The sequence below is a fragment of the Mirounga angustirostris genome, unplaced genomic scaffold (assembly GCF_029215605.1).
Source record: "Mirounga angustirostris isolate CCGP_5_RB_7025 unplaced genomic scaffold, mMirAng1.0.hap1 SCAF_4, whole genome shotgun sequence".
NCBI classification, from domain to species: domain Eukaryota; kingdom Metazoa; phylum Chordata; class Mammalia; order Carnivora; family Phocidae; genus Mirounga; species Mirounga angustirostris.
Genome location: NW_026991712.1, coordinates 52,363,656 through 52,435,744, shown reverse-complemented (window position 1 = coordinate 52,435,744; position 72,089 = coordinate 52,363,656). Strand labels below are relative to the sequence as shown.

General features: G+C 39.1%; 1 protein-coding gene and 1 long non-coding RNA gene across 3 annotated transcripts; one reads left to right on the top strand and one right to left on the bottom strand.

Moving 5' to 3' along the window:
* Nucleotides 1-43,457: 43,457 nt before the first annotated feature.
* LOC135364097 (uncharacterized) lies at nucleotides 43,458-67,684 on the bottom strand. 2 transcript variants are annotated; one of them, XR_010410627.1, is made up of 4 exons: nucleotides 67,504-67,684; nucleotides 58,682-59,010; nucleotides 54,345-55,034; nucleotides 43,458-43,724 (listed from the first exon to the last, which is right to left on the bottom strand). It is a non-coding gene; the product is annotated as an uncharacterized LOC135364097 (long non-coding RNA). The 2 variants fall into 2 exon arrangements; XR_010410626.1 differs by lacking the exons at nucleotides 43,458-43,724; nucleotides 54,345-55,034 and adding an exon at nucleotides 60,115-60,243 and having other exon boundaries at nucleotides 57,084-59,010.
* FABP5 (fatty acid binding protein 5) lies at nucleotides 66,869-71,063 on the top strand. Its single transcript, XM_045896325.2, has 4 exons — nucleotides 66,869-67,027; nucleotides 69,601-69,773; nucleotides 70,145-70,246; nucleotides 70,811-71,063. Exons 1-4 carry the CDS (start codon nucleotides 66,949-66,951, stop codon nucleotides 70,862-70,864), a joined length of 408 nt encoding a protein of 135 aa, XP_045752281.1. The 5' UTR covers nucleotides 66,869-66,948; the 3' UTR covers nucleotides 70,865-71,063.
* Nucleotides 71,064-72,089: the final 1,026 nt, after the last annotated feature.

The window sequence follows — 72,089 nt, the reverse complement described above, 5'->3', positions numbered from 1 at the left end:
CTCTATAAATATTTTGAGCACCTATATTAAGTGATTGATTCTAAATTTTGTCGGTTTTCTAACTCATTAGTTTTTGCCTTTACCTTTATTCATCTTGTTTGCTGCTTTCCTTGAACTTCATCTCTTATTGATGTGTTTTACTTTATATTACTTTGTTTGATTATGAATCCTTTTATGCTTCTTTAATGAAAATGTTAATTTCTGTATTTCATCTTTTTAAAGCAATAGTAGCAGTTAATGTTATAAATTTATGTCTGAATATATTTAGAGATGTAATCGACATATTGTTCACTTGGTCTTTATTACATATTCTTCTTTTCTAATAGTGAGCCCACACAACCTTTAATGAGTATGAACCTAGGACCCTACAGTCCCAACTGATTAGACAAGGGTGGGCATCTTATTCAACTGGACCAATCGTATTTTTCTCACCTGAAGATCAGATTTGGAAAAGTGACTCCAGTCAGTGTCTGCTAGATTCCAACTGGGATTTAAGAAAAAGTCAGAATTGGAACGACCATGTTTAACCCATGATCAGCTGGAACAAAAAGCTAGGATGCAGGTAAGCCTATGCACAAAGAGAGGAAGAACAAAGAGACTATGCAAGGTGAGACAGAAAGATAAAGAGGTCACTTTTATTCTTGTAAGATATCCTGTTCCTTCAATAGTTTGGCTTCTCTTCCAGACTTTTGTTTCCATTTTACTTAAGCTAGCCAATTAGTTTATTTTCTTGCAACAAAATGATTCCTAACACAGTAGTTCTTTCATTTTATTTTAAAACAATGTAGTTGTTTTTTTCATTATTTTAAACTTAAACAAAATTTTTAGATAGTGTTTGGTTCACATGTTAGCTATGGGAAAACTAGCCAATTAGTTCATCTATCTGTGCTACAGTTTATCTGGTAAAAGTAACTTGAGTTTTCAGTACAGTTTCTGGATTTCTCTGCTCCTTTCAATAACATTCATGATTATTTTAATGAAAAGAAGTAAGGTGTTTAAATGGAAAGAGCATGTATTAGTTTCCTATTGCTGCCATAACAAGTGATTGTGACCCTGGTGGCTGAAAACAACACAAATTTATTATCTTACATTTTTGTAGGTCAGAAATCTGAAATGGGTTTTATGGACTAAAATCAAGGTGTTGGCAAGGCCTCATTTCTTCTGGAGGCTCTAGGGATAGCTTACCTTTTTCTAGCTTCTCAAGTCCACTTAAACTCCTTGGCTGTGGTCCTTTCTTTCATCTTCAAAGCACATCACTCTGAGCTTTGCTTTCCTTATCACATCTCTTTTCTGCTTCTGAGCTTCTGTCTTTCTTTTACAAGGACCCTTGTGATTGCTTTAGACCCATGCAAATAAACCAGGATAATTTCCTCATTTTATAATCCTTAACTTAAACACATCTGCAAAGTTTCTTTTTGCATTTAAGGTAACATATTCACAGGTTCTGGGGATTATAATGTGGATATCTTTGAGTGGCTGTTACTCAGCCTATCTAAGAGCATTAGATTAGGGGCAATTTATTCAATGTCAATGCTGTAACTTATTAATCTTAAGCAAGTTACTTAAATTCAGTGTGTTTCAGTTTCTATATCTGTAAAGTAAGGGACTTATATTAATCACTTTTTACAAACTCTCTTCTTAGGCTAAAATTCTTTTTCTAGGCTACCATGAATAACACATAAAATAACACTGAATTGCCAGCATAATTGTGAAGATGGCTATTTTTTCTCAAGAATATTTTACTAATTTTAACTACTAGGTTTCTTAATTTCAGGCAAGCATTTAAATGTTCCTTCTCATTTAACATGAACAGCATTCTGCTTCACTCTATATAGTCATTTTGTACTTTCTTAATGACAGTGTTCCTCATTCTTATTCAATACTTCCTTTCCTTTCTAATGCTTTTCCTGTTCCTTCCCCCTCATACTACCCTACCTCCTAATTCTCTTAGCTAAAAAAAAAAAAAAAAGTTTGTAAGACCATCTAATAGATGGTGTCTTTTAAGGATGCTTATTTTAAATAAACATCCCATTGTTTTTTCCATTATCACTAGCTGTTCTCTAGTCCCTACCCACCCATGGCACCAACAGGACATGAGTCAGATAACAACTTCTTATTTTTATTTTTTAAGTAATTAAAAAGCCACTGGGTGAAAGCATAGATAGCAATGGTTAAAATGTAACATTAAGGAGTTAGCATGCTAAGTTTTTATTAACAATTACAAGATTTTCTCATAGTGAGTCTACTAGATTAGCCAGTCTACTATCCAGTACCAAGGGAAAGGGGAAATAAAGCAGGAACATTTCAGGGGAGGCGGGTTGTAAAATATTCAGAGAAGAACAATTGGGAAAGGATGTTACAATGGAAAAACTTAAGAGGGAGCTTTAGAATCAAAAGAGGGCCTGACTACCAAGAGGCTGGCTATGGGCTCTGAATAAATCTCCTTCACTGCCCCATCTTGCTTGGAGTTGCTGGGAATATTACATTGTCCATGGTTTCCCAGGGAATGTCTGTGAGAAAGGGCCATCATATAAACCTCTGATTCTCCTATTTAAATCTTAAATATGAACTAGATAATCACAACCAACAAATTAGACAACTTAGGAAAAAATGGATAAATTTCTAGAAACACAAAACCTACCAAGACTGAGTCATGAAGAAATAGAAAATCTGAACAGACCAATTATTAGTAAGGAGATTGAGTCAGTAATCAAAAACATCCCAACAAACAAGGATCCAAAACTGAATAGTTTGTTAATTTTACCAAACACTTAAAAAAGAATTAATACCCATTCTTCTCAAACTCTTCAAAAAAAAAAAAAAATAGAAAAGAACACTTCCAAATTCATTTTCCAAGACCAGCATTACCCTGGCACTAAAATCAGACAAGGACAGTATAAGAAAATTGAATTACAGGATGAACATAGATGCAAAATTTTTCAACAAAATATTAACAAATTAAATTCAACAGTACACTAAAGAAATAATACACTGTGATCGAGTGGGATTTATTTCAGGAATGCAAGGATGGTTTAACATCCACAAATTAATGTGACTAATTTTTAACAAAACGAAAGATAAAAATCTGATCATCTGAATAGTTGCAGAAAAAGCATTTGACAAAATTCAACATCTGTTCATGATAAAAACTCTCAACAAACTGCTTATAAAGGGTACATACCTCAACATAATAAAATCTATACATGACAAACCCACAACTAACACCATATTCAATGTTAAAAAGCTGAAAGCCTTGGGTGCCTGGGTGGCTCAGTCGGTTAAGCGACTGCCTTCAGCTCAGGTCATGATCCCAGGGTCCTGGGATTGAATCCCACATCGGGCTCCTTACTCCACGGGAAGCCTGCTTTTCCCTCTCCCACTCCCCCTGCTTGTGTTCCCTCTCTCTCTCGCTGTGTCTCTCTCTGTCAAATAAATAAATAAGATCTTTAAAAAAAAAAGCTGAAAGCCTTTCCTCTAAGATCAGCAACAAGACAAGGATGCCCACTCTCATAACTTTTATTTAATATACTACAGGAAGTCCTAACCAGAACAATTAGGTAAGATAATAAAGAAATAAAAGATAAAGAAATAAAAGTCATCCAATCTATTTCTATTTGCAGATGATGTGATATTGTATATAAAAAACTCCAAAGACTCCACCAAGGAACTTTTAGAACTAATAAACTAATACTAATAAATTCAGTAAGTTGCAGGATTCAAAATCAATATAAAAAAAATCAGTTGCATTTTTATATGCTAAAAATAAGCTATCAGAATGAGAAATTAAGAAAACAATCCCATTTACAATTGTATCACAAAAAATAAATACCTAGGAATAAATTTACCCAGGGAGGTGAAAGATCTGTACACTAAAAACTATAAGACATTGAGGAAAGAAATTGAAGAAGACACAAATAAATGGAAAGATACCCCATACTCACGGACCAGAAGAACTGATGTGAAAATGTACTTACTACCCAAAGCAATCTACAGATTCAATGCAATTCCTGTCAAAATTCCAATGACATTTTTCACAGAAATAGAACAAACAATCCTAAAATTTGTGTGGAACTGCAAAAGACCATGAATAGCCAAACCAGTCTTGGAAAGAAGAAAAAAGGTGGAGGCATCATACTTCCTGATTTCAAACTATATTTATAAAGTTATAGGTGTGCCTGGGTGGGTCAGTTGGTTAAGCATCTGCCTTCAGCTCAGGTCATGATCCGAGGGTTCTGGGATCGAGTCCCACATTGGGCTCCTTGCTCAACAGGGAACCTGTTTCTCCCTCTGCCTGCCACTCTCTCTCTCTGTCTCTCTGACAAATAAATAAATAAATAAAATCTAAAAAGTTAAAAAATGGCCAGAGAAACTGAATAGACATTTTTCCAAGGAAGACATACAAATGCTGAGCAAGTACATGAAAAGATGCTCCATATCATTAATTATCACGGAAATGCAAATCAAAACAACAATATTACCTCACTCCTATTAGAATGGCTATTATAAAAAGTCAAGGGATGACAAGGGTTAGAAGGATGTGGAGAAAAGGGAACCCTTGTATACTGTTGGTAGGAATGTAAGTTGGCACTGACACTGTGGAAAACACTATGAAGGTTCCTCAAAAAATTAACAAAATAGAACTACCATATGATACAACAATCCCACCTCAGGATATATATCTAAAGGAAATGAAAATAGGTTATTGAAGAAATATCTATACTCCCATGTTCATTGCAGCAGTATTTACAATAGCTAAGATATAGAAACAACCTAAGTGCCCATCAATGGACGAATGAACAAAGAAGATGGTATATATGCACATACATATACAAATATATCTAAAAAAGAAGGAAAGCTTGCTGTTTTCAACAACTTGGATGAACTTTTAGGGCATAATGTGAAGTGGAATAAGCCAGACAGAGAAAGACAAATATGGTATCACTTACATGTAGACTCCAAAAAAATAAATAAAAGCAAAAAAACAAAAAAAAAGAAGTCAAGCTCATAGACACAGATTAGAGAAAACTGGTTTCCAGGGTGGAGTGGAAATAGGGAGAGGTTGGTGAAAGTGTATAAACATTTAGCCATAAGATGAATAAAGTTTGAGGATTTAATGTAAAAACATGGTGACAATAGTGGATAACACGGTACTAGTATAATTGAAATTTGCTAACAGAGTAGAACCTAAAGTTCCTACGGAAAAAAAAAGAGTAATATGTGAGGGGATGGGTATGTTAATTAATTTGATTGGTGGAGTCCTTCCATAATGTATATGTAGAGCAAATCACTACAATGCATACTTTAAATATCTTATAATTTTGTATGTCCGTTATTTCTCAATAAATCTAAAATTAAAAAAAAATTATCAAGCTTATAAGAGTAGTTTGAACTTTTATATATTTACTATTTTTGCTTCTAAGTGTCTCTTAATTTAGCGGTTTCCCAGCTCTGTCAAATCATAGTGGCCTTTCATCAAAAGATATTACTTATAGAGCCAACATGTCTGGATCAGTTACACCCTCTCATCCTTCCTTTAGATTAGTCTTTTTTCCTCACAAATCTTTATGAAAAGTGATTTTTCTTCAGCTGCTTGAAAATGTTACCATCATGAACATATTAACATAGAGTATATCATCTGGACCATGAACCAGGAAGAAATCCAAGCTATATTTACTGTTGTTACTCAATATGGCTGTCCTGTTCACTGCTCTTTTAGAAGAGCAATGAGAATATCCATTCCAAACATCAAGAATTTATGGCTCAATAAAAGGAAGGTATAATTAAGAAACTTGAGCATCAACATTCTGAAAGTAAGCTAAAAAGTTTGAGGTAAATAGGCATAGGTACTTCAGCTGCTATTTCTCCAGAAATGTGTCTTTTCCTGAAAAGTTTCTGTAGCCACTGAGAGACTGAAATGTCTGATCCTTTTTGCCCAACTGCAATCAACTCACATGTGGCCTTTTCCGGAAGAAACTCAAGCAATACTCCAGCATGAGAAAACTATTCCCACAACTATCAAGATGCTACTTCACAGCTGTAATGGCCACAACTAATTCTTCCAAGGAAATTATGTTTTTATGGAGAAATTAAGGCAAAAAAAATTTTTTTAAAGAAAATCATGAAGAACTTGACAGGACTTATGCAGCCAGTTAATTCTGAAATGTAGTTACAACCAGGTTCATTGTTCTCTCTTGACTACCTTTATGACCAGACGTTTCTACTGAGTCTAATTTTTAAGGCATGCAAATTACAGGAGGCTTCAGAATGCCAATAATAGCATGCTGGGGTTAATTATTGACTCAGAAGGGAGAATGTCAACTACTGAATCATCAACATATCTCTTGCCACACCTGGGGTTTTCTCTGGATGACTTCCATCCAAGTGTTGACAAAACTTGACCTTGGATAGTTGTTGAGATTTGTTGGGACTATGGCCAAAGGTGTTTATGTGCCAGTAGGACAGGCTCCATATTCATTAGCCAGGTTATTCTGCTCCACATATGGCAAGAAAAGTACTTTCTGAGTTTTCCACATTAATGCTGATTGAAAGCTTCCAGACAAAAAGGCTCTTATTACCATAATCCCACGCAGTGCCCTGGATTCTATCCTGATGTAAACCTTAGTGTGTAGCAAAGTCGAAAGACCAAGGCTCAAAGATGGGTCACCTAGGAAGGATAAGCATGCCCATTTCTTAAAGTTAGAATACAAGCCCACAATCAGAATACTAAATTTATATCTTATGAATGGTCTTGGCAGGAATCCTAGTGGGGTGGGAGAGTGCATTCTTTTCCAATTGAATTAACTGGAGCCAAAAGTACATTTCTGACCTCAGCTGTGCTCCTGATTTGTCTGGGGAAAGGCACTTAACCTAGAGTCTCCCAATTCTCCTTGGAACATAAAATCATTAAGTAACTGACCTTGAAGGTTATTGTGAGGAATGATGACATTTTAAGAAGGCTTGTCTTTGGGAGAAAGGGTGCTTCCCAGCAGTCTCAAAGGCCTTGGTGCTTCCACAAGGGGTGGTAAATAGAATAAAGAGAGTGGAATAACAGTCATAAAAAGGGCATTATAGAAAAAGACTAAATAATGTTGTCTAGCCTGTTAAAACCTTTTCTTGCTGCTATTATCTATAATTTCTAGGTCAATTATGCTAATGTCAACCCAGGGTCTAACTGAGTTAAGGAAAGAATACAGGAAGATTTGTATTGACATGATGTCAAGAGAAGGGTGGCATGGGGTATGGAAATGACTCATCATGCCTCCATTTGGATATAATAGCTTGCTTTGGTGCAAGCTTCTAATAGGGCCTGGTGGTTAACCACATCCCTATGGAGTGAAACTTGTGTCTCACTAGATCACAAATCCCAGAGATAACCAGTTTTACAAGATGTAAGTTTGATAGCAAACTTTTAACAATTCTCCAGAAAGTATCCTTTGAAAGAGTTTAGAAAATTGGTCAACAATAAAACAAGATGTATGCTTTCTGCATGCCAGGTCAGGAGGAGTAAGCTTTTTAGACTTCATCATAAATTATTGTCAGGTCATAAAGCAAATTCAATGAGATGAACAGAAAATTTCTAATATGAAAAAATGAGATGTATTAATTTTAAAATTAACACATAAATAAATTATCCTGCCCCATTTTTCCTCCAGGAAGTCTTCATAACCCAGGAACAAAGATTTACGCCTTATTCCCCCCCTTCCCTGTCCATGATGACACATTCTCTTAAACTTAGGTATGTGGGTCTCAACACAAATAAATTTCCCTCCACGTAGAAAACTGTCTGGAGAGAGTAAAGAATTTTTCCCCAATAACTGGAAATATGAGACTGTGAGTAGGACAACTAGGCCCTTCCTTTTGCAATCGCTCTGTCTTCCTTTCCATGGGGCCCATCATTGGTGGAACTTTATCTGAATAGGTGTAAGTTTTTGTTGAATCTTGTGTAAGGGAAAGGGATGAGCAGCTTTCCTTGATATGTCAGCACCATGTTGATTCAATTTTGACATGTAATGTAGTAGGCAAAGTATGCATTCCTAACAGCAATTTTTAAGCATAGCCTCCATGTTCAGAGTGAACACCACCTACAAATGTCTGGGTGCTGTGGTTGGGGAGATAGCTCCTTGCTCACACCTCGCTCAAAGAGGTAAAGGTGGGTAACAACTGGGCAGATAATCCCTACACTCCCTTAGCCACAATAACTAGTTGTTCCAGCTTCTTTCTCTCCCCATTTCCTAGCACTATGTGGCAACTGAGTAGATATATTTCCAAGAAGTCTAAGCTCCATTCTCCGATATCTCTCTGATGCCCCAAACCTTCACAGGTGTGTTTAGCTTCTTTGTTATTGACTGTAGATTTTCTTCTTGGGAGCAATTTACCATGAAATGTCCATTTCCCATCCAAGCAAAGCAAAAAGATGTGTACAAGTACAAAATAGTGAAAGTTATTGAAGTAGAAGATGAATAATATATTACAGAACGTTACAATTAATTGTACGAGGAGACTGACCTAGATCACATATTATGACTTCAAATATAGGGAGGGAGAAGAAGAATAGAGGAAACTAGGTAATGCATGCTGATCAACAAAATTTTATTCTTAGAATTGATAATGTGGAGAATTTGGTTAAACATCTTCTTAAAATTTTAAAGCAGCCAATGGTGTAAGACAGAATTAGAATAAAAAGGTAACATGAAACCTGTTAGTTGTAATAATCAATTTAAAAATTAAATGACCCTATTAAAAGAGATTTTCAGATTGAGTCAATTAAACTATTCTGTTTACAAGTAGAATTTTGTGAATGAATTGTTGAAAACAAAGCTATTCATTTAGAATAAAAGCACAAGATGAGTAAGAACATAGTAGACAAATACAAACACAAAGAAACCAGATCAACATTAAAATGGGCAGAGGGTCCTTTTTAGTTAATGTACAGTATAGCTTGATTTACTAATTCCAACATTTTTTGAGTGCATACTATGTGCCATATACTCTTCTAGATGCTGAGGATAGAGTGGTGAGCCAGACAGATGAAAGTATAAAGGAAAATAAAAGGGCAAGGGGACAGAGAATGATCTAGAGGTTAGGGTGGAGGGGATGAAGATATAGTAAAGAATTATTTTGCCTAAAATGTGTAAAGAAAACCACTGATAGAAATAGAAAGAGAAATAGAAATACAGTTCCACTACATCTTCTTTAATACATTCACTCGCTTTTTGACAGACCAACAGGTAGATATAAAAAGGTGATATAGAGAACTTTAACAATGTGCCATCAATGATATCGACTTATTGATGTATAATGTACACAGTCTCTGTACTTTACAAAGAGAAATCATTTTCCTCAGGATCTGTGAGTATTTTAAAAAATATACTACCTACTATGTCACAAAAAAACACAGTAAGTTCTCCAAAGCAAAAATTACACAGGCTATGTGTGTAATAAAACTAGTCTTTAATAAAAAAGTATAACCCAAAGACTGCGAACATTAAAAACTCCCTTATATAATTCTTGAATAAAATAATTTAAGGAAGTGACAATGGAAAGTACTACATGTTATAACACATGAGAGACAAAGAAGTCCAGGGACAAACTCATATCATTGAATGCTCTCATTTATAGGCAAACCAAAAGGAATACAAATGACCTGAAGCCAGAATTTCCCAGAACCGGTGTCCTGGGAAACACCATGTCACAAAATGTTGGTAGTATACTACAGAAAGTATGCTATACTGCAGAGAGTACACTATTCTATACAGAGTATACAAATTATACTTCACTATTCCATACCTTATTGAAGTATACTATACCCTAGAAAGTGTTCCAGGGTAAAAACAATTTGGAGAATGCTATGTTCCAAAAGCTATACATTTTTTAATTTGAGACTTCCTCAGTATCTTTAATGGCATAATGAGCATTGTAAAGCACTAAGAGGAAATGTAATATTCACTGCTTTCCAAACTATTTAATCAGAGAACATTTTTTTTTCATAGTATACATATTAACATCTCAGAGCAAAGCTCTTCTCTTAGGAGTTATTGGACAGTTAGGTAGTCAGGGTCAGGGTCGCCAACAAAAAAATATGGACAGCGAAAATAAAACTGTCACTGACACCCTGTTTTGCAGCTTAGACAGGACCACGCTAACATTCTGCTTTGCAGCCTTTACAGAAATGACTTCTGCAAAATGTCCTAAAACAAGGTAATTAACCACAAAGCATTTGTCCTTATCATGGGCAAGGGGCAGTTAAGACATAAGCCCCCAGATGTCAGCAAAAAAAGACCATCAGCATGTTGACAGTAACCTAAGAGGTAGACAGATAATGACCAAAGCCCTGATTGGCACGATTCAATATACCCTGATTCCTTAAGATAGTTCTGCAAAAGAGCTCACAAAAACCCCTGAACTTAGGAGCTCCAGGGGCAACCCACTCCGGCCCCAATCCCTCTCCTGGAGCTTTATACTATCACTCAATAACCTTTGCTTTGCTGCCCACCACTCTTAGTCTGGTCTACCTCTTCATTCTTGGAAGTGGTGTGACCAAGAACCTTGGGCACTAAAGGCAGAAAATGCCTTCAACATTCTGAGTAGTTTGGGAAACATAGAGATGAGCATTCAATCTAAGAAGCATTAAGAAAGAAGGAATAATAAAAGTGAAATAAATCAAAACCACAAACTGTTCAACTTAATAAATAAATTTGTAATCTGGTTCTCTAAAAATAAAATAAAATGGGCTATACTTGACAAACCTAAATGTAGAAAAATAACAAAACCACACTTGACAATAATAAAATTGAAATACCAATGAAGCATTTTTTTTTAAAGATTTTTTTAATTTATTTATTTGACAGAGAGAGACACAGCGAGAGAGGGAACACAAGCAGGGGGAGTGGGAGAGGGAGAAGCAGGCTTCCCACTGAGCAGGGAGCCCGATGCGGGGCTTGATCCCAGGACTCTGGGATCATGACCTGAGCCGAAGGCAGACGCTTAACGACTGAGCCACCCAGGCACCCCACCAATGAAGCATTTTTGAGTAAACTATACATTGCTTAAATTAGCTTGAAAGGAACACAGAAAGTCAAGAAAATAAATATTGTGATAGAATTGGGGGGAAAATCACTTAAGTGCCTTTAAAAAAAGCTCACAAGTTACATGATTAGTTACTTTGGAGCCTCAACAGATATAAATGTTTCCAGAGTATAGAACATCATGGAAAACCAATCAGTTCATTTTAAATATCTAGAGTAATATTTGTTCTGAAACAAAAACAGGACTGTACAAAATAGAAAAAAAAAAAAGTAAATTTTTGGGCAAATAGATCAAAAATTTCTAAATAGGGGCGCCTGGGTGGCTCAGTAGGTTAAGTGCCCGACTCTTGCTTTCCGCTAAGGTCATGATCTCAGGGTTGTGAGATCAGACTTGGCTCCAGGTGTGGAGACTGCTTGAGATTCTCTCTCCCTTCCCCTCTGCCCAACTCCCCACCTCTCTAAAAAAAGAAAAAAAATTTTCTAAATAAATTACTGATAACTAAATCTCTCATTTGAAATATATATAAAGATATATTCTATTTATATACTTATTTAAATATTTATTTTATAAAAATATTTACATACTGTTTATTAAGGAATGCAAGCATTATTGACAACTAAGGGATTATTAACATAATCCATCAATATCAAAGACAAAAAAGGTGATAAATTTGATAGATGTTGAAAAGGCATTTGAAAGGGTTCAAAATCAATTTCTGACCAAAAAGCATTTAGTTATTTTAAAACAGAAGAATTCTTTCTTAACAGGACAAAGAATATTATCTCAAGTTCAGTGCAGAATTTTCTGATAGGCCAACTAGATATGCATGTAGTGAACCAAAGCATTTGATAGTATTTGCAAAACACCCAATGAAGTAGCCACCCTTAGAAAATAGAATTTCTTGACAGTATTTTACAAGTTAATGCTGGTTCTGTTTATTTATTTATTTATTTGAGAGAGAGAGAGATAGCAAGAGGGAGCACGAGCAGAGGTGAGGGGCAAAGGGAGAGAGAGAAGCAGGCTCCCCAGCGAGCAGGGAGCCCAATGTGGGCTGGATCCCAGGACCCTGAGATCATGACCTGAGCCAAAGGCGACGCTTAACTGACTGAGCCACCCAGGCACCTCAAGATTGGTTCTGTTTTGAATTGCATATTGAATCCTAATCTTTTCATACTTAAAGTGTCTCTATGTCTTTAAAGGTTGCTTAATGGTTTAACAATTAGCATTCCTATTAAAGTAAATAACAAAACAGTGATAGCCATCAGCATTTGTATTTGAATAGGTCTGCCAACATAGTAGGACAGGAGTAATAAGAGATACAATTACGAGATTCAAGGAGGCAAGATTATCATTTTATGCTAACGATATGGCTGTTTACTTTGACAATGCAAGAAAGCAATAATAAAAATTGTTAGATATAGTGAAAGACTTTATTAAGGCGATTGATTATAAAATAAATATACCAAGTCATTCAGTTTTCTGTTTACTAGTTTGAAAACATAATGGGAATAAATCTCAATTACAATAACAAACAAAATTATAAAATCATCTTGGCATAAGTCTAATCAAAAGAAGGGCTTATCTAATTAAAATTATATATTTCTTTCCTCATAGATGTAAAAGAAGATTGACTACATGAGGGCATATACCTTAATCCTGGAGGGAAGCTTTATAATTTTATATATTGTCAATTACAACAAATTACTGGTACAAATTTCATGCTAATCCAATTAAAGTATGGCTAATTCTTAGAGGTATCTGGAAGAATAAAGTCTGTTTGGATTAAATATTTAAAATAATAAAAAAATTAAAATTGGGAGAAAATGAGAGGATGTCTTTTAAATAAGGTAGGAAATTGAGAAAAGCTATAAAGAAAGTATAAAACAGTTTGACTACACAAAAAATTTTTAAATGTCTTATGGCAAATTATATATTAAAAACAAAATGAAACTTATAGAGAAAGAATATTTACAATGCATATTATTGATAAAGGGTCAATTATAATATACAAAAGGCTTCTATGCATTTATAAGGAAAAAACCCCAAATAATATAAATAGGTAAAACAAACAAGTTATAAGTGGACAATTCATAGAATTGTATCGTATTAGTATTTAGCCACAAAATACTAATTCTTGTCCATTATATTAGTAAAATTAAAGAAATGATAATACCTGGTGCCTGCAAAGATTTGGATAAAACAGTATTCCCCAGACTTCTGGCAGAAATGTGAATTGTAACACCCTCTTTTGGAGGAAGCAATCTGGTAATATTTATTTCCAGATGTTACCCTTCAACCTAGAAATTCTATCCCTATGAACTTATCACATAGAAACAGAGCTTTGATACCATAGGATACATGCTTAAAAAAAACTTTTCTTATAGGATTGTTTGTAGAAGAAAAAGGTCAAGGTCAGTGATTGTCCATCAATGGGAAAATAACTGAATATATTGTGGAACACACATGCATGGATTTTATACAACCACAAGTAAGAATAACTTAAATCTATACCTATTGAACTAAATTTCTATTATTCAGTGAGAAAATCAAGAGGCAGAAAAATGCTTACAGACTCTACTTGTATGGGACAGAAGTTAATAAAAAGCCCAGTATATGAGAGTGTGGGTACATACATATTCGCAACTTGAAGGAGCATAGATAAAGAGGAAGAAGGACATTCACAGGCTGCTGGTGGTCAAGTTGAAGGTGTAAGGAGAGGAAGAGAAGGAGAACGGGAAGTAGGGTTTTAAAGAGTCTACGGTACACCGGAAAACAGTTTTGTATTAGAGAACATAAAATTCAATCTACATTATCATAAACAAAATTAATATTACAAACCTTGGTTTAGGTTGTTAATTCTTGAAATGGCTCTAGTTTATATGTGAGGAATTTCTGAAATTTAAAAAATATATTTGGAAAAATAGTTCATTTTCTTTGAAAATTGCTTGTCCGTTGTGTTTTATCTACCTGATATTTTTTTCTACATTCTAACGCCTAATTTATCATCTATGGCTTGTCACAACTGATTACTTTAAATATCACTCTTTTGTTCCACCAATTAGAAATGCTTGTCTAGAGTCTGAAGCCAACTATCCCCTGAAGAGAAAGGTACAAACAAGAGAACCACAAAATTTTTTTTAAATGTTTTTTTTTTCCTTTTTTCCACTTTGGCCGGGAGATATGCACACTTAATAAGGTTCATAAATTTGGGTTTCCCTCAGAAGGACCGAATCTAGAAGGGAACTTGAACACTAATAAAATCACTTCACTTCATGTGAAATGCTCCAAAGTTTGTAAGTCATCCTAAATTTATTCTCATTAGCAAGCAAATGAATAAGAAAACCCACCTACAGACAATTTTAATTTCCTTAAGGGTGTTTTTTTTGTTTGTTCTGTGATGAAGCAACTGAAAAACTCTTTAGTAAAACAGAGGTACTGCAGATATAACCCTGCTCTGGTTCATTCACTCAGAGATTTGACAAACTGAATACAGGGGCCTGGGTGGCTCAGTGGGTTAAGCCTTTGCCTTTGGCTCAGGTCATGATCCTGGACTCCCAGGAGTCCCACATTAGGCTCCTTGCTCAGCAGGGAATCTGCTTCTCTTCTGCCCCTCCTCCTGCTCCTTCTCTCTTTCTCACTCTCTCTCTCAAATAAATAAGTAAAATCTTAAAAAAACAAAACAAAACACTGAATACAGAGGTTTTCCCTTTCTTCTACATTCTCCCATGCCCTCATTTGGAACTTAGTTTTTTTTTTTTTTTTTTTTTTAAAGATTTTATTTATTTTTTAGAGAGCGAGCGAGAGGGAAACAGCATGAGAGGGGAGAGGGTCAGAGGGAGAAGCAGGCTCCCCGTTGAGCCGGGAGCCCGATGTGGGACTCGATCCCAGGACCCTGGGATCATGACCTGAGCCGAAGGCAGATGCTTAACCATCTGAGCCACCCAGGCGCCCTGTTTTTGTTTTTTTTTTTGAACTTAGGTTTTGAAAGGAAATATTAAGAGACTGTGCTGAATACTAAAGTTACAATTATTTTCTGAGTTCCACCCTATAATTTTTTTTAACCAAAAAACTATACCTGAGAATTGGTACGGGTTAGGAAAATATAACAAATAAATTGAACCCACTTGGATTAATTCTCAGATGTTAGTTCATTAGGAAATATATTTGCAAATCAAACATCTTCAAACCTCTAAATACTGTTGGATACGAAACTATGAAATACTTCAGTAGTGAGGTTCCATGGTGGAATGGTTAGCACTCGACTCTGAAATATTTCAGTATATATCACAGGTTACATCATTGGTATCTTAAGGGCACTAACTGGCATCTTTAATTGACTGTCTTACTCCTCCCACAGAGCCAGTTTAGTTTGGAAGCAATCTTCTCAAGACTGGCTACCTCTCAGTATCACTGGCTTTTGGTTCCATAAGCTTATTTTGTCTGCAGATGATAATAATTCCTTTTTCTCTTTCTCCAGCTTTTCCTCAAAATGAGGTCTTAGAGTTCAGGACACCTCAGCGACTCAATACACACACCTTTTTTTCTTGTTTGAATCATTCATTTTTTTCTTACAAGTATTAATTGGACACCCACTATTGGGCACCACTGTGTAGGGGATTTAAGATAGTTTTAAGGATGCAAAGGTAATTTCTTCATGATTTTTTCTCAAGAAGAGTTGAAGACTAATAAAGTATATAAAAGCTATGTCTATGACTATTATACAAGCAATAAAATGACAAGGACATGCGAAAGGGAGGGGTGAAATCTTAAGAGTCAGAGGAGGGAGCACCTGCTGTCAACAGAAGGATTAGGGATGGTTTCCTGGAGAAGGTGAAGGTCAACTGTCTCCTCAGCTGAAACATACTGCACATGCACATAGATTCACACACAAATCACAATGCTGCATTACTTTTTAGTTACTACCTTAAATACTCTCTTTCCCATAACCAAGCTACCTCATTTAAATCATGAAACTGATGCATCCATTGTAGACTGGTTTGCCCTTCCCACTGTATGAATGGCTCCATCCAAGTACCAACTGGTCGCCTAATTGTTACTACCACTAGATTCTTTTCAAGTCTGATTTCATTTGATCTTTCTCTCCCTTGCCTCTAACACTCTTGACTACTTCTTTCTTCTTTTGACTTCCTAAATAGTACCCTCTCTTGATTCTATTCTCCCTCCAAGCGTTGTTCCTCAGGATCCTTTCTAGCTTTTCTTCTAAAAACTTATTTAAGTATTGATATACCTCAAATTTCTCTGACCCTCTGAGTCATTCACTCTGTATGACCTCCCTGAATGAGCTCATTCAGTCCGATGGTCTCAGTTAATATCTTCACCTAAACTCAGACATATGTTCTGGGCTCAAAAGTGCTATAGGACATTTCCACTTCAGTTGACCTAAAGCCCCATTGTGGCTGGAGTCCCTGAAAAAGTACACTAAGAATTTGTGTGTAGGATGTTTGTTAAGGAGTACTCTTGAGAACATCTTTAGGAGAAGTTAAGTTGTAATGCATTCAGAAAGCCTCAGGTAACTCCACGAGGAGCTCTGAAGCTGGGATGGTCCTGCAATCTTGTGCTTGGTTGGAATGAAGGGGCTGGGCCTTTGTACCCCTGCCCTGACCAGCAATGGATGCAGGCTGCCCCTAGAAAGGGCACTTTATGTTGGCGAGAAGCCTTGTGCTCCCGGCAGCACAGAGAGTAAGTCCTTCAACCCCAAAGGGGTATCTGACAGCCCACACAATATTTACTACAGGCACCTAGAGTGTCTATAACTCTATAAAACTTATCCATTATTTTTCCCATAAATGTATTACTTCTCTTGCATTTCTATGTTTGTTGAATTCATCTCCTATCTAACAACCCATAGCAGATCCTGGGGGATCACTGAGTCTCCTCACTTGTTCTCACTAGTAGCGACTCCAAAATCCGAATCTTGGAAAGTTACCTAAAGCTTTCCAACCTCCATCCTTAATTTTTCACTTATCTTCTTCCTCGTCTTCCAACTTGTTGTTGGGGGCCTAATGCAGACATACCACCTCTCACCTAAACATCTGCAGTAACGCTACTACAGGTTCATGTCATGCATCCTTCTTATATATCATCCTCTTTACCTCCAAAGTGATACTTCTCCAACGTAAAACTGACCACATCAGTCTTCTGTTTAGTCAGTGGCTCCCTATTGTCTTCTGTATAATCAAATTTCTCATCATGGCATGAAATTTCTCCGGCCTCATCTGAAGCCCACAATTCAGCCATTCAGAAATGCTTGCAGTCCTGCAAGTATATCAGACTATGTCATATCTCCCTGCCTTTGATCATGATGTTCCTTCTGCCTGGAATATTCTTTCATCCCACTCCCTTGCCACTTGAGAATGCCTATTCATCTTTCAAGTCTTATTTCAAGCAGTAACCCTCTGTGAAACCTTTCCTGGCTTGTTTTATCCCCCTTGAATCATCCCATTCTTTATTTATGACCCCACTATGTCCCAACATACTGCTATCTTTCAATCTATAATTCGTAATTGCCCTCTTTGTACCCATGACTATCTGTCCTACTCTTTGTATCCTCTTAGAAGGCAGAAATTATGTCTGATTTATTCCTGAGGAGCATGGAAGAAAGCACATTAATTAATGATGAATGAAAAGATTGTTAAGTAGAGGGGAGGGGTCCATTGCTAACTGACAGGATGAATCTGAAAAATGAAAAACCCAACAAACAAGCTTGGTTTTGTGACTTTCTTCAATTATGCCCCAAAGCCTCTCAACAGGAAGGGAGGAGATAATGCGAAGTGCTCAGGGTAAAGACCTGAAAAGTTGGGTCCATTGGAAGGATACAGTATAGGAGAGATCAAGGTCTCTAGTGAGAGCTTATACAGAAATGGTGACGCGTAGGGAGTGGTCTGTGTGGGAGACAAAAGAGCCTGCAGTCTGCTGGATGGGCTGTGTGCATAAGTGTCCCTGAAGCTAGAGGACGAAAAAGGCAGAATCGGTACCAGAGAGGCCATGGGAAGGGGAGAGGGAAAGGAAAATTTTGGAGATGAAGCAGTTTGGGGTGATGAGAAGGTTCAAGGTTCAGTCTTAAATTTAGGTTGCTTAAGGCAAGAGTAATGAAGATAAAGGTTGTTATCACTAAAGAAACTGAAAATCTTTGAAATCAGGAACCTATGTGGGTTTTTATTTGAATGACCGTATATCCTGGTCTTTTGGCCCCTTTCTGAGTTATGCCTGCTATTGCAGAGTAATTATTAATAGTATTTCTCTCACTCTCAAGTCCTTGTTTGGATGATAAATTATAGTCACTCGAGTTATTATTAACTTCCCCAAACAGCATGATAATACTTAATGTAGCTAAGATAGTTTTCTGGACTTTTGGAGAAAAGTTAGGCTTTCAAAATTAGAATGTTCACAATTAGAATTAAAATATTGTAGGGGATTTAAGGAATAGTTATTGCAATTTGCCATGGGAAGATAATAATAATAAATGCATTTTTAATTAGAACATGTCACAATTAGAATTTTTTAATTTTGCATTTATACACACAGTTTTAATTTTCTGTAGTATGGGTCGTATTTTTTTTTTGTTTTTTAGAATAGAGTGCATTAAAACAAATAAGTAAAGTTTAACATGTGTCTTAATAATTTATACTTAAAGAGGAGTCCGCCAACTTAGAGATGTTTCAAATATAATTGCTCCATTGTATAGAGGAAAGAACACAGGATGAAAATCAGAGGATGTAGTTCGGCTTCTGACCAACTAACATGAAAATAACCAAGTTAATTATTCTGTCTAAGCCCATTTCCTCACTGGTAAAAGGGGATAATAATAGTCATCTGACCTCTCAAAGGAGTTGTGGTGAAGACCAAATGAAATAATGGAAAATTCTTTTTAAAAACTGTACAAATGTAAGTATAACCAATGTCCTTTCTAAAAACAAAACAGAAACAAAAATAAAACAAGAAAAGGAAAGACAGGGATTCCAGGTGAGTTATTAGTATTTTTGTTTTTAATTAACTCAAATATTTTTATATAAATAGAGAGTTAACAAGTTTGTCACTGTTAATGTATAAACAAATGAGTTGTTCAAGATTTAAAATTCATTTCATAAAATAGAATGTAGAAAGAACACTGGGAATAACTGGAAACCATAGTTATCTTGTTAGAAATCTGTCTTCTCATTCTACGTGAAAGACAGAATAATTAGGGAACTGAAGGCCTGATGAGAAAATGAGGTAATTTTTGGAGACAGAAATATCTAATTCACTCCTTTTTAAGTGTTTTGCCTATTAAAATACCTCAGCCTAACCATCAGAAGGTCAACCATTTTATAGATTAATTCACTCAACCTCTGTCAGAGGTTAGGAACTCTCTGGTGAGAACAGCTGTTTGCCATTTGTCTTTCCACATCAAAGACCCAGGGAGATTCTTTAGTAAATTAGGAGGTATTAAGGATATGGGATTAGTTCCTGGTATAAAGAAAGGGCATACTACAACACTCATTTCCCTATAACAAAGGTAGGAAATATAAACATTAATTGGAGCAGTAAAGCTTCCTAGAAAATCTGGTCTAGGACATTTTATTCTAGGACAAACTTATTCTAAGTTTGCAAACATGTCAAAAATTTTAGGTAAGATACCACATGTAAGTTTATAGGGGAAAATTATTTTTCATGCAGAATATAGATTTTTCTGAGAGTAAACTTAACTTTAATTTTTAAAAAGAGGCAAGTTTATTCTTGTACCCAGCTTGCACTAAGTTCGTAGAATTAACAGGAAAAGAATGTAAATATTTGTGAAAATGGATATACTTCTGTAAGAAAATGAATATATTTTAAATTCCAACTATGGTCTAGGATCCATGCTAGGCATATTACATGAATAATGGCATTTGATTCCCATAGCAATAAATGAGGTAGGGGTAATTCCCACCCTCATTTTTCATAAAGGGAAAGTAAGGTACAGTAGCTAGGTTAAGTCAGAAGACTTTGGGCAGAAATCTAAAGGTTTGCCCCGCCCCACCCCCAGGATTCCCTGGTTATTTATTCAGACACTAATCTAGGCGGTGCTGTGAAGAGATTTTGCAGATGTAATTAAAGTCCCAAGTCAGCTGACCTTAAGACATGGAGATTATCCAAATGGGCCTGATCTAATCACATGAGCCTTTAAAAGGCAGATTCAGACATCTAGAGAGTTAAAGTTTGAGGATTCAGACTTGCTCTTGGAGCTCTGAAGATCCAGGGGCCATGCGAGTGTGTGCAGCCCGACGAGCAGAGAGTGGACCCTGGCTGATAGCCAGCAAGTGAACAGGGACTTCAATTCAACAACCACAAGGAAATGAATTCTCTCTAGCCTCATTAGCTAAGAGCCCATGCTGGCCAACACCTGGATTTTGGCCTGGTGATCCCCGAAGCAGAGGACCCAACTGAGCCATGCCAGACTTCCGAACTGCAGACTGTGAGGTAATAAATAGGTGTCCTTTTAAGTTGCTAAGTTTGTGGTAATTTGTTACAGCTGCAATAGAAATCTAATACAGAAATTCAGAGTAAATAACCAGGAGAGCTAAGATTTAACCCACTCAGCATAAAGTATAGTGATGAAAATGAAGTGAGCAAGACCAGTGCGTTGATTTGAAGAAATTTCATTCATTCGTTCGTTCGTTCATTCATTCATTCGTTCATTCAGCAACTACCAAATATTTTTGGACTACCTTTTATATAACAGGCTTAGCTCTATAGAGGCTACAGAGATTAAAAAAAAAAAAAAATCTAGTCCCTTTCCTCAAAGAGTTTACAATTTAAGGGTTCGGAGCAGACAAGCAAATGAGTTGGCCCAGCACAGTATGTCTCTTAAGTACTATAAAGAGATAGGTTAGAGGTTATGGCAGCACAGATTCTTTTAGTCTGATTTCTTACCATGTTGCCAGTGGCAGGCAGGATAATGGGCCCCCGAAGACGTCCCTGTTCCAATCACCAGAACCTGTGAATATACTGTGTTACAGGGCAAGAGGAAATTGAGGGTGTAAGTGGAATTAAGGTTGTTAACCAGCTGACCTTAATGGAGGGAGATAATTCAGGATTCTCCAGGTGGGACCAGTTAATCACAAGGGCCCTTAAAAGTGGAAAAGACAGCGGTGCCTGGGTGGCTGTAGTTTGAGCGTCTGATTCTTGGTTTCGGCTCAGGTCATGATCTCATGGGTTGTGGGACTGAGCACCCCCACCCCACCCCATGGGCTCAAGATGGAGTCTGCTTGAATATCCTCTCCCTCTGCCCCTTCCCCCCACTCTTTCTTTCTCTCTCTCAAATCAATCAATCTTTTTAAAAAAGTGGGAGAGAGAGGCAGAAAAGTAGGTCAAAGTGAGTTGATATGAAAAGGACTAGACAGGTCAGTGCTGGCTTTGAAGATGTAGGAAGAGACCACAACCCAAGGCATGTGGGGAGCCTCTAGAAGCTAGAAAAGACAATGAAATGGATTTTTCCTTAGAGTTGCAAAAGAGAAACACCCCTTCAGATGTTAGGCCAGTAAGACTCATTTTTGGACTAATAACCCCCAGAATTAATAAAATAATAAATTTGTGTCATTATAAGCCAACAAATTTATGGGACTATGTTACAACAACAATAGGAAGCTAATACATTGCCTGAATTTCCCTAACATGAGATGAATTAAAATAGCAATAGAGAGGGAGAATGCATTAGGTTTATTTTATTTTAGCTAATAGTCTCTAAACATTGAGAGAGCATTTGAAAAAAAGAAAATGAGTGCGAAAAGCTAAATAATAAGAGAAAAACTTAAATTTCATCAAATTAAAAAATTCTGTTGTAAGAACTATTAACACTTTTTTTTAAAAAAAAAAAGCTCAGACTGGGAGCAAATATTTACAAACATAAATTGGATAAAGGGCCTGTATCCAGAATATGTAGAACTCTTACAAATCAACAATAAAAAGACAATACACTTTAAAAATAGGAAAAATATTTTAAGGACATTCCAGCAGAGGAGATATACAAATGACTGATAAATACATGAAAATATGTTTAATTTCATTAGTCATCAGGGAAATGCAAATTAAAATCACAAGGAGATACTACTATCTGCCTAGAATGACTAAAATGAAAAAGATCAACAATGGTAAGTGTGAGCAAGGATGTGGAGCAACCTCCAGTCTCCTACATTGGTGGTGCAAATACAAAATGATACAACTACTTTGGATGATGGTTTGTCAGTTTCATATACATTAAACATGCACTTAGCACCTGACCCAGCAATTCCCTTCTAAATATTTATCTAAGAAAAATAAATGTACAGATGTCTGAACTAAGATCTGGATATAAATATTTATGGCAATTTTATTCATAACCCCCAAACAATCCATCAGTCAGTGCATGGATAAACAAAGTGTGGTCCATCTATACAGTAGAATACCACTTGCTAATGAAAAGGAATGAACTGATGTGTGCAACATGGATGAATCTCAAAAACATTATGCTATGTGAAGAAAGCTAGATTCAAATGACCACATACTGTATGATTCCATATGATATTCTAGAAAAGGCAAAACTGTAATAATGGAAAACAGATCAGTGCTTGCCAGGGGTGGGGGTTGGGGAGGTAATTGCAAAGGGACATGAAGGGACTTTTAGGGATGGTGGTGGTAACATAATTATATATACATTTATAAAAATTCATGGATCTAGGGGTGCCCAGGTGGCTCAGTCGGTTAAGCGTCTGCCTTTGGCTCAGGTTCATGATCTCAGGGTCCTGGGATGGAGCCCCTCATCAGGCTCCCTGCTGATCAGGGAGTTGGCTTCTCCCTCTCCCTCTGCCTCTGCCCCCAACTCGTGCTCACTCATTCTCTCTCTCTCAAATAAATAAAATATTTTAAAAAATCATTGATCTCTACATGTAAAAGGAAAAATTTTATTGTATATAAAATATACCTTAGCAAACCTGATTTAATATTCTCCCTCCCTCCCAGGGAGCCTGAGTGGCTCAGTCGGTTGAGCACCCACTTGAATTTGACTCAGATCATGATCTCAGGGTCGTGAGATCGACCCTAGCCTCAGGCTTGTATTGGGTGTGGAGCCTGCTTAAGAATCTCTTTCTCCCGGGCGCCTGGGTGGCTCAGTTGGTTGAGCATCTGCCTTCGGCTCAGGTCATGATCCCGGAGTCCCGGGATGGAGTCCTGCATGGGGCTCCCTGCTCCACGAGGAGCCTGCTTCTCCTTCTGACCCTCCCCCTTCTCATGTGCTCTCTCATTCTCGCTCTCTCAAATAAATAAATAAATCTTTAAAAAAAAAAAATTTCTTTCTCTCTTTGCCCTCACCACTTCAAAAAATAAATAAATAATAAATAAAATAAAATTCTCTCTCCTCCCAAAAGAAAATAAGCACATAGCACGTGGTTTAAATAAGCAGATGACCAACCTTACAAATGTAAGCTCTCTCAAGAAATGATGGCTTCTTAAATATATAAGGGCAGAACAACCATATAGGTACAACGCTTTACAATTACCGCTTGTGCATTAAAATTTAACTGTAATGTGTATTTCCTTGTCTGGTCTATTGAATCAATGTAAAACTTAAAAAGGGATATTTTAATTAAATACAAGATTCCAGAGATGAATTAAGATAGCCAGAAAGAAAAACAAAATGTGCTCATATCATCTTCATTAAAAAAATGCACTAGGATAAACAGTTTGATGTACAGTGACTAGAACATTGAGAATTACACAATAGTTTGCTGAAATGAGTCTAATTTATCTCACTCAACATTCAGGAATAGACTTAAAAAAAAACTGTTTTACTAAAAAGAGAAACATTTCTGTGCTTATAAAGTGCACTAAGCTCCTCAGAAGAATACTAAGTACAGGGTAGTATTATTTCATGAGCACTGGGCTTACTTTGACAGTCGTGAGAGTTGTTCTGTTTATAATTGCTGGAATTGCCTCTGTAAAGTGCATCTTTTGTACATGTATTTGTAATTCATTAAAAGCACGCACTCATTTTGGGAAATGCCATTTTAGAGATATGGCCATTGAACTTGTGAGAAGGCAACTATTTTGCCCAAATTCCTGAGTGCCATCTGAGGCCTAGAAGGGATGAATAGCAACAGGGACTCCTGTGTGGTGCCTTCTGCACCACACAGGGGCTCAGCAACTCTCCATGGATTATTTACATGAGAGAGATTTTTTTTGTGTGTGGGCTTTATTTATTTTTTTATTTAAATTCAATTAATGAGCATATAATGTATTATTGGTTTTGGAGGTAGAGGTCAGTGATTCATCAGTTGCATATAACACCCAGTGCTCATTACATCCCGTGCCCTCCTTAATGTCCATCACCCAGTTACCCCATCCCTCCACCCCCCTCCCCTCCAGCAACCCTGTTTGTTTCCTATGATTGAGTCTCTTACGGTTTGCCTCCGTCTCTGATTTCATCTTGTTTTATTTTTTCCTCTCTTCCCCTATGATCCTCTGTTTTGTTTCTTAAATTCCACATATGAGTGAAATCATGTGATAATTGTCTTTCTTACATGAGAGAGATTTTTAAGAATTTTATTGTGTAAACAGTTCTTTTGAGGAGGTCCTTCTACAAAGGGGCCTGAAGATTGTAATAGGAAAATCATTAGATTAGAAAAACATAATTTTATTTATAAATTTTACAATCTAAAGGGGAAAAAAAGGCCCAGTCCAGTTCTTTGTTAATATCCTTCAACTGCAACATATTACATTCGTAAATGCAGTGCGCTTCTCTCTGTTTTAATAAGCATCTCTGCCTCTTCCCTTGGGGGTTTGTGGTTGTCGTCAATAGCTATAAACTGTAAAGATGTGATAGGATGTTTCATCTCATTAAGATGCCATGCAGCCAGATTCCTTCGTCCTCCTTACATCTGATTTGTGCTCCTCAAATATGACCTTTAAGGCCTTCATTGCTTTTCGCACACGTCGCATGTCTCAGGGGTACATAATTAAGTAGGTCCTATGTCTCGTATTGCATATTAGTACTTGCCTTTCAACATATATTTCCTCCATTGTACTATGGGAAAATTCCCTTTTTCATAAGACATTCTTGTACAAGTTCTTGGCATTTTGCACAGAGGAAATGACACTTAAAGTCATTTGCGATTTTATCAGTCATGAGAATGACATTTTCATTTTTCATTTCACATTTTCTAAGGAGTAGAATCTACTCAGACTAATTGTAGTATTGCCTTAGGCTTGTACTTCTCGGGGTATAGAAGAGCTCTCAAGGATCATAGTTGTGGGGGCGCCTGGGTGGCTCAGTCGTTAAGCATCTGCCTTCGGCTCAGGTCATGATCTCAGGGTCCTGGGATCGAGCCCCACATCGGGCTCCCTGCTCCACGGGAAGCCTGCTTCTCCCTCCCTCACTCCCCCTGCTTGTGTTCCCTCTCTCACTGTCAAATAAATAAATAAAATCTTAAAAAAAATTTTTTTTTAAATTAGAAAAAAGATCATAGTTGTGGTTATACCCTTTACCAACTAAAGTATGTCAATAATGTTTGAATAATGCTATCCATAAAGTGTCACAACAAAAAATAAAAAACAAACATTTAAATTACAACTTGATAATCTTTGACATTAAGAAATTGTCTTACATCAATGCCTATGTACCTGGTAGGGTTTCTATTAATTCCTCTTGGAAATGGTATTTACTGTGCACGCTGTAGGATTTTCCAATCAAAAGAGTAAACAAATACACATGCTTATTTCTGCTTAAAATAATTTTGCTTTCATAACTTGAATAACTGAGTGTGAACTTTTAGCAACAAGATAAAATTTCATTTTGCTGACTACCATTATTGAATAGTAAAAGATTTAAAATATTTAGTGCAAGTAGATTTTGACGAAAATCAGGATTACTGGCTCTGCTTCTCCGCTCCAGCATCACAATCTTTTATCCTTTGGAAATCAAGTTAAGTTTTCTCCATCTAGGAAATCAACTAGCGCAATCCTAGATGAAGCATTTGTGTCCTAATGAATAGGCCTATTCAATTAAGTTGGATTGCATGACTAGTGACTTGCTCCTTTTAGAGATGCTAATAAAGAGACATCAACAAAACGCAATCGAGTTTTCACATGATGATCATGTTAAGAAATTAATAGGAGATGAAACGGTGGCAAAGAAGACACAAAAAACCGTGCAGAACAGTGATTCTCAGATTCAACGTGCATACAAATCACGTGGTGAACATGTTAAAACATGGATTCTGATCCATCACTCTTGGAGCCAGAGATTTTTTATTTCTAACCAACGCTCAGGAGATGCCCATGCTGTTTGGTGGGAGGGACCATGTTTTGAATAGCAAGTTTATAGACCATCACAAAATGATAGTTCACCATTTATCTAAGTAGTGGGGGTTGGCACATAGTTCTATGGCACCACTCAGGGCTGAGCTGCCTCCTTTTGTTGTCCCTGAGGAAATTAGAGCGATGCACTGGGATACAGAGTGTGCCTTCTGGGTTGAAACATACCAGTTTGCCTTGTCTCTCTTTTATTCCCCTGCTAGAACTGAACCACAGCGATTGACTTTAGGAAGAATGGTGCTGATTTTATACTGAAATATGTTGATGGGTGATGGTGATGGGTATGTGTGGGCTTCACGGTCCTATGGACACAGGCAAAAAGGGTGATTCACTTGGGAGAGTGTGGGGGGCTGCGCCGAGTCCGTGTGTGTTTGCGTGCCTGCTTGTGGGTGCCCGTGTATGCACTTCCACTCGTGGTTGCGTAGAATCATACTGCAGTGGGCTTCTTACTTCCATTTTCCCCTGAGTACGTGGACTGCTGCTTTCCTTTTCAATCTTATTGAACACAAAGACCTTTTTATTTTAAACTGAAGCGTAGCTGACACAGGTGTTTCAGGTCTACAACATAGTGATGGGACAACTCTATTTCACACTCTATGCCTACCACAAGTGTAGCTACCAAGACCTCCTTTGTGATACAAAAGATATTAAAGAATTTTATTATCCAGCTGAAAATTCATGATCAAAACCTTTGCTCTGCTTACCACAAGTGTAGCTCCCATCTATCACCATACAATGCTATTAGAATATCATTGACTGGGCGCCTGGGTGGCTCAGTTGGTTAAAGCGACTGCCTTTGGCTCAGGTCATGATCCTGGAGTCCCTGGATCGAGTCCCGCATGGGGCTCCCTGCTCGGCAGGGAGTCTGCTTCTCCCTCTGACCCTCCCCCCCTCTCATGTACTCCCTCTCTTTCATTCTCTCTCTCAAATAAAAATAAACAAAATCTTAAAAAAAAAAGAATATCATTGACTATATTCCCTATGCTGTGCCTTTTATTCTCGTGACTTATTCATGCCAGTTCTCTGTACAGAAAATTAATATGTAACAGTAAGATATAAGGAATGTTTAGTTTTTCTTTAACATAATAAATGATGAAGGTCTGACAAAAAAAAATCAAAGATTCTGTTTCAGATGTTCTTATGAATACTTCAAGATTTTTTTTGCTTCTTTCTATTTTCTATTTGTCTGGGTGATGTTTCCTTATAAATAAATCAACAAAGCTGAACAGTGATATAGAAAGGCTTATCATCAAGATTCTGCTAACAACTGAAGAGATTTCCATGTTTTGAAATAGAACGAATCAGTTTTCAATCTGTGATGTGTTCTCCATAACCAATTTCCATTTCCTCATAGTGACTTGGATACTGTTTTCACCATCCACTGTTACTAATGGCCATGTGACTGAGTTCTAACTAATGGAAGGTGGGAAGAAATGTGTTCCTTTTCTAAGACTGTCATCAATAACTCCCCCACAAGTCTGCATGTGCTCTTTCCCCTATTTTGATTGGCTGCAAAGGGAAGAGCACTGAGAGAAGGGAGGAGCCACACCTGGAGAGTCTTTGTCCATGATTGACCATTTAGAAGGTGATCTGAAAAAGAAACTCAACATTGGACTGTAAATTTAGAGAAAACTAAACTTCTATTGTTTGAAGGCATTATACATTTTGGATTTATTTGTATTGCAATAAGGCTACCCTAAGAAACACAGGTGAAAAATAGGAAATCAAGTCTTGTTTTGATGTCCACCTTAGGGAGAGGGACTGGGTCTTCATCTTTGAATATTTGGCAGATTGCCTTGTATTATCAGGTGCTCCATAAACATTTGCTGAAAAGATGTGAATTTGGTCCTACTCTCCAGATCCTGCTCCTTTTCCTGAGCCAGTGACCCAGACCCAGAGGTGAGAGTCTAAGAACCCACATTCCACGCAGATCCGTGTCCAGGAACAGTTGGGGCTACTCCACTTTTAAAACTCTTCTCAGGTGTACTTTGCCTAAACCTTTGCAAAGGAACTTTTGCATGAATGAATTCACCTGTCAATATTTCTTTTTTTGAATGACTTCCTTTCATCTTAATCTAAAAGATACTTTTAGTTTAGCAGTAAGAAAAGGCTAATATCACTTATTTGGGAAAAATGTCTGTTTATTGGCTAGGAAGAAGGAGAAAAGGATTCCTTGTATTATAAAATATATACTGGGCTTAGTTTTAATCTTTGAGGAATTTGTGCTTTCTGGGAAGAGAGGTGAAATTATCTTCTATGATTATTCCTAGAATCTTCTCTTCATACTAAAGAAGTCATGACAGGCTGCTGAATCTTTCTGTTTCTTGGAGGACCACCCTCTGGCTGTGGTGGGCTATCTATAGGAGACCTTTTACTTTGAAGATATTTTTTAAACATCAAAATAGTGATGTGCCCAGTTTTCAAAAAATATTTAAGTTCGTAATTAATTGTATTAGGTACCTAAATATTTAAGTTCCTAATTATATTAAATACCTAAGTGCTGTCTGCTTAGTAGAAATGGTTCCTCCTTTTTGTAGACCTGTTATTTAGACAGAAACAGAAACCACTAATGTTGACTTAAAAATAAAACAGTTGTGGGGCCTGGGTGGTTCAGTCAGTTAAGCGTCCGACTCTTGATTATGGCTCAGGTCATGATCTCAGGGTCATGCGATGGAGCCCTGCATCAGGCTCCATACTGCAGGTGGAGCCTGCTTGAGATTCTCCCTCTCCGTCTCCCCCTCCCTCCCTCTCAAATAAATAAATAAATAAATAAATAAATAAATAAATAATAAATAAACAAAACACAGTAAAGTCATACAAGTGTCAAACATGGAAGAGATGGCAACATTTAAAAGGAAAAAGTCTTTTGTATGGGACAATGAAAGCACACTCAGAAAGCATGCCAAAGGAGAGAGGATACATACCTTGTTTTGCCTGATCATTGCTCTTCAAGGAGTCTTAAGCCAGATGTCTCTAGAACTGTGAGAAAATACTTTTCTGCTGGTGTGAGTCCTCAGGTGTGTGGTAATTTGTTAGGATAGCCATATGAACTAATGTATCTCCACCCCTGTAATGTAAACGGCTGGAGAGGAAGAGATTGTGTTTTGTTTATTGCTGTACTTTTCCAGGCATAGACCGGTGCCTGGCATGAAGCAAGTACTCAATAAAGACTTGTTGATGGATGAGAAGAAAAAAGGAAATGTAGCTCCAGCTTACTCAGAAGGTGTAATTCCTTTTTAAATAGCTTTCATAGTCATTATGAAATTGTCTGCACCGCAGAACTGTTTTCTGGTTTGTCCTCATTCTGAGACAGTAGTGTGTAGAGGTTAAGAGCTGAGGCTCTGAACTTTGACGGACTTGGATTAAAACTCTGGCCATGGAATCACTGGCAGGTGTCACAGTGAACAAATTAATATTGCTAAGCCTCAAGGAATTTCTGTATAAGATTGTTGGATGGATTAATTATGTATATAATTATACATGTATATATAATTCCTAGCTTAGTGCTTGACCATGTAAGTATATAGTAAATCACTATTATAATAATAATTAGTTGGAATTAATGGGGAATAAACTGAAATTTTATAGACTCAAGTCCCTTTTAATTTTAAGTTGCTTTAAAATGACATCCATCTAGTATAACATTTCTTTACTAAGAATTTCATTCAAGGAAACCCTTTGAAACCAGAAAATTCCCTATATGGTATTTGCAGATCTCTCTGTACCATGTATAAACTATGAGATGCTGTATTAACTATGTGCAAAGTTCCGGGAGTTCCAAGTTAATAAAATAAATTCAGCCCCATCTGATTGGCCTACCTCACCCACTGTGTCAAGGAGACTGGACAAGCAACTGGCCTCTTGGTTCTTAGCCCTTTGGCTTTACTGTGCCATGATCTGTCAGTTTTACTACCTCACAAAAAGAAATTCTCTGTGCTTTATGTCGTGATTCAGCGCCTAAATATCGCATATTGATATTGTGTGTCACTCAGGGATACAACATTTCAAAACATAATTATTCATTTGCATAAATTAGCATAACATTGAAAGACAGATGAAAGATCTTGAGCTACTCCATCACCACTGCAAATAAAATAAAATAAAATAAAATAAAATAAAATAAAAGTGAAGGAAGATCTTTAAGAATATGAGGATGTGTTTAGATAATTAAACTGGGGAGTAGTGCCTAAGAAGGAGGCAAGAGAGGTATGTCTTTAGAAGGCAAGACAAGTGCTCTTGATCTGTTTTATTTTGTTCATTGAACATAAAATATTTATTAGACTTCCATAAATTCATTCTTAACCTCAATCCCCTTAATTTTCTTCTAAGGTATTATATTTCTCAACTGTGAGGTAAAACAGTTTTGGGGTTTGGAGACAGAATATGTACTATATATTGTACAAAAATCTCAGCTGCTTACGCCGATGGAGGAGATCTTGCTTACTCTACCTTCCTGCTCCAGGCTCTGCCACCACGGATTCCTTTCTGTTCCTCAGACGTAAAGCTGAGGAGCATAGCTGCTTCTTTGGCCCAGGAAAGCACTTCATCTGTTTATGGCTGGTTTCTTTGGAGAGGCTTTCTTAAATTCCCTGCTTGCGCATCATCCGCATCCCTGGCTTTATTCTTTGCCCAGCATGGATATTTTTCTTGGGTGTGTGAGTGTGCGTATGTGTGTGTGTGGGCGGGGGGGTGTATTTGACCATTCACTGATGAACCGGTCATCTCCTATCCCATTAAAAAATAAGCTCTGTGAAAACAAGACCCTGTTTATTTTGTTTGCGGCTGTAGACCCAGTCCCTAGCACAGTTCTTAGTATAACCTAGTGGATGCTAGTAAATACATATGAAATGTAATCAAGGTGAGAGCTTCCTATACATTAACTTTATTGTTAGTTTCTCTTCTCAGTCTTGGATGTTCCAAGTTCTGATTTCCAAATTTTAAATTCAGTCTGAGATATTACAAATTCTGACTTCTGTAACTACAGAATGATATGTAACACTAACATGTAATATTAGGCACTGAATAGCAACACATACTGATGTCGGCCACTAAGGTCCATGAGGGGTGTGACGGAAGAGCCCTGGGCTAGGAGATTCAGTAATTGGAATATCATCTTCTTACTAGAAGTTCTTCTACATTGGCATTCTTTGGGGAAAGCACACACAGAGAATCACTGACAAAGGTAGGGACAGCTTTATTATGGAGTGGTTCTGGCACCTCGGATCCCAGTGTCGAGAGGCTAATAAAATGCACGAGAGCAAGAGACGTGTGAGGGGGAGGCAGCACCATTTGACAGTTTTATCTCGTTAGGCTCAGATGAAAATCTTAGAATCTTAGCACTCTGGCCAACAACTAGATACAAATGATAGTAAATGTCTACAACATCAGAGATGGACATTGACTCAGCTCCTTCTGTATGAGAGAGGCCTTTTGCCCTTTTACTCTTCTAGACACACAGATTTAGAAAGAAGAACTGCATGCAGTAGATATATCCCTGTCTCAATTGTGGTGCAGATTCTTAAACACTTACACACTCATTTACCAGATGACCTAGCAATCCCACTCCGAGGAATTTACCCCAGATAAATGAAAACATGTGTTCATACAAAGATTTGTATTTGAGTGTTCCTGGCAGATTTATTCATAATGGCTAAAAACTGAAATCAAGAATATATTTGGTGCTGGTGAATAGATAAACAAATTGTAGTGTATCTATGTTATGAAATATTACTAAGCAATAAAAAACCTCCACTGATATATGTAATATCACGGATGAATCTTAAAAAGATTACATTGAGTAGAAGAAGCCAGGCCAAAAAAAGATGACATGCTGTATGATTTCATTTTATGATATTTTAGAAAAAGAAAAACTATAGTGACAAAGTAGAGGATTTCTTGTCAGGAGCTGAGGAGCTGGGAGAGGGTTGGGAGGAAGGAGAATGTTTGCACAAGGGAATGTGTCATTTTTGGTCATGAGAAATGTTCACAGTAGTGGTCGTGGGTAAACAACAGTACACGTTTGTCAAAGCTCATCAAAATGTGCACTTAAAACTGGTGGAATTTATTTTATGTTAGTCATACCTCAACAAAGCTGGTTGAGTAAACACTGAATATACATATCCCTATAAATACTTTGGAATCTGATACAAAGATATTAGTATTTATCCCTTTCGAAGAAGAGGGGAGGAGGAAGAAGGTAGACTTTTTGTTCCCATTTAAAAGAACAGCCTCTGGGGCATGTTCTAGCAAAATTACAATGGGTGACATACTTTCTGTTTCACTCAACATGGTTCTGAATGGTCCTTCTCATTTCACATTTTGTAATTACAAATTCTTCTTTGTGTTCTTCAGTGACATGTTTTCTGACTAGGAATTTTTTTTTTTCAATAGGACTGGGGGATGGGGGGGGACATGAGAGGCGGAGTGAGTTGCTGCCGCGTTCTGCTCTTTCTATGAAATAGGAAATGGGTAGCCAAGGATTTTCATGGTTTGTTCATGTGTGGGTAAGTTGTGATCTGAACTTGCTATGCTTTGGCCTGATGTGTCTCTTACACTTTTAGAGTGTCCCCATCAGGAACCCTTCGTTTGGACAAAAGTCCAAATATATGGCGATCTGGGTAGAGCCTGCATGAATAAACCTATGTATCGAAGCCCCTTTGACTTACACCTCTAAGTTGGGCACTTCCATTAGTGAATTTCATTAGGATCATGCTATTCACAGATACGATGATTTTAGGTCTTTGAGCAGTCTTCGCTTGAGTTTTGACCTCAACCTGACTAAAGAACTTAATAACAGATAACAAAGGACAAAATCACGTTCTGCCTCTTAAATTTATACTTTGCACTCTGTTTCTCTTTACTCATCCCTGTTAAATATTGGTACCTATCTAATTTAAATTAAATAGTTGAAAATCTGACGGGGTCAAGGAATAAGTAAAAGTCAGCCCACAGTAGACTTGTGGTAACTTAAGTTAGACCTTCTCTGGGGATATTAAGTACCTCTCTCAGCCCCTGGTGAGTGTTCATTCCCCAAAACAAGGGGTGCCACTCTAGATTTACTATAGTAGAGAAAGGAATGGCCATTTGAAACCAGAGATATCTTCAACTAAATAAGCCAGGCTTATTTATTATCCCCCTCCTCACTGAAGGAAGAAGTGAGGAGATTCATATCCTCTTCCATTCTCTTTTACAGGTTATACAATTCCAAATGTGTGGGAAATTATTTTCATTATGTTTGCGATTCTCGATTTTGAAAAATGAAAATTTTTCCTTTTCAGGATTAACTTCGTAGAGAATAAGATTATTCCTAGTCCCAATCTGCTTAATTTAAAGGGAAACAGCTATTTCTCACCATTGCTAAATCCCATCAAGGCTTCCAAGATTCGACCGCACCCAGTCCAAACTCTATCCAAACCGGGCCGCTTCTGCCATCTAGTGACCATCTTTCTGAACTACATGGGTAGGGCATTAACCTCCCTGGTCTGCTCAAGTGTCAAGAATTATTTTTAATTTAATGAGTCATGTGATTAGTTTTGGCCTTCACGTCCTTTCATTCCTACCTACTGTCTGTGCGACCTTGGGAAAAGTATTTAATATTTCTGTGACTCAGTTTATTCATCTGTAGAATGGGAAGAAGGACGTACCTCTTACAGTTTTCATGAGGCTCATATGAAAATACATGGAAAATGCAGAGTGCCTGGCACAAGTAAATCCTGAATAAAGATTTGATGGTATTGTATTTATAATTATGCAAGTCCAGAACTAAAAAATAGGCCAAAGCATGGAAAATATGTGGAGTATTTCAGAATAAATTAAGTATATAATATTTAAAGCTTGGAAGAAGATCAAGTTTATTTAGGCTTTTCGTGTATGCTGCCAACAAATGCATTATTGCTCTTGCCTCATTCCAAGTCTTTCCCCACCTCATACTGAATGTTCCCATCACAGCAGACAACTCATTTCTCTGCATACATTTTAATGCCTTTCTTCCTTTTTCTGAAATAGTCTCCCTTACATTTTTACATTTCACAGCCCTAAACTCCCAGCTCAAATGTCAGCTTCCCATACACGCTCCTTTAGTGCTGTCAGGTGGAGTTAAATGCCATGGAGCCTTTCATCTCGTCTTCGTGAGAGCATCTGACACAGGCTGTGCTGGAGAGAAGCAAGAGTCAGGTGTGTGTGACCACATAACCAGACGGTGACGTGCCCGCTACGGGATGTCGTGTGTTGTCTTCGTATCTTCCCCCCTCCAGCCAGTGCCTCACACAAAGACTTCACACAGTAGTGCCCCATAGAAGCTTGCTAAATTGAAATAAAAGTTTAGCAAATATCTTAGAACACCTTTCTAAGAAGGCTGAATGACTCACAGAGGCTTCTAATGTACGATTGGACTAAATCGGCCTACTGGTTTGAGTTGGCAGGGTTAGTCCCACCAAAATACGCTTTTGGATTAAAAAATAAGTGACTTTTTAAAAAGATTTTATTTATTTATTTGACAGAGTGAGAGAGAGAGAGAGAGAGCACAAGTAGGGGAGGCAGTAGGGGGAGAGGGAGAAGCAGGCTCCCCGCTGAGCAGAGAGCCCGACATGGGGCTCCATCCCAGGACCCTGGATCATGACCTGATCATGTAAAATGTTCAAGTAACATGCCTGGCATAAAGTGCCAATTCCTAAATACTATTATTTTAATGTCACTCCTTTGCTTTAGAAGAAGAAGGAGAAGAAGAGGAAGAAAACTTTAAATGACTCCTAATGGGTTATAATATAAAACATACACTTCTTGGATGGCAATATAAAAATAGAAAACCCTTCATTATCTAGTCTCATTCTATCTTTACCGCATGATTTCCTGCTCTTTCCCTCCATATAAGCCCCCTCATTAGCCACAAAGAATTTTTCAATTTTTCCCTTTTATACCCATGAAGAGGTTGGTCTCTCTGGCTGGAATCCACCTGACATCCAACACTTAAACTCCTACATCATTCAAGACGCAAGTATAAGCTCCTTTGTAAAGTCTTCCTGTTACCGCCGACAGAATAATTCCCCCATTTTGCTTCCAAAGCCATACTATTCTTACTTCTATTAAAGTAAGTTTCATACTACATTATCACTGTAGAAAAAAAAAGAGAATCATCACAGAAGGAGAAGGCAAGGGTTGGGCGTTTGGGGCGAGAGCAGAGTCGAGTCCAGTTTGGTGGTTGCAGAAGACGCATGTCAGCGAAGAGAGGGAGGTAAGGGCAGGGAGGTCTGAGGCCAGCAGAATGCCAAAGCAAGCTGTCACAAATGCTAGAGCGGGGCAATATAGCCGGTGCTAAGTGAATTCTCTGGATGGAGGAATAGTTTTTTCTTGAGACTCACTGGGTTATAAGTCCTTCTGGGCCCTCACACCTCAAACATCCACGACAGTCTTGATGGCGCCTGGCACATTGCAGATGTTCAGTAAATTTTGCTGAACGAATGAATGACTTTTGTTCGTCCTGCTATCTACGATAGAGAAGGAGACCTGCTTTCTAACAAGTGCACATCTTCTAACAACAACAAAATAGCCAAAAGTAATGACTTCGAGCAAACTGTGGAGTCAGGAATGGCTCCCAGACTCACTGAGGACAAATGATCAAGTCTGTCGCTTCAGGCCCTCTGTCTTCATTTTAAATTGGGAACAAAATTAGAACCCACCTAGTAAGGTTGTGACATTTCAAAAGCCTGGCATGCAAAGCACTACAGTTAGCTATTATTCAGGAGCTATTAGAATTCTAATTTAGCAACCAGAGTTCTTTTCTCAGGCTTCTGGCACTAGTAAGACCTATCAAGAGATTATTCTACCTTATCCTCGCATCTGTCCTCCTGACATTTTATTTCACTCTTCAAAATGCATAAGGCAAAGAATCACAAACATCAAAATCATCACTCTTCCTTGCCCTAACTGATTGAAACTCTTTTCACATGACAGGCTTCGGCGGGCACCCTCACTAGCTGCCTGCTGGACCCTGTCAGCTCTTCCAGCATGCTGCCCAGGCCATCTGCTAGGCACCACGGCGAGCCATATGGAACCTAGCCCCCACTTCTCTGGAAACGCCTGGCTTTTTCCTTCTGTGGGTTCTTTGCTTAGCTGTACTTCCCAGGCCGATGGAATGCAATGGTTGTGATAACAGCTCTCTTATCTTCCAGCCTTGGAAGGACAGTCAATGACTTACATTTTATCAGGAGAACCTTTAGATGGTGCATCAACACTCACGTTAAGTAAGGACCAAACACTTCACTAAAAGCCCTGTGACATTTGTGACACAAGATAAATAATTCAGAAATCACGGTCCTATAATTCTTTCCTGCAACTGTCCCTGTTCTCTACAAAGGGGATAATACTACATTTTCTTTGCTTCTTTCCTCTGATACTTTTAGCTGCAATTATCTTCCTCCAAGCTTGGAACAGCAGGAACAGCCATGCTGAGATGATTAGTTCTTAACTGTTGCAGGTTATTAGCTGCGCAGAAAAGGATATGCAAACCAAGATATGGTTTGGCTCCTACTGTGATAATCTCAATGAGATTTACAAATATCAAGGAGATTTCTAAGCTCTCCTTAAAACTCATAGCAAAAACGCTTGTCTCTTCAAAGTAGGAGCTTAAATTAAGCCTTAATCAGTTTTCAAAAATAACTTTTGAGGATTTTGTCTAAATAAATAAATGTGTCGCATTGCTTATTTAAAGCTACTTTTTAATAGAAGAGGAAAAAAATTTTTTTAATGGAACAGAGGTAAGAGGAAGCAATTTTTGCTGATTTTCAGCAAAATCATGAAGTGAGACAAGCAGGTTTCAGCTGCCATAACATCTTTTCCATGCTTCTCAGTTTTTCTTCCCACCATGGCCCCAAGCCACTTCTAAATCATATTTTTCCTACCATAAGAAAAAATATATTAAAACACTAGGATGTGAGTATAAATTAATTAAAAAATGTTAGACCCCTGAAGATAAACAAAAGACGTGCTTTACAAAAGCATTTCTGAGGAAGAAATAAGCAATTCACCTTCATTCTCATGGAGGAATGATTTTGCTCTTCTATTCATTTTCTCTTAAGCAGCGATTCTACCTCCATAAAAAACAAAAGCTCTTTTCCTTCTAGTCCTTTCCAGAACAGAGTCAACATACTTAAATTCCTGTTAGCTTTGTCTTTCCCAAAGCACTTACCATATATTGCCTCATAATATAGTTATCTGGGTCCTGCTTAATGAGCTCAGATAAAAAGCTCAATTGCCTCTTTTTCTTTGCATGCCCAATTGCAGACCCAGTGCCTGGACCTACTAGGTGTGTGATAAATGAATCTGTGCTGAATGATCTTGAAAAGTCCAACATTTACTACAGAACAGAGAACTTGGCATGGACTAAAGGCATCCCTGGAGTTAACTGCGTCAAAGTTAGATCTTTCATTTGAACACAAAAGGGTTTCCTTATATTTTTGTTGTTCTCAACCTTTTTTTATGTTTATACGTGCTTTAAATTTTTAAGTTTTTGGTGACCCATTTTAAAAGATTAACAAAACAAATCAAGCTAAATAATTCAGCAACGAATACAACCTTAGCTATTATTTGGCAGTCGAGGGCTCAGGGCAAGCTCCCTGGGATGGCATAGGCAAGGGGGTGCTTGACCCCAGCCCTTGCCCCATAATCTTCATCAGCATTGCCCCCTTGCTGCAAGCCATCCCAAACAACACACAGTTGAAATAAAAGATGGATCTAGCTATGCAAACTCAGTTTACATGTCTACTATCTTTTCCTTCTAAGCAGGCAGCCAACCTGCATAAGAAATTCAGTAGTCACCACTGGTTAATTTAATTTAATTTTTTTTATTATTATGTTTGATTAGCCAGCATATGGTACATCATTAGTTTTTGATGTAGTGTTCAACAATTCACTAGTTGCGTATAACACCCAGTGCTCATCACAACATGTGCCCTCCTTAATGCCCATCACCCAGTTATCCCATCCTCCCAACCACTTCCCTTCTGTAACCCTCAGTTTGTTTCCCAGAGTCCAGAATCTCTCATGGTTTGTCTCCCTCTCTAATTTCTTCCCATTCAGTTTTCCCTCCCTTCCCCTGTGGTCCTCCATGCTAGTCCTTATATTCCACATATTAGTGAAACCATATGACAATTGTCTTTCTCTGCTTGACTTATTTGACTCAGCATAATCCCCTCCAGTTCTATCCATGTCGATGTAAACATTAAGATTTCATCCTTTTTGATGGCTGAGTAATATTCCACTGTATATATGGACCACATCTTCTTTATCCATTCATCTGTTGAAGGACATCCCAGCTCGTTCCACAGTTTGGCTATTGCGGACATTGCTGCTATGAACATTGGGGTGCAGATGCCCTTTCTTTTCACTATGTCTATATCTTTGGGGTAAATGCCACTGGTTAATTTAAGGTACACTACCGCCTATTTAATAATGCCTTATCTGCCCTGCCCTAAGCTCTTCTATATATTCAAAAGGCAATATGCTCGCACATTCCACTAAACATTCTTTCATGGCCCTGATGATCCGGCTTGCCTTTTACCCACTGCCAAGTACCCCTAGTCTACCCATATTACACACTCAATGCAGTGTTCTGGTGCACAGCCATCGCTGTAACAACATTAATAATTGTAGCAAATATGCAAGAAAAGTGGGGAACCTGTGAAAGGTCCACAGTTCTCCACTGACTGAGCAGGCCACAGAAGCCAGGTCAGCTACTGTGAAGAGGAGTCAGCTGGCATCTGAGACCCCCCCCTCAGAATGGAATCCCTTCAATTTCCTTGTCTTGCTTCTTTACATTCCCCCCTATTCAGGGGCAGATCCAGATTTTGTGGGCTTGAAACTTAGATAATTTGGGAGTTCTTCTTTATGAAAAACAATAAAAATTACAAATACGGAATTAGCTACAAAATAAATATTTATTTCAATTGAAAAAAACCACAACAAATGACACACTCTAAAAAGCTGACATATACCCCAAACATCACAAAACCTACAAAAGTAATATAAGTTTTCAAATTAATTAAATGCCAGATGCAATTTTGTAATAATACTTTCCTACTATTTTGGGGCTGCCTACTCTCTGGTTACTTCTTTATATGACAAATGGCGAGATTTCTGGGCATTTCCATTTTACTCAATCAGTGACCAATTTCAAATACTCTTGCACTGACAATACTTATTACCCAGTTAGCTGTCACTGCTTTATAGTAGCATATTATCAATCTTATGTCATCTTAATCAATGTTAGTCATTCCCTGTCAAATCAGCAAGAAATTTATCTTTTATCGGTGTATTGATATAATTTACTACTTTTTACTGATTTGCTCATCAAATAATCAAAAAGCTTACTCATTATTTCTTTTCAAAATTTATCTCTTAAGTATTTTAGTTAATTGTGGCTTTTGATATGATCTGAAATTTTATCGACTTTTTAATAAACTGTGTTGAAACTTTTTTCTGTCTTTGAACACATACTGTAGATTCTTTTTTTTTTTTGACAGAGAAAGAAAGAGAGAGCACAAGGAGGCAGAGCGGCAGGCAGCGGGAGAGGGAGAAGCAGACTCCCCGCTGAGCAGGGAGCCCTGATGCGGGGCTCGATCCCAGGACCCTGGGACCATGACCCCAGCCGAAGGCAGACAGTTAACCAACTGAGGCATGCAGGTGCCTCCATACTGTAGATTCTTGAAATATTATTGTTCCCATGCTCTATGTCTTGAATAGCTTTCTAATGAACGTATTATCCCACATCCAGGGTTGTTAAAGAAAGTCACACGCTGTTAAAGAAAAATCCAAGTCACATGCGTTTTTGCAATGCTTAATCTACAAAACAAAAATGTGTTGCAAAATTTGCAGTAGTCAACAATCCCAGGTACTACAGATGGAGTTTTTTTCCCCTCTGTCAATGAGATTAAGTGAAAGAGCTGCATACCGCACACATTCTGCAATTAATCTTTTAAAGAGCACTTACAGCCATTTGTCTTTACTGATATCATATGCTCATCTCTATATTAAGTATTTTACGTGCATTACTTCTTTTTATTTCCACCGCTATCTTATTAGTTGTGAATATAATAACTATTATTATCTCCATTTTACAGGTGAAACTGTGAGGCTTGAACATGTAGCTAGCAAATGACTGAGCCAGAGGTCATGCTCAGAAGCTCTGATTCTAGGGCTTAAGCTCTTACCTACTTACTGTCAGATTTCTTTCTTGCTTTCTTTGATTGCTATATTGATATATAAGTGAGAAGATTTGGAAGGGGGAAATGTTTGCCCTGAGATACCTGAAATATTGGTATTGCCTTAGCTTCAGGCTATGTATGGCAAGAAACACATGTTTAGCAAAGCTAAAAGGGTCCGTATTTTTCCCACTCCTTGTTCTAATGATTTATTGGATTGTGGCCACCATTTTTAGCCTGAGACTTGCAGAGGGAGCATGGAGGCTTTAAGTTCTCACACATTTTTGCTAGCTATACAAGACTAGCCTATTGGAAGGATGGCGGAAACTTGGATGCTTCCCCTGACTGACTGTGACCTCTGTTAAACTCTATCACCAGACTGGGCTACAGCTTCCCTCTCTATAAAATTATGAGAACTACACTAAATGGTCTCTTGGGTCTTTTCTGGCTCTAAAATTCCATAAAGCTCAAACACAGTGCCAGTTTAAATAGGTACATGGGGTGTACCTAGTACCAAAGACATTTATTTTTTCATCTTTATTTATTTTATTTTTTTAAAAAGATTTTTTTTAAAGATTTTATTTATTTGCAAGAGAGAGAAGAAGAGACAGAGAGCACAAGAGGGAGGAGGGTCAGAGGGAGAAGCAGACTCCCCGCCGAGCAGGGAGCCCGATGTGGGACTCGATTCCGGGACTCCAGGATCATGACCTGAGCCGAAGGCAGTCGCCCAACCAACTGAGCCACACAGGCGCCCTAAAAAGATTTTATTTATTTATTTGAGAGAGAGAGAGAGAGAAAGCACTCGCGCACAAGCAAGGGGAAGGGCAGAGCAAGAGAGAGAAGCAGACTCCTGGCTGAGTAGGGGAGTCTAATGCAGGGCTCGATCCCAGGACCCCAGGATCATGACCTGAGGCAAAGGCAGACGCTTAACTAACTGAGCCACTGAGGTGCCCCTATTTTTTCATCTTTAGTTGCTGAACTCATACTATTTAGATATGGAGTCATATAGTGAAAGACAAACCAAGCTATTCTCTCTTCTCAAATATTCTGATTTATCAGTTATCCACAAAATTGAAATGAAGAGGCTTTGATATTAATAAGCTTTATTGTGTATAAATAAGGATTTTATGGGAGATAATCCACTGATAAAATAATAATGATGATGATGATGATGATGATGATGATGTTCTCACTTGTATTCATATTGATTTATGGCAATCTGTAAATCTGATTTGGAAAATCAGTCATATTGAAGCATATTTACAAATAAATGTTCCTGACTGAAAATTATAAATGATCAATAAGCTCATGAAAAAGTATCAATATCCCCGAGAATCAAGGAAGTGAAAATTAAAGCAAAGAAATACAATTTTCTATCCCCCAAACTGATAAAGATTGAATGGAAGTGTGATTTGGCAAAACTTTCTAAGGGAAAATTTGGTAATATATTTGGAATTCTTTTTAATTAAAAAGAACTTTATGAAAGCAGCTAAACTTAGCACTGATGACACCTTTTTTCGACGATACATCTGAAGCAAGAGTTAAATATAAGCGTAGTCTGATTTCATGCATTTCTGATTAATTATGACAATTCTAAGTTGCCCACTTCTTTTCCATTCATAATTCAAAGAGACAAGCCCTTGTCATGTTTTGTGCCTCTCACCTCCTTACCTTGGCATCAAGCTGACCCTATGTCGGGTGCCAGCTGGAGGACCCCAGTTGAAGGTGCTATCGGCTCCAGGTCCACAGACTTTCCTACTGAATGAGGGCTCTGACTGGAGCCCCAGCCTCTCTCTCCTCCAATAGCGGGAGGTGGGCCAGGTTGCATCCTGCCACCAGCATCAACCACTCTTTCAGAGCTTCTTCCCACATGGGACAGGATGGGACACTGGTGTTGCTTGGTCTGAACAGATTTAAGGAGGTTTTATCAGGAGGACCTGAAAACTACCAGAGCCTGCCCTGGTCCTGCACGGCCCCTTGAGCTGAGGGCCATGGTCACCGAGAAAAAGACAGAGCCTGCCTTGTCCCTCTTACCTCCTGGAGCAAGGAGCTTCCCTGAGCTGGAATGGATCAGCTGGACACTACAGGGGATTCCAGCTTCACTCCATCCAGGGTGAATGGGGGATGGGGAGAAACTACTTAATGGGTGAGAGGTTTTACTTTGGAGGGATGGAAATGTTTTGGAACGAGATAGAGGTGGTTGTTGTACAACATTGGGAATGTACTAAATGCCACTGAATTGTTCACTTTAAAATAAGGGTTAATTTTATGTTATCTAAATTCCACCTCAAATTCTTTTTTTAAGTGAGTAGGGACTATCTTTGAGCAGTGGCATGATGCATGATTTCTCTTGTCGTTTATCTGCATTTAAAAATTGCCAATTAGGAACCCTATTGTTTTAATAATTAGGAAAGAATTGTAAAAAAAAAAAAAAAATTACCCCCCAAGAGACTTACAATTTAAAACTACACTTGAAGGCAGCTGACAAAAAAGGCTAAGAAAAATCTAAACATCTTTCCACACACTTTGAGAAAGATACATCTTCAAAAAATATATGAAAAACATAATATTTATCATTTTCATCTCTGTTCATTAACGAATTTCTTTCCATGTATTGCTTCCCAGAACTCTTTTAAGCAAAGAAGAATGGCAGCAGAAAAGTTCATAGACTTAATTTAGAGTGAGTGCCTTTTGGGGGAAAGGAGAGGTGGTGAGAGGGCTAGGATTATTGGGACAAAAAGGTTAATTCAAATCTACTTTTAAGAAAGAAACAACTAGCCATTTGGAGGATGAGAACCAAGTTCGCTTTACAGCTGTCTTTGTTTTCCCTCTCTTTCTTTGCCAGATAGAGGATCGAGAGAAAGTAAACACACGATACTTTTTTGCTTGCTTGTTTTAATCATAAAACAATTCCCTAAAGACTTGAGCTAGAGCAGTTGAGTTTTGGTTTGGAAAAATTAGAGAAGCAATAAAGGAGAAGGAACTGCACTTCTCGCTGCCTCTAATTTTCTTCTGTAATGAGTTTCCTGCTTAAATGTGCATGCAGTTTGTCCTCTTTCCTTCTGGGAAAATATGTGCAGTAGCAGTTCTTTCAGGGGCTGACTTTCCTCGGAGTGTGCAGCCTGCTCCGTTGGGAGAAAATACGTACAATCAGTGCTAGTCCAGCCCTACTGTGGGAAACATCTGCAAGAACATAGAAGGTGTCGTTGAAAAGAATAATAGATCCAGGGTTTTTATTTTTCCATGAGCTACTTACAAGAAAACCATAGATATCTAAAATGCAAAGAAAAATGATGGCTAAGAGTGTTTCTCAAAGTGTTGTTTTCGGACCACCTGAATCAAAATGTCCTCATTATTGTCAAAAATACAAATAGTAGGTTTAATCCTGGAACCACTGAAACAGAAACTGTAGGAGATGAAACTACATTAAAAAAAAATACATGTAGGGGCACCTGGTGGCTCAGTTGGTTAAGCGGCTGCCTTCGGCTCAGGTCATGATCCCAGGGTCCTGGGATCGAGCCCTGCATCGGGCTCCCTGCTCCTTGGGGAGTCTGCTTCTCCTTCTCCCTCCACCCCACCCGCCCCTCCTCAGGCTCTTGCTGTTTCTCTTTCACATTCTCTCTCTCTCTCAAATAAATGAATAAAATATTAAAAAAAAAAAACCATGAAAACACTATCTAAGTCAGAGGTCAATGAAGCATGAGCAGTGGACCAAATCCGGCCCACTACCTGTTTTTATTTTTTTTATTTTTATTTATTTATTTTTTTAAAGATTTTATTTTTTATTTATTTATTTGACAGAGAGAGACACAGCGAGAGAGGGAACACAAGCAGGGGGAGTGGGGGAGGGAGAAGCAGGCTTCCCACCGAGCAGGGAGCCCCATGTGGGGCTCGATCCCAGGACCTCGGGATCATGACCTGAGCCGAAGGCAGCCGCTCAACGAACTGAGCCACCCAGGTGCCCCTACCTGTTTTTATAAGTAAAGTTTTATTGGCACACAGCCACACTCTGTCTGTTTCTTCTTTTGTACTAAGATGGCAGAGATAAGTAGTGGTGGCAGAAGCTCTATGGGCCTGTAAAGCTTAACTGTTTACTAACTAGCCCTTTGCTGAAAAAGTTTGCCATCCCTGCTCTAAGCCACCGCCTCTCAAACTTTAATGTGCATATAAATCACTCAGAAATCATTTGAGAAAGATTTTGACTCAGTAGGTCTACTGGGGGCCTGAGATTCTTTTTCTCTCACATCTCCTGTGTGATGCTGATGTTGCTGTTTTGTAGATCACGTTTAGTAGCATGATCTAGAGTAGCTGTTCTCAGAATATGATAAATGTAAATTCTTAGCTCCATCACAAGCCTACCAGGTCAGAAACGCTGCGGGTTGGACTCAGCAATCCATGTTTTATCAAGCCTTCCAGGGGATTTCTGATGCATTCCAAAGCTTGAGGACCACTTGTTCGGATTATCCTTATGTAAACTAAAACTATCTCCAAAGAGCCTGAAATTATACGTTTATGTCATTACCATTGATTTTCCTAAACACAGTATATGTTTGTTTATCATAATAATCAGCAGGGAAGGAGACACACTGTATGAAATTGCCACCGAATACCATCTGATTTATTTCTTCCTTGTATATCCAGAATGGCAGCCTCGAATAACTAAAATTTTAAATGTGTCTTCTTTGGTTTACTCTAGTTTAATTAATATTGGCCTTGGAGGGGTCTTCTATTTTTGTGCCTGCTCAAAATAGCTTCAAATGCCATGTCATTTCTAAAATGAACAACAGAGGGAGCTGGTGTTATAGTCCTAATCCATGAGGATTAGCAGAATTTTTCTTTATCGGCCGAATCAAAGAAAGCACAGCCTCTTGACTCATTCTTGAATGAAATGTTATCGTTTAGATGTATAGTGCATGTGATATACAGCTCATTCTAATGCCAAAAAACTTATATGATATGTTCTAAATGAGTGTAATCTGTAAGCAATTCTATTCAATTACTTTCAACATTCACACACCTTCTAATATGTTCAAACAGTATCGAAGGTACAAGAGATTACTAAAACACAAATCCTTTTCTCATTAAACATAAGCTTCTGGGGAGAGAGGGAGTATTAACAGAAGCATGTAAATGAATTTAATAATACAACCCCCTACTAAGATCGGAGAGGGACAGATAGATGCTTTGGCTAGAAGTGGTCTTTTGGGTACATGACATGAGTAGTCACAAGAGGAACTGAGCCACGTAGCACTGAGCTGAATGATGTCCCTAACCATAGCACTAGAAGTACAAACTGGTAATCATAATTGTCCAGTTTGTCGACAGGAGAGACAATGTTTACAAAACGCAATGGAACGTATTCCCTGGGGTGAGGGACCAGCACACAGGAGACAGATGGATTATATTAGATCCTTGCCATCAGCACCACAAAGATTTAAATGGCTTTTGACTGGCATGGATTCAGGACTTGGCTTTGCTTATCTAGTCAAATTAATGTTAATACAGCTAAAGGATTGAAATGAACGATACTATGTCAGTTTGTCCTACCGAGTGACATTTTTTCTGATCAAGAAAACCATTTTGTGGAACATTCTGTATAATACTCCGAAGTACTTAGTGGATTGGGGACTAAATAAATATTTGCTGATATATGAAGAGGTGGCAGGAGAACAAAATGGCTGATTGGATTGACACAATAAAGAGAGAAAGTCTGATGAGGGTGTTACTAGTGAGAATGAAAGAGAAAGAAAAACTAGAGAAATACTGTTTAGGTAGACTTTCAGGGTTTGATAATTATTTGGATACAGGGATATAGGAGTCAGTGGGTATGAAAATGACTGGTGACCAAGTGATGATAAGGTCTTGAGCATTAATCAAAAAATTAGAAAGCTAGTTGAGCTTGGAGGATGTGTGTCTGGGGATGAGTTTAGTTTTAGACTCTTTGAGCTGGAGGTGCTACACCACCTAGGATGTGATAAACAAGAGGCTGTTGGCATCAAACTTTGAGGTTTAGAAGAAAGGTTTGGAATAGAAATAGAGATTGGGGTTACCTTCACAGAGATTTTAGGATAGCTTAGGTGTATGATAAAAAGAAAATATATTCAGTCACAAATGTACTGATCCATTCGATAACATTTACCGAAGACCTAACATGTTCTATGCTCTGGGCTACAGACTGATGGGTACAATGGCCAACTTTTTTGGAGTACTGATTATATGATAGACACTGCCTGGTGCTAAGACCGAGGCAGCAAACTTAGATGAAATTTACATCCTAATGGAAAGAGATAGAAAATAAAATGAAGAAGTGAAATGTATACTGTTAGACAGCGATATGGAGAAAAGTAAGGCCTGAAAGCAAGATGGAGAATGTTAGACCTAAGGGATTTTACTTGTGAACAGGATGATCAGGGAAGGTCTTGCTGAGAAAATAGCATTTGCACAAAGACGAGATGTGGATAAAGGAGCAAGGAAGTAGGGGAAACACATGCTCCAGGCAGAGCGGCAGGTAGCGACAAGAACACAGTACAAATGCCCTGGGGTAGGAACACAGACTGCAACACTGGAACAATGAGAATGACAAGAATGACACTGGAAGAATGAGAAACCCTGACAAGAATGCTCAGGGTTTCTGCAGCAGAGGAGAGTAATAGGAGATAAGGTCACAGAGGTGACAGGGAACAGCTCATGTAGGAAGGACGTGTAGGCTGCTGACATGAATTTGGCTTTTGCTCAGGAGAGAACCTATCAGAGGGATTTTTGTGGAGGAGTGACATGATCTGACTTATATTCTGTAGTATCACTCAGGCTTCCCCTGGGAAAAATAAAGAGACAAGAACAGAATCAGAAGACTAATTTGGGTAAGAAATGATGGTGGCTTAGACCAGGTTAATAGCAGAGGTAGAGAGTGGTTGCATTCTGGATATATTTTGAAAGGAAAACCGATAGGACTTGATTGATTGATGATGGGGTGGGAGAGAAAAGGGGGAATAAACGATCACTCCACCATGTTTTGCCCGAGCAATTGGAAGCATGGCATTATCACTGGCTAGGAGGGAGAACACTGAGATGAAGTTTGTGGGAGAAAGGAAAGATCGGGAATTTTGTCTGAACACGGAATGGTGAGATACCCCTTAGACAACCAGGTGAAGTCATGGAAGAGGCTGTTTTCTATATGCCCCCAGAGTTCAGGATAGAATTGTAAGCAGGAAATATAAATGTGGCAGTTGTCCTGTACAAACAGATGGTGTTTGCAACCTGAAGCAGATGAAATCACCAAGAGAATGAGAGCAGATAGAGAGAAAAAGAGCTCAAAGGCTAAATTAAAATGAAAATCTTGGAACACTCAACATTTAGAGTCAGAGAAAACTACAGGAACTAGTCAAAGGGAGGCAGTCAAGGAGTTTATACTAAAAAAAGACACATACAGAAATAAGTGTAAGTATGTTTATATTTATTACAGAGGGAGTTCAAAGGAGAAAAGAGATCGAGTCTATCAAACTACTGAAGGATCAAGAAAGATTTGATAGACAAGGACCTGGAAGTGGGTGAGGATGTTCCAGGCACAGAAAGATGAGGTTCACAAATCCAGCTCATTGTGGTGGTGGTGGTGGGGGGGGGGAGGTCAATGAAAATGACTTTTAAGCCAGGCCGCCTGGATTTAAATCCTGGCTATGCACTTACTAGCTGTGTGACATTGGCCAAATCACTTCAACTCTGTGGGCCTCAATTTCCTCATCTATAAAGTGAGGATAATAATAGTACATACATCACAGGGTTGTTATGAGGATTAAATAATTTAATATTTGTAAAATTCTTCAATTATATAGCATTATATGTCCTATATAGAAGTATTAGTTAAACAAATCAACACATGGAGATTTACAGTTCTATGGAACAACTTGGGAATTGTAATGATTTGAGTACAGGGAGGGTGGGGAGAAGAAACAGTGAGTCATAAGGCTGGAGAGGCCAGCTGGGGTGAACTCATGGAGCTCTTCATATCATAGTAAGGCCTTTGGGCTTTTCCTCTAAGCAACTGATCAGATTGATGTTTTTGAAATACCATTCTAGCATCAGGGTGAAGGTTCCTGAGTGATGAGGTAAGGTTAGAGGCAACACGTGAGTAAGAGAATGAACTGGAGAGCATTAAAAGAAGGCAAAATTGGCAGTGCTTGGTCACTACTTGGATGTGAAGAGTAAGGCGAAAGGGAAGGACTCGGATGACTCGCAGGTTCTCCATTGTGTTACCGGTTAGCTGAGAGGGAATGTAAGAGGAAGAACATGTGTCTTTAAGGGAAGATAATCCTTCTGTTTTGTGAGCACTGGGATTGAGTACTTCTGATATTCAGGCTAAGATGATCAGACCCTCTGGGCAGCAGAAGCATGGGATACAATCTTTTTTTTTTTTTTTTTAAGATTTTATTTATTTATTTGAGACAGAGAGAATGAGAGACAGAGAGCATGAGAGGGAGGAGGGTCAGAGGGAGAAGCAGACTCCCTGCCGAGCAGGGAGCCCGATGCGGGACTCGATCCCGGGACTCCAGGATCATGACCTGAGCCGAAGGCAGTCACTTAACCAACTGAGCCACCCAGGCGCCCGCATGGGATACAATCTGATGCATGGCTGCGACCTCAGGAGAAGAGTCTAGGCTGGACACACAGATTCAGAAGTCAACATCGCATAAGTGGTTGTGGGAGTCATAGAATTAGAAGGGATGTCTAAGGAATAGTGTGCACAATGAGAAATCCAAAGCAGAGCCCTGTGAAGCATCAACACTTGGAGAAGAGACAGCTGAAAAGGAGGTGAAATTGGCATAGAGGTGAAAGAAGCAAGAAAGAGTGGCTTCTTAAAAGCCAAGAAAAGGAAAATACCCAGGAGGATGATGACTGAAGACCCAAATGCTGCCTATAGAGAGGGCAAGGATGAGGACAAAAGAAATTTCATTAGGTTGGACAATTATGAGACTATTGGCTCCGCACCATAAAATGAAGTGGTAAAAGCTGGAGGCTAATTACAGTGGGTGTATTGGCACAGTTGGCGCTCCTCCTCCTTCAGCATTCGCCATTCCTATACCTGCTGATGGCCTCCTACTGCCGACACCTGCCACTTTCTACCTTGGGGGCCAGCAGGCGCCCAGCTTTGTCTTGGAGCTGGCTAGAAGGACTAGAGAGTCAATGTCACCAAGAGCAACCCTCAGTGATCCAGGATGAGAGTTGATGGGTAAGTACCCCAGGATTCCCACCTCCAAAGAGGGAGTACTTCTCGGACATGTTCTGCATAGTTTCTCAAATGTCCTCGATGAGATTCAAATCTCAGCTTCCTAGAGCAGTACCCTATGAATGGACACATCATATCTGGACTCTTCCTTCTCTAAGTCGCCTCCCCATCTGCCTGGCTGGGATTGTCTCCCAAATAAGCCACTTCCATCAAATTCTCATCAGAGCCACCTTCTGGAGTTGTCCAATCTAAGACATTAGGTAATAAAAGTTAGAAAGAGACAAAGATTAAAACAAGTTAGAATACTTAAGTGGGATTGTGAATGAAAAAAAAAAAAAAAGATATAGAGCAGTAGCTAAAAGGTGGCATAGAGGGCGCCTGGGTGGCTCAGTCGTTAAGCGTCTGCCTTTGGCTCAGGTCATGATCCCAGGGTCCTGGGATCGAGTCCCACATCGGGCTCCCTGCTCGGCAGGAAGCCTGCTTCTCCCTCTCCCACTCCCCCTGCTTGTGTTCCTGCTCTTGCTATCTCTCTCTCTGTCAAATAAATAAATAAAATCTTTAAAAAAAAATAAAAGGTGGCATAGAGTCAAAAGATTTTTTTATATCACAGGATAAAATCAAGCAAGTTTATATTCTGAGCCTCTAGGAAGGGGTTGAGGGTGTAGGGCAAAGGATAAGCTAAGGCATCAGTGTCCCTGGGGTAGTTGGAAGGCAGGTGATTGCATAAGGAGGGATTGCTAATAGAGGAAAAATGGCACATTTTTATTGAGTAAGAGGCAAGGAGAGTACAGTTGAGTGTGTATGTTCTGGTGGCCGGAAAGCAGAAAAAGAGCTCATTCTCTCAGGGTGAAGAAGATTAAGGTCAAAGTATAAATCTATAGAGCAAGAAAAAGAACAAAAGTTGAGACTAATAGAATGCCTTCATTTAGGTGATGAATGGAAAAGAGAAAAATTTAGAAAGGTAAGTCAAGAAACGGGTAATACAATGACATGGACACGAACGAAGAAACACTTTGAAAGGAGAGAATGATCAAATTGGCCAAGACTGTAGACAGGCTGAGGTGATAGGAAAAGGTTTTTGGATTTTGCCATTTCCTGAGCAATTATCAGTGATTTTGGAGAGAGGAGTCTCAATTGGGATGATAAAATAGAAGCTGTCCAATTAAAGGATAAAGGAGTAAATGGATAAGGAAAAGATAGAGAATAGTAAACAGAAGAGCCCTTGATCAAATAATAATTCCAAAATATATATTTATATCAGTTTAATGGAGAAAGATATTTCCAGGGACACCAAGGGCCTGTATTCAAAACCCATCAGCTATTTGGTTCTATTATATGAAATTGCCTGGATTTGACAGTTTTTAACTACATTTTTTAACTAGGGTAACTTCATATGATTCAACCCAATAATCAAAAATGTCGTGGGTTAGGTTTCTTACTGACTAGAAGTCAAATTCTCAGGTCCTCTGTGCTAAGTCTACAGGGAATACCTGAGCCAAAACACTGCCAAGAATACTTTGTAGCTCATGAGACACATGGATGGGGGATAATGAAAATTGACAAATTATAATTTTATTGTTACTGTTTGCAAATAATGTATACTTAACATAAAGAATAATAATTTCTATAACACAGTATTAGAAATGAGCAGCTTTCTTTTTGCTAGATTTTCACAAATATTCTGAAAATAAAAATCTTTCAGCTTTTAATCTAAGTATTTTTGAGAGTAAAAAAGCTACAGTAGCATGAAACTATGAATGGTAATTTATCTGCTAGAGACATTATTAAATGAAAGCAACTTTAGTGAACTTGATTATTTTGGACCTTAGCCCTTGCTTCAATAATTTTTCTCAAATTTAATTGCTTCAAGGCCAATGATGAAGGGCATGTAAAATGCAATTAACAGATGAAAAATCTCTTGTGTGATTTGATATTAAACAGAAGTGATGGAGTGTGACATTAAAAAAATGGTATCAGAGGTGCACACTTTGCATTTCACTTTAATTATATCAATTTCAGATTCTGGAGCACTGCAGTTTCATGCATGCTTAATTAAATTATGTCAGTACCAATACTTTCAGGTCAAAAAAATTTTTTGGAGGAAGTTTCAAAGACAGATAAGATGAGGACGGTCATTCTTTTTTTTTTTTTTTAAAGATTTTATTTATTTATTTAACAGAGAGAGACACAACGAGAGAGGGAACACAAGCAGGGGGAGTGGGAGAGGGAGAAGCAGGCTTCCCGCTGAGCAGGGAGCCCAATGCGGGGCTTGATCCCAGGACCCTGGGATCATGACCTGAGCCGAAGGCAGACGCTTAACGACTGAGCCACCCAGGTGCCCCGGGGATGGTCATTCTTTGCCTTTCTGACTACTGGGCCAGAATAAGCTCTGGAAAGTCTTTTTTTTTTTTTTTTTTTTTTAACCTATAAAGATCTGTGGTTGTAATAGTAAATGATTTGAATGGCATTCAAAGCCCCTAAGATAACTGAGATGATTTTAAGCAGACTTTGGGCTCACAGAAGGGAGTGTGGTCTGTATTAATTTCACTAACTCTCCACCTCTTGTAAGTAGCTTCAGACTGATGTAGTTTTTGCAGATGTAAAAAACAAACAACAGAAAGACTAATAAAAGCTTTTCTTAACAATTAAAGTATTAAATCATTAATTTTACCTCAAAGAAGAATTTAAAAGCTCGGGGCTCCCTGGTGGCTCAGTTGGTTAAGCGTCTGCCTTCAGCTCAGGTCATGATCGCAGGGTCCTAGGATCGAGTCCCACATCAGGCTCCCAGCTCAGTGGGGAGTCTGCTTCTCCCTCTCCCCCTGCTCGTGCTCTGTCTCTCTCACTATCTCTCTCTCTCTCAAATAAATAAATAAAATCTTCTAAAAAAAATAATTTAAAAGCTCTAATTTATATCCATTTTACAGACCAGAAACTAAAACTTGAAGATATTAATGTTTGGGTTGTGTCCTGCTGGTTGTACAGCTGATGTACAAGTTTCCCTATGACATATCACAGACCAAAGTCCTAATCTACATGTTCCTTTCAAGGGATTCTGTGAATATGCAGGAATTACATATTTTCTTCCCTTGCCCCCGTTTATGTTAATAATTATGTTCTTTTTGCCCTTCCAGTGCTCATGTCCTGTCTTCTTTTCCACTCTACCCTTTTCCTAGAGGCATTCCATGATAAAGGTTCAAGTGAAAGTCATTGACGGATGCCTGAAGTCCTCATGGACTAGCTAAACCATAGTACCAAGTAAGTCTTAGGGGCACATTCGTTAGCTTAGATTCTGAAGAAAGTATCTGGAACCACAGAGAATACCCGCTTCAGAAATTGTGAGCTAAACCAGTTATTTGCTGGGGCCAGGACTGTACTTTTGGAATGTTTTATTTATTTATTTATTTATTTATTTATTTATTTATTTATTTATTTGAGATTTTATTTATTTATTTGACAGACACAGCGAGAAAGGGAACACAAGCAGGGGGAGTGGGAGAGGGAGAAGCAGGCTTCCCGCGGAGCAGGGAGCCCGGCGCGGGACTCGATCCCAGGACCCTGGGATCATGACCTGAGCCTAAGGCAGGCGCTTAACCACTGAGCCACCCAGGCGCCCCTATTTTTGGATGTTTTTATAAGTAGAATATTCAGGTTCTTAATCTGTGGGGATTCTTTCGCTCAACATTATGTTTAAGAAATGTCATCCAAGTGGTTCCAAGTAGCTGTAATTTCATTTTCATTGCTGGATGCTGTTCCATTGTATGACTGTACAACACTAAAAAATCCAGTCTGCTGTTCATGAAAATCTGAGTTATTTCCATATGGAGGCTATTGCAAATATCACTACCATGAACGGTTTTGCACATGTCTCTTGGTATAAATGTTCAGTTCAGTAGATAATTACAAAAAGAATTCCAAAGCGGTTGTACTAATTTACAATCTTATCAGCTGTGAATGGGGATTCCTATTTTACATTAATCCTAATTTTTGATTTTTGCTAGTAAGGTTGGGAACTCAGAGGAAACATCATCCTTGCCCAAATGCAGCATAACTGCATTTGCAGGTAACTAAGCTGTCTTCTTGGTCTCTTGTCATTATGACCTACTCCCTAGCTGTAACTGTTCACACTCTAGCTGAAAGGGTATGCTGTGAACTGAGACAATTTAATAACATATGGCAGGGTACCAGTATGATGATCTCATGTATGAGTAACCATTTTAAAATTATCTTAGTAAATTGTTGTTGATTCATTGGCCTGAAAAGAGCAATGTCAAAGTAAGCCATTCAGAGGGTGAGGCATTAAGCCTGGACACTTTGCTAAGATGAACACTGAGGTCTCCCTAATGTATCTTCTGTTTATCATAGTGTTTGGATGAAAGTTCTGAAGATACCAGAACTTTTGCAATACATTACTATAGAAGGTAGCATTAATTAAACTGACAACTTCTGACCCATTCCTTTTAAGTAAGTCAAGCCCTTTTATTAAAGTTCCTTATAAATCCTAATAATCTTATTTCAGAAATTCTTATAAACTATACCTACTTTTTACTCAGTTAAGAGAAAACCTGTGAGAGATGATCATTTACCTTAAATGATCCTGGGGCCAGGAACAATTCCAGAAATAAATTTGCAAAATGAAATGTCTGTTACTTTAACTTGTCTTTGAAAAGCTGAGTGAGACTTTGGAGATGGTGTGGAGAAGAAAGGAGAATCACCTTCTTGAATTTATTTGTAAGTAATGTATATGCATCTATAATTTTTCTTCTTGCTGATGGTAAGGAGAAACTGAATGAGCAAGTTAAACTTGTAGCCTTCAAAGAGAACCTCCCCTTCTTGCCCCATACACCTTAAGTAGGTGAAGACGAAAAGGAGATGTCATCTCTGAATAATAAATGGAAGATAAAGAGAGGCTTAATCTCTGTGGTATTTCCAGTACCCAGAGTTTCTTTAACCACAAAGTCCATTCCCACCCTCTTGTCTTTTTTTTTTTTTTTTAATTACAGGACTGGTCACTGATTTCCAATACATCATCAATGTTCTTCATTACCTTTTCTTCAGCCCATGGAGTCATGTGTAGAATGATGCAATCATCAAGGCTCTGGTGATAGTAAAAACAAATAAACACACCCAGTAACCTAGAAGTGAGGTTTTCATGTTCAAATCTACTCACACTGTCTTCGTGCCATTTGTTTTCAGCAGCATCCAGTTGACTTAATTGATTTAGATAATAGATTTAGCATAGACCCTGGCAATTTTTTCAAGAAATAGCAGAAATCCTTTGCAGATGAGGAAAAAAAAAAAAAAGGAAAACAAGAGTGAGGTTAAGGAAGGAGGAGGAAATATGGGGCAAAAGAGAGTGCCTCTTGCACATTTTCACAAGCGTAAGTCAATACAGCTGTGACTCATGGGTGTTAAGAGGGGCCTCCTCCTTGTTCAGGCAAAGAGCAGCTTCCTCCTGTCCTTCAGCTTCTGTGCAGACTGAAAAACCTCCATCAGGGAAAGGTGGAGACTTCTCAACTATCCTCCTGCCTCCAAGAGGCTACTCTGACTGCTCTAGAGTTGGGGAAGAGAGGAAAAAGAAAGGGTGGGAAAAGTCTTATTTGACTGGAATTGGTTCCATTTGAAACTTATTTACATCTGAATAATAAAGTTAAATATATCTGAAATTTATTTTGCACTTAGTAGATATTTGAAGCTGACTTGTGTGTGTGTGTGTGTGTGTGTGTGTGTGTGTGTGTGTGAGCGGTTAGTGTGGATCTCATGTGTGAATAACCACCCCCTCTCCACGCCCCCAATCACTGAAAATTTCTCCCTGGCAGTTTCCTTGACTGCAGGAACCCTTCCCTCTCTCTACTTATAATGCCCCCTTCAGCAAGATCTTGCTGGGCAGAAGGGGGCTGAGCAGTAAGAATAAAGGTTGTATTACAAAATTTGCTCAGGAGTCTGAGTCTGAAAACAGTCAATAGCATGAATTTTAATTTTCAACCATTATATTATACCCTTAAATTAGATGACAAATGATCAAAAGACACAGTTGGGTTTTTTTGTTGTTATTGTCAAAGCAGCTTTCTTTCTAGATTGTTAAAGATATGAAATTAATACGTATGTGCTTGAAACTTGATTTACTCTCCTCTCCTTTTACGGTGAGAATACACAAAGCTAAGTTTATACAGTTATTTTATAGCAGAGTAAGTTCTAGGAAGAGGGTCTCCTACATCCTAGGCCACTGTTCTTTCAACATTGTGCCTTTAGGGTGGATACTTAATAAAATGATTGTTTTATGAGAGATGCTCGTGTTTCTTTGCCTGGTGTATCTTAAAGTATTAAAGGGTGGTTATGATAGAGACCAAAGCTACTCTAACTCAATTCTTTTTTTTTTTTTTAAGATTTTTATTTATTTATTTGACAGAGAGAGACACAGCGAGAGAGGGAACACAAGCAGGGGGAGTGGGAGAGAGAGAAGCAGGCTCCCCACTGAGCAGGGAGCCCGATGTGGGACTCGATCCCAGGACCCCGGGATCATGACCCCGAAGGCAGACGCTTAACGTCTGAGCCACCCAGGCGCCCCCTCTAACTCAATTCTTAGATAATCTTTTTAAGATAATCTTTTTTCAGTTTAAGTGAAGACACAGGATAACTGAGGCCACAGAGATGATGACATTTCTTTGAAGAAGTTTAACTAAAAAACCTAAAAGTTCCTGTTACAGTTTGGATAGTGAGCAAATTGTGTCCATCTGTTTATATGACACATGTTGTCATGATATATGGCTTTCCTGAGGAACAAAGGTGGAGGCCAAGCAATTGCATAATTAATTATAGTGTTAAATTCTCCGTAGCTAAAATCTGTACACTAGCATTGCTGTAATCATCAATTCATAGGCCAAATATGATTGATAGAAATAATTTAATTTTTAGGCCAATCCTCTTACCTTATTTTCCATCTTAATATTTCTCCCTATAAAGTATTTTTTTAATACTTAAATAATTACAGAATATATTTGGAATTCTTGGTAATCCTATGATTTGGGATTATGTTATTTCTTACTCTGGAAAGACTTTATTCAGGTACCAACTGCAGTTAGATTATGCAAATATTCTAATTACGTAGAGTAGAAATGATTCTTTTTCAGAATGTTTTGTAATAGTCCTGCTAAACAGCTTCAAATCATTATTTGGTCCTTCCTAGCCTCTAAGCTTATTCAAAATTGAAAATGGAGTTATTCTTCTTTTTCACTATTATTTTTGCTGTAATTCATACCACTCTCACTCCCTCCCTCCCTCTCCCTATGTCTCTTTCTCTCTTTCTCCTTCTCTCTCTCTCTCTCTCTCTCTCTATATATATATACATGCACTCATATACATACACATACATACATACTTAAAGAGATTTATTTATAGTTCTCTCAGGTCTTTTATATATAATACATTTGGGTATACAGATGAAATATCATCATCAAATACTTATAGGCCTTATAAACCTATGGAAGAATAAGTGAGCAAGAATTCTGTTATTTCAGAGCGTCAAGCTATGACCAATAGCTAGAAATGACTGGAAGCAGATTTCAGCACAATAGAGATTATGGCTTCCTCCCAATCAGAACTATTAGAACATAGAAAGGGCTTCTTGGGGAGGAAGTGAGGCCTCTTTCACCAGAAGGATTTAAGTAGAGACTGGTTTTATTTGTATTGAGAGAAACTTAATAGGCTTTAGTTGAAGTAGAAGACCTCTATAATTCCTCCAAACTCTAGGATTTTAAGATTTCTCTTTAGTTCTGAATCCAAGTCACAAATGCATATTCAGAAATGAAACTTTGTAACTTTAAATTATTTGCTAATAATATGTATGCTCAAGTGGACAACTAACTAGGCCAAGATCAGATCTGACCAGGAATTACTGCCAAAATGTGCAATTAAAAATTATACAACCTGGGCGTGGACACCAGAGATCAAGTTTTACTTCTGAATAAGTAAGTGCTAGTGACTTGAATTAGCTCGGTTCCCTAGGAGCACTGAGGACTTAAGGCTTTGGGTTGAGAAGGATCAGTGTGTGAGAAAGAACTAGAGCTTTGCCCTATGAAATGAGAGGCTGCAGTTGGCCACTAGCTCAGTAAAGCTTAAAGCAAAAGGAAACCTGCTACATTTTTCACAAGATTTAGCATCACTTAGTATTCATGTTTATTGGAAAGTGATAAATGAAGGGTTTGTTGAATTCTGAAGTGATTTTTTATTTTAATTACAATTTATATCCCCACTTGCTTTCAAGTGAAATATTAGATAGTTACGATTTTCTGTTCCATAATGGAACCAAACTTTCGTTTCGGTGAATATACATCAGGAATGGTTATGCCAACCAAAATGCAAAACTATAATACAATGGAAAGGCAGTCAATTAAAACAACACTTTTTTTCATATAGTAAATGACATAAATAACTTTCATATAGTAAGTAACATTCAAAGAGACGCTGGTAAATGACACTCTTTCCTGTTTCTAGAAGCTTGGTACTATTCTAGAGTAGTAGAAGAAAAGAGAGTTTCAGGATATATTTCAGTTTAAGGGGTTCTTTGCAAGACTGGTTTGGGTCTGCAGCTTCTAAGAGGATTCATTATGATACCTCTGTCTGGTTTGTTGTTGTTGTTGTTGTTGTTGTTTGGACTAACTAGGGTTTTTACTACTTTGCATCATGTACTGATAACATAGCTGCAGACGTGATACTATTTTATACCATGCAACAAATACAGTAAAACTTGTCATAACAGAGCCACATGCTTCCCCCAGGAACCACATATAGTTTCTACTGAAAGATAAGGGCATGTCAAAACATGTGTGGTAAAATCATTAAGCTTTGCTTCTGAGTCTCTTTTCTCCAAAGGGCATATCAATGACATGAGAAAGGGGGCACAGCAGCATTTTCTGGTCCTTACCAATCAGGCTGGGGTAGTGCAGAATCCCTGTTTTGACTTGTACACCGGCAGATTTTAGTTTGCAAGTTGTGTATGTCTGTATGCGCCACACAACCTTGGGGACAGCCAAGTGTCAGTTTATTCCCAAGTTCATGGTGAGGAACTCACTTTAAAACACAGGGTGAGCTGGGTAGCGATGTGGGTTGCATCACAGTCTCTCACCCAGTATTTCTCAGACAAGATCTTTCTAATCTGCTGATTAGATGGTGGCTTTGTGGCATTTGGCACATTCGTTTTAAACAGGATGTATCCATTTAGTACACCCACCTGGTTCCTGCCGAAGAGATGACCTGTTGAGACAAACAAAACTCTAGAGTTTCCAGGATACAATTGAAAGCAGTAAGACTATGTATCCCCTCCCCACCAAAAAGACTGTGTGGTATCTTCCTGGAAAATTCACTTAATATTATAAAGATAAAATGAATTTATCTGACATTTTCAAAGACATTTAATACCTGGGAATTTCCAGAATGTACTGAACTAAAATAAAGGATTTTTTTTTTAAAGATTTTATTTATTTATTTGAGAGAGAGAGAATGAGAGAGAGCACATGAGAGTGGGGAGGGTCAGAGGGAGAAGCAGACTCCCTGCCGAGCAGGGAGCCCGATGCGGGACTCGATCCTGGGACTCCAGGATCATGACCTGAGCCGAAGGCAGTCGCTTAACCAACTGAGCCACCCAGGCACCCTAAAACAAAGGATTTTTAATAAATGTTGATTAAATGGAAAAAAAAAAAAAAAGCAGTTCCTTAGTTGGTGTAAGCTTAGGTTAACAAACTCCTTGAAGACAAGGGCTAAAAGTCATTCCACATAATTATTAGGTGGTCTGAAATTGTAGTCTGACTTGAATCAAAGCAATCTGTCTTGTGTTGACAGCTCTGCTAGCCCTTCATCTGTGGGTAAGCAGACCAGTCCACATATGACATATTTGCAAAATGTCATGTGATCAGGGAAAGATTGACTATGGCCCTATAGCCCTTTTTCCCTCCTGTAAAGCCAACTTCAGTTTCTTTCATTAGATGATACTAGAGTGCCATGATAATGCTGTACTTGAAACTGAGGCTTTGGAGATGCCTGATAGATAAGAATTAAATCTCACAACTCTTCACCCAACATCATTCAATCTGATTTACTTGGAGTGAAAGAGAGCACTATTTGTAATCACACCAGGACAACACTGTACCTTGGCTATGCAAAAAACAGTACGCTCAGTTCTGCTAGCCTACCAATGCAGAAAGGCCATTAGGAACCCCGGCTTTGTCCTGTTACATTAACTATGTAACTATCTGCAAAATAGGTAGCAAAATTTGAGACTTGTAGCACAAATATTCTTTATCCCATCTTCTAAATTAGACCCAAACTAAGATCATGGTTGCCCTCAATGGTAACACCCACCTGGCCTTCCAGTCCTGTATGGAATCACAGTGTTTAGCCAACCCAGAAAACAGAATGTGGTTCATTGGAAACTCAGACTGGTTTCTCATTATTTGTTAATTTGTGAGTCACTTAATTGAGAAATTCTTGCTGTAAAAGGAGGAATGCAGGAATAGAAGAGTCAGGACAGCACAGGCAAATGCATGAGAGCAAAATAAACCTTTCACTATATGCTGTTGGATTTGTATCTTTTTTTTTTTTTAAGATTTTATTTATTTATTTGACAGAGAGAGGCAGTGAGAGAGGGAACACAAGCAGGGGGAGTGGGAGAGGGAGAAGCAGGCTTCTCGCGGAGCAGGGAGCCTGATGTGGGGCTCGATCCTAGGACCCTGAGATCATGACCTGAGCCGAAGGCAGACGCTTAACGACTGATCCACCCAGGCGCCCCTGGATTTGTATCTTTAAGCGTGGTCAATGCAAAAGTGAGCCAGGGAACAAAAAGTGTCCTATGGTGTTTACAGGTGGACAAAGGGATCCATCCTGCCTCTTGGCTCCTTTAGAGGAGTGCACAGAATCAGCTTGATGCTGTTTTTGTGATACTGTGCATGTCTCTGAGGGATTTAGAGTAGCTCTTCCCACCACCAAGTAAAGAGCATGAGAGTTAGGATTGAGAAAGTGTCTTTGGTCAGATTTAGGTAGGTTACTAAATTCTGATGATTTGTCTTAAAAGCTAATTCAGACGAAAGAAAGCAACGGGCCTGACCCATCAGGATAAATAGCTTAGAAGGAAGCAACCCTGTGGTTTTGTAGATTTGACTTTAAAAATCTAGTCTTTTGGATAAATATTAATAAAGAGAAATGATCAAATAGTGTTAAGAGTCTGGGGGGAAAAAACCTTAAATCACAGAATATTACATGGAAAGTGAGACTGAAAAATGGGAAAGTATAATCTGCAAAAAAGAATTTGGCCTCTTCCAGTGGAAAAAATCTAATTTGGAGGATTTTTGCTTTTGCAATTTTTGAAGGGCAGAAGTACCTTTATGAATTTGTCTGTGTGCTTGGAGCTGGGCCAGCCCCAGACTTTGTACATAATATAATGTATATTGGGAGTGCCAATTTTGTTGGAGGTGAGCTTGAGGAGGTTGAGGTTGCTAGGGGATTTATTTTGAGACCGTGTTACCTGACAAGCACAGTGTTTTAACTAACATTTTGTGCTTATTGCGGGTGGCTTGACAAGTCTCTTCCTGCTCCGTTTCAAGATGCCCCCTTACGTGTTGTTTTAGACCTGGGACACTTTGAATACCACCCACATGAGGCATGAAAGGGCTACATATTTCTGCAATCTGTTGCCATGAGCTAATGACAAATGTAATACCCAATAATATATAAGTCTGGACAGCAGGAAGATCCGTGTAAGCAAGAGAAATGGATTGATCTTATACTGAGATGAGCCATTATACCCTCTGCCTTATTTAAAACCAAAAACCTTTATTGTAACTTTTTTAAAATTATAACTTTTATTGCAACTTTTGCAATGTCTCATTTTCTCTCTATTCTCACATCTAGTTAATTTATCAAGCGCATACTTATGATGAATTATTTAGGCAACTGGAAAGGTTTTGTTTTGTTTTGTTTTAAGATTTTACTTATTTGAGGGGTGCCTGGGTGGCTCAGATGGTTAAGCGTCTGCCTTCGGCTCACGTCATGATCCCAGCGTCCTGGGATCGAGTCCTGCATCAGGCTCCCTGCTCCTTGGGAGCCTGCTTCTCCCTCTGCCTCTCTCTCTGTCTCTCATGAATAAATAAAATCTTTAAAAAAAAAAAAAGATTTTACTTATTTTTTTTATTAAAGATTTTATTTATTTATTCATGAGAGATAGAGAGAGAGAGGGGCAGAGGCAGAGGGAGAAGCAGGCTCCCCGCGGAGCAGGGAGCCCAGTGTGGGACTCAATCCCAGGACCCTGGGATCATGACCTGAGCCGAAGGCAGACGCTTAACCGACTGAGCCACCCAGGCGTCCCAAGATTTTACTTATTTGAGAGAGAGAGAAAGAGCGAGCACAGAAGAGAGGGAGAAGCAGGCTCCCTGCTCAGCGGGGAGCCCAATGCGGGGCTGGATCCCTGGACACCCTTGGATCATGACTGAGCCGAAGGCAGCTGCTTAACCAACTGAGCCATCCAGGTGCCCCAGCAATTGGAAAGTTCTAATGGCTATCCATTTGCAGACCTGTTGGGGAGGAATCAAACTGCTTTAAGTAGAAGGACAAAATTCATAAAATAACTCCATTTTTATAAATGCTTTAATGAGAAATAATCTTATTACCAAAAACAAAAGAAAACAACCTTCCATTGATAAATGGTAGCTTGTTGTGGCTGGATACACTGAAGGATTTAAAACTTGACCTTATACTCGTCTGGGAAGTTTTGCTGCTACAGACAACTGACAAGATGCAGATCCATGTTCTATCCACTTACTAGGATTTTCTTTTGGAACAGATTCCAAATGGGATTTTCTTAAGGAAGATCTGGTTTTAAGCAGAGTGTATACAGCATGAGTGAGCAAGACATGGAAGAATCAGGGCCAAAAACAAACAAACAAACAAACAAACAAGCAAAAAACCAAAAAAACTGGCTATAAAATTTAAGAGAGAAACTAGATTTAAAATAACATAGTATCCACCCTCCCTGCCCCCTTTGAAGTCTTCTGTCGCACTTGCTGGTGAACAGACAGAAAAATAGCTGCCTCAGGTTAATTAGAAAAAAGTCCAAATGTTCAGTAAGATAATTTTTGGAGTGAGTTTGTTCAGTTTCCTGTCTTTTCTATATATTTTTTTATATTTTTATGGAGATATAATCAGACATCCTTATGCAGGGAAGTGAAAGTCACCCTGATGTATCAAAGCCATACGGAAGTTCTTACATACTTTACAGCTTTGCTATTCAAAGCCTGGTTCCCAAACCAGTAACACTAGCTTCACCTGGGAGTTTGCAAGAAATGCATGATCTTGTGCCCTGCTATGGAAACTACAGAATCTGCATTTTAACAAGATCCCCAGGTAATTTGTTTGCACACTAAACTTTGAGAGGTATTGCTTTGTAGTGTTCACTTTGCCCCCGCCTCCTTTTTTGCTTAATCTGCACATGTACTAAGAAAAGACTCAGTTGTCTGAACATGGATTGCTCTGTGTATTCTCTCCAGTGACTGATTTAATGTGATGCTCTTTCTCTACCAGCTGCATACTTCCCGGCCACCAATGTTTATGGTCCTTAGGAAACGATTATGTACCCCAGTCAACTTTGTGGAAGGCAGATTTAGCTACACAAACTGTAACTAGGAAGTTGTCTTTAAATAAAATTAAACAATACACACCAAACTCATGTGTGAGTTTGTGGAATAGGAAGCTGACCAACTACTAACATTCATCAAAGGAAAGTGAAGAGAAATGTTCCGCTTTACCACTAGGTGGAAATAGAGTAATTTTGAGTATATTTTTCAGGGCCATGAACTACTACAGGAGATAAGCTGAAAGGGACCTAAGAAATCATTTGCTGTAATTCTTAGCTCCTTAATTTCATTGATGAGAAAACTGAGTTTCTGGAGATATTAAGTAAAATTGCATCTGTCTTACAAATGGTGGTCTTCTAGAGCTACGGAGGGGGAGAGTTGCTGGGAAGTTTTGATTCTTCAACCATTTTCATCTATATGAATAACGTGTCATTATCCTCCAGCATGAAGGGAAGACAGGATATAACACCTAAACTAATGACCAGCACAGTCACTTAAATTTGTAAGGATTGCTTTAGAATAAAACTATTTTTCCTTGTCCCTGTATTATAACATAATTCATCTCAATCAAGTAATAATTCTCCCTTTTTCCAATGAAGAGCTACTCAACCATCCCATAAAGTCATACAAAGAGTTTAATCGGATTTGTTTTTACAACATTTTTGGTTTTTACATTTCATATTGGGTTCAAGTTAAGTGGCCTAGAACAGAACTTCAGTTAGCAGGTTAAGGAAATACTTTTTGTTTTTCAGAACTTGAAATCCATTCCCATTATTTTCAAGAAAGGAAGGGAATCTGAATTCAGAGCTTGCGGGACATTAGAAATAACCTACTCCAATGTCTTTCCATATATATCTCACAGATGAGAAGTATCGGAGCACAAGGGATGAAGTGTGTTGCCCACAGTAGCAAAGCCATGTCCATGCCCTTCTTTGCTCCAGGAGAGACTCTAGCAGGTAGTTTGGCTTATATCTTTCTGTTGTTTGTTGGTGTGTATTAACCACAAAAGGATTATTTCCACTCATTACATCAAAGAGGGTGTTTAAAAGTTAACTTTTAGGGGCACCTAGTGGCTCAGTTGGTTAAGCATCTGCCTTCAGCTCAGGTCATGATCTCAGGGTCCTGGGATCGAGCCCCACACAGGGCTACCTGCTCAGCGGGGGGTCTGCTTCTCCCTCTGACCCTCCCCCCTCTCTTGCTCTGTCTCTCACTCTCTCTCTCAAATAAATAAGATCTTTTATTTTTTTAAAAGATTTTATTTATTTGAGAGTGAGAATGAGAGAGAGAGAGAGAGAGAGAGCATGAGAGGGGGAGGGTCAGAGGGAGAAGCAGACTCCCTGCCGAGCAGGGAGCCCGATGCGGGACTCGATCCCGGGACTCCAGGATCATGACCTGAGCCGAAGGCAGTCGCTTAACCAACTGAGCCACCCAGGCGCCCAATAAGATCTCTTAAAAAATAAAAAAATAAAAGTTAACTTTTAGTAACACCTCTGGTTTAAAAACTATTTCTTAAGTACTTATGTATTTAGTACCACAGTGCCATTTCCCTTTTGATATTTCTGTGACATGGTTGATTATGATCATCTAAAGATTGGTATTCCAGTACAGAGTCCTGGCTATTATTACCATGTTCTATACAAACATGGATAAAACATGTTGAATCAGCACATTAAGTCCAAACACACAGGAGCTGCCTGTCTAGGAGGCTGGGGCAGCAGGCTGTCCTAAGTGTCTAAAAGCCAGTCCTTGCATCACTGAGCAAATGACATACTTAGCTGCCTTCAGAACTTGAACATTTTCTCAGCAGTAGAGCCTCAAGTGTGGGACATTGGGCTCTTTTTTTTTTTTTTTAAGATTTTATTTATTTATTTGAGAGAGAGCGAGAGAGGGAGAGAGAGCACAGAGGAAGAGGGAGAGGGAGAAGCAGACTCCTTGCTGAGCAGGGAGCCCAATGCGGGGCTCGATCCCAAGACCCTGAGATCATGACCTGAGCTGAAGGCAGATGCTTAACCAACTGAGCCACCCAGGCGCCCCGCCATCTGGGCTCTTAATGGCACAACCCTACGGCCTGAGTCCCTCGCTATTAAAATGGTACCACAAGAAAAACTGGGGTGACCCTAAAATTAGGGGAGGAATTTGAAATAAAAAAGATATAGTGCAGGGGAATAAATGTCCTGAGGCATGATGGGAAATGACGAAACTCAGATTTCAGTTTGTTGAGGATGGAATGTGAACCAGTGTCTTGGTATGTATGGTTCAGGAGATTGCAGCCTCTGCTCTTAGCTCCTTGAGTACAATGAGCTAGAGGCAACCACGTGTGGTCCTGTTTCACAAGGTCTGACGGGAGGACTGGACAGGGATTCTGGTTCTACCACTTTGCAAACATTCCCTGCCTCAAGTCCTCTTTCAAAAAATTGGGACAACACTAGCAAAAATTTAGTGGAGCTCGGAGTTAATGGATAGAAAGTGCGTAGGAAGCACAGCATCTAGCACAAATGAACCTTATCTCATCTCATCTCACCATCTAGCTCAGTAAATGAACTTTAACTCCATCAAGACAGCTGGCCTCTCTGTGTGGCAACTTTCTCATCTCATCCCAGCTCACTCCCACAGGGACCTAGGATCACCCAGTAAGATACTGTGACACGTACACTTTGAAAAGTATAATACTCTACACAACAAATACAGGGTATCATTATAACTAAAGGCAAAGAGGAAAGTGCTGGAGTCTAAATACTTGGGAGTCTGAGAAAAAACTATGAAGGGCTCACTCAACTAGGAATGTAAACCAATAGCACATTCTTGATGGGTACATTTAATAGCAATGACAGTCGCTTAAACTGAAACTTCTTGAGGAGTTTTAGTTTGGAAACCGAAATCTTCCCCTACCCTGTGCCTTCTGATAAAATCATCTAACTCAAATCAGGTACATACTGGCCCTGAGGCCCTAACTGGACAGGGGTGGAGGAGGGAGTTGAGGAGAGAGGTGGGGGGTGTCCTGAAGGTGGGGAGATCAGGTTCTCTCAGGAAGGTATGGGATGTTGGTTAGTCCACTGACTAGAGGTGGAGATGAAGGAGGCCACGAAGTTTATCAGTCCATCAGCCAAACGACCACCGACCGATCAATCAATTCCTGCCCCCAAACCCAACAAGGGCTAGTCGATTCGTTGGGGGTATTTCGAAGGAAAAAGAGTGGCGGCTTGGGAGGTAGAACGGTGGGGCGCTGGAGAGGTGGGGCCCCTCCGGCTTCAGGCGCTGGCGTCCGCGGCGGCGTGGGGCGCGCCGGGCGAGTCCGGGCTTGCAGGAAGCGCGGGGGGTGGGGCAGCTCCCCCAACCTCCCCCCGTCCCGGGGCAGGTGGAACGGGTAGGCGCCTCGCGATCCGGGGAGAGAGGCCCTGGGGGCGTGCGGGGGGGCGGGGCGGGGGCCGGGCGAGGCGCGTCTCTCATTGGCCTCTCGGAACCGCCCGGCGCGCGCCGCGTTTATAAAGCAGCCACGGGCTCCTGCGGTCGGAAGCCAAGCTCCGACGCCCCGCTCTGCTCTGCTCTCTAGGCCCGCCGGCCCGCGCCCACCATGTCCACCATTCAGCAGCTGGTAGGAAGATGGCGCTTAGTGGAAAGCAAAGGCTTTGACGAATACATGAAGGAAGTAGGTGAGGCTCCCGGCCAGGCGGCGCCTGTAACGTGGCGAGTGTGCGTGTGTGTGTGTGTCTGTTCCTAGGTCCCCTTCAGCGTGCTGAGCCCAGCGGCCGGCCATGCCCGGCTGTCTACCCCAAACCCCTGTACCCCCATCCATCTCCCTCCCCCACCCCCCACCAGCACGTGGGCAAGCAGCCGCGAGAGCAGCGTGCGCTCGCCGCCCGCCTGCGGATTCTGAGATGTTCCGTCTCATGGGCCACCCAGCTCTCTTTGCTTTCCCCTAGCCCACGCGGCAGCCACCCGCACTGCGTCCTGCCCTTTAGCGCACTCCTCTTCCTCCCACCGCGGGCTTCACTTCTTTCAACCCCATCGGACAGCCCCCGTAACTTCCCCGATTTTTCTCTTCCCACCGCTCGTCTTCCCTCCTCCTGCCGCCATCCTGCCTCTCCCACTCGCCCCATCGTGGCCGCGCCCACTCCTTCTTTCCCACCTTGCTCCCGCCTTGCCTCATCTTTTGTTCCTAGGTGGCGTGCGGGTCCCCTCTTCTCCACAGGGCGCGGTCTCCAGCAGAAACCCTTTAGAAGGTCGGGATGGGGCGACCGCGTCGGCTTTTCTTCTGCCCTCGGCCGCCTCCCCCCCCAACCCGCAGGCCCTCTGCCCGCCTTCCCCGGGTGACCGGGTCCTTTGGTTTGGAGCAGCTCCCAGTGGAGCGTCGGGTTATCCGCGCCGCCCGGCCACAGAGCGGCGCCTAGAGGCGTGGTGCTGGCGACGCCGACCTTCTTTCTGCCGGCTCTGCCCGGCCTGAGCGCCGCGGTGGGCGGGTGGCCTCTCCGAGGGCAACGGCGGGGCCTGCTGTGCCCACGGATGGCCACGCGCTGCTGCCCTGCCCTCTGCGTCTCGAGGGTGAGGGGCCTAGAGGCAGGGAGTGGATCTTCTTGGAAAACCGCAGAGCCCTCCTGTGGCGGCTGCTTTCCAACTGCACGCAAGATGGGGGTGGCCCTGCAGAAGGCCCCCCACTGCTTGAAGCCTTTCAAAGCAATAGGAGTCTCTGTAGGAAGATTCCAGTTCTCTTCTCTCAGAACAGTACTTGATTCTCTGTTATTGTCCTTTTCTAAGCCAGTGACAACGATTGTATGCTGGTTGACACACTGGGTAGATGAGCAAACAAAAGTGGACCTTTGTCACAGGCCACTAGGAAGTGGGATGGAATACTACAGCATGGATCTGCTCTGAAAAGGGGCTTCCAGCCCTAAGACAACTTCCGGGACCCTGAGGCTGCTTTAGAAGCTGCCCATCCCACAGATGTTAACATGACAGCTTTCTGGTGCAGAAGTTACTACAAAGACCCTCTGCTGAAACCTAGTCCCTGTGGCACTTCAGAAGCCCTCCTTCGTTAGCCTTTATCCAAGACAATGACTGGTGAAGGCTGGTTCTGTGGTGAATCTTGAGTGTATTTATGATACTGTGAGTCAAAGTAGAACGCAGTCTTTTTCTTTTTTTTGCACTATAAATCTAGATCAAGATAACTCTGGAAAAAGCCAATTACTGCACTCATAGCCAAGAAAGGTCTGTGTGTGTTCACTTGTGTGAAGACCAAATAAAGAATGCTCTTTCTCTGCCCTTTGAAAGTGAATGTGTTCATTGGGTGGTTTGTTTCCAGGGTTCTGGAGTCATGACAGTTGTCAAGGTCAATACATTAGAGAGCAGTCGAGGTGTGAGAAGAGCAGAGCCCTGTATTTGTTCAAAGTGAGAATTAATAATGACTCATCTAACAACACGAGGCACCAGCCCCCACACTGGCAAAAGAGAAGGCACCAAGAGGACATTGCAAGCCTCGCTGAGTTTCTGTCATCAAGCCAGTTATTCTGCTTAGGTTGTAGTCTCGTCTGTGAAACCAGGATTTGGCCTAGATCTAAGTTGCCTTGTAAATGTTACCATTAGGGAGAAATACATAGATCATAAATTAAATACGATATCAATATAGTAATTGAGTTCCACAGCTCTGAAATGCTTACTGATTTTGAGGATTAAAATTTTCCCAGTTTATTAGCATCACGATTGTGCTCTTTGAACAGAATTGATTTGGATTTTGTGTAGTTATTAATCAGATACTTATCAAGAGCTTTGTACGTGTCAGACTGTGTGCTGGAGTCCTATAATACAGTGTTTGGCAGAATTGAGTACATCCATTTTAGAAGTCCAGATTTCTTCCCTAACTTTCTGAAGGCCAGCATAATAGCATGGTGGCCAAGAGCTTAAAGTTTGGAGCCAAACTGCCCGCTCTGTTGGTTGCAACTCTATCACTTCCTAGCTGAATGAGCTTGGGTAAGTTACTTCAGTGCCTCATTTTCTCATCTTGTAAAATGGACGCTATCTACTTCTCACACAGTTGTTGCAAGGCTTCCATTAATTCATATATGTTAAGTGCTGGCACATGGTAAGTGCTGGATATGTGTTTACACTTGTTATTGAGAAGTGAGTAAGTGGAAATATGTACCACACAGTAACTGCAATCAAATTACCGCATTTATTATGTAGACTATAGCTTTGGTCTTCCTGTTATTTAACATCATAAACCATTCTACAGGAGTGGGAATAGCTCTGCGAAAAGTGGGTGCAATGGCCAAACCAGATTGTATCATCTCTTCTGACGGCAAAAACCTCACCATAAAAACTGAGAGCGCTTTGAAAACAACACAGTTTTCATGTAACCTGGGAGAGAAGTTTGAAGAAACTACAGCTGATGGCAGAAAAACTGAGGTCAGTCATAACTTAACAAAATCACAGAGGCTTGTAGGATGATAGATTGTATTAATAATATTCTTACTGTTTATAGGCAAAACTTAATGAAAAAGTAAAATTATCTGATGAATTGAGTTTGACCAATTAGTGAAAGTACCAGCTTCATAACTTAGTCTATTTTGGAAAAATAGTTTAAGGAACATGAGAGAGAATAAGTGTCTCTTATATGGGGGTCTAGATTGAAAAGCATAAACTATATTATTAAAATCAGTATGGGTTAATGAAGTGGACCCAGAAAGGAAAAGATGAAAAAATGTTGATTAAGGAAGTTATGAGCCATGGCATCTCTCTGAACATACTTTGGAAGATTAAAAAGTGTATTTTTGCAGACTGTCTGCAACTTCACAGACAGCACGTTGGTTCAACATCAGGAATGGGATGGGAAGGAAAGCACAATCACAAGAAAATTGGAAAATGGGAAATTAGTGGTGGTAAGTGCCAAACTTCTTATGTCTTATTAGGCTTTTGTTTGCATTCAGAGTTCACGTAACTGCTCAGTATCACTGATCATGAACATGAGAACTAGGTTTGGGTAGAAAAAAATTGTAAAATAACAAGGTAAACACTAGAACACTAATAACTAAGAAAGCCCTTTGTGGGGGTGGAGACATGAGATGATGTAGCAGAGGATGTACCTGGAGCTGGGTTTAGTTTATGCTCACTACTGCATTACAGTAAAATCATGGGCAAGCCACTGAACTCCCTTCTTGGACATACATCTTTCCATTTCTTTAAAATAAGGAACAACATTTGCAGTGATCAAACGAATACTTTAGATTTTGCAAATCAATACTTTAGTTTGCAGTAAAGCATACACATGTCATAAGCAAAATAACAGGTTCTAGCTTTTCAAACCCAGGAATTCTAAAATTCATTTTCTCCATCTATGAAGTAGATTACAAAGTTTTGTAGGATGCCGATCCTAGTATTTAACTACTACCATTGCTCTACAATGCAAGACTAACCTAATTCTTTAATATCGTTCTTTCTTCTAGGAATGCATCATGAATAATGTCACCTGTACTCGGGTCTATGAAAAAGTAGAGTAAAAATTCCATCATCATTGTGGACAGGAATTAGCTGTGAGGATGAACAAGCTCAGTTCAATGAGCAAATCTCCATACTGCTTTTTTTTTTCATTACTGTGTTCAATTATCTTTATCACAAACATTTTACATGCATCTATTTCAAAGTGTTGATTTAATTAGGATCATCCCTTTGGTTAGTAAATAAATTTGTGCTATGCCAGTGTTGTATGCTTTTTTTTAACTTTATAGGAAATTAGTCATAAATTTTAATAAGTATGAATTGAATAAATTCTGGGGTAGTCTTGAGGGTACTATATTGAGATCATATTTTAGTAATTTATATGGAGAGCTACTTCTATGGCAAATACACTACCAATCATTTAAGCTTGCCCTACACTATTTGAACTCTATATCAACTCTTAAATTTAAGAATCTTAAATTTCTGGCAAAAGTCTATTCTCATTAAAAAAAGAGCTACATAAACTTTATAATATAAATATTAGAATAAAAGTTAGATTACCATCATTGACCAGTGATCATACTTTTAATAGTGTACTTATAACTATTATTCAGGAATTCTGCAACCCCAAATTCCTTTAATTAACTTTATGAGGGCCTACCATGTGCCAGGCAGTGTTGCAGAGGTTGAGGCATATCTGGACACAAGGTCAAATCATTGCCCTCACAGCTTGGAAGGACACAGTGGGTTCCTTAACAAAAGCTGTAGAAGTAATACAGCTCTAAAATGCTTCCTGTGTGCATATATAAAGAATAACAATTCTAGTGAACACCTGTTCTGCTTCTCAAACTCAAATACAAACATCTGCAGTTCACCTTTGGAGAAGCAGCTTGTAGACATTGGGCTAAAGCCTTATGTGCATGATCAGCAGAGCAATACTTAGGGGAGCTAGTACCATTATCTCTATTCAGCAAATAAAACAGGTTTTGACTAACTGACCTGTTCAAGAACATAGGAATTAGCAGAGCTGGATTGGGAACGTACATCTCACGGAGTCCACTCAATGACTCTTCAGTCATTCTACGACACCGCTTCTCATCAGCTTGTATTAAGATCCTGAGTCTATAACGTCCCTCAATATAATAATTGAGGCTTTTGCAAAACTACTCTGAAATGCTAGCTGGTAAGAATCTTAAGAATTACTGAAAGCTAGCAGTCAGGGAAAGAGCTCAGCTCACTGACGCTCTAGGCCTATGCTGTCCAATATATAGCCATGAGCCGCAGGTG

Bases quoted from the DNA above. Each gene is read 5' to 3' on its own strand.
- FABP5 (XM_045896325.2), top strand. From the start codon at position 66,949: ATGTCCACCATTCAGCAGCTGGTAGGAAGATGGCGCTTAGTGGAAAGC. The intron at 69,774-70,144 runs GTCAGTCATAAC...GTATTTTTGCAG, and splicing joins CTGATGGCAGAAAAACTGAG to ACTGTCTGCAACTTCACAGA. The intron at 70,247-70,810 runs GTAAGTGCCAAA...TCTTTCTTCTAG, and splicing joins AAAATGGGAAATTAGTGGTG to GAATGCATCATGAATAATGT.